We start from the raw sequence: 71,897 nt of genomic DNA on the forward strand, positions 1-71,897 counted from the left end.
TGTGGCCAAAGGTTAGATGATAGCCACACATAAAATCATAAAGTTTTATGTGGCATTACATAATCATTAGCCACATTATCCTTACTTTATGTGACGAAATGATAGCAAATGTCATAAGAAAGTAAATTATAAGTGACCAAATGTTAGCCATTGCCACACTTAAAACCACAAAAATTCATGTAGCTTTACATAAACATTAGCCACACTATCATCACTTTATTACTTTTGTGTGACGGAATAATAACATATGTCATGTGAAAAAAAAAATGTGTGACCAAAGGTTAAACAATAGTCACACTTAAAATCACAAAATTTTATGTGTGACTAAAGGTTAGACAATGGTCACATATAAAATTACAAAGTTGTTTTTAGTGTCTAGAAATATTTTTTAGCCACAGTTATAGTAAACAGACGTGACTAAATAATAAAAAGGACACACTTACAGTGAGTTCATGTGGCCGTTCCAAACATTTAGTCTTACTTAATAAATGGAATGCTTAATTACAACAACTCTTTTTGCCACATTTTTTTTTAATTGATGTGGCTAAAACAAACTTTTAAGTGACTATATAATAGAAACAACCACATTTACAATAAATTCATGTAGCTGTTGTTACCCTTTAGCCACACTTATTGTACATAATGTCTGATTTCCAGCAAGAGATAGTGGTACCCTTTAGCCACACTTTAAAGTTGCTACGGCTATGATGACTGGACCTTTGGTCACACTTGAGTTGAAAAAGAAAAGTGTGACAAAAGGCGTATGGTCACTCTTTTTTTGTGTGGCCGTAAGCCTTTTTTGGCGTAGTGCGGGTTTGTTTGGATGTAAGGAATGACTGAATCCGAAAACATTTCTCTTGATAACCTTGACTTAGGGTTATCTGAATGTCTCAAGGCTTGAATGTATGCGTTAACTTACCACATAAATGTTTGTATCAATGTAACATGCATTGACTTTTCAAAACATAACTTTTTGATTTATTCAAAATACTTTGTTTTGTACATTTCTACATTTATAATTGCGACAATACTTTACTTACAATACATAACATATGTTACACATCACTTGACTACATTTGGACTTCTTAACATTTGACATGGCTTATACGAGGACTGTTTGGCAATTGGTTTAAACTTGGACTTTATACATTGGTGGTTTGTTTAAGTGATTTAAGTAACGAAACGTGTGCAATATGATACAAGCATGGTGGATACGGCGCTGGTACTTACTATATATAAGTGTTTGTATGGTATTACATATCGTAGCGTTATTTGAATCATTTCAAATTTTACATATAACATTTTATACAAACAACATATCATCCACAAGACATTGCTATACAAACAACTTCTTTTATACAACTCATTTTACTTGGTTATTTATTTAACCATGTATTACTCTTTTACGTATACATGTCATCCGATCTTATCGCTTTTCAAATGATTTACAAAACAAAAACAATTTACAAGGTTTATGACTGACTGTTATTAAACGTTTTCTTTGAACTCAAGTCATGAATCCTATTTTCACAAAACCTATGTATCTCACAGACATTTTTATGCTGACGTACCTATTTTCACATGTGTTTTCAGGAGCTATCGCTTAGGATGATGATCATGACACTAGGGCGGACCTGTGCCTTAGAGACTTAAAATGAAGATAGAACTAGTTTAATTATGTTCTGAACTCTTTATTTCCTGTTTTTGAGACAATGTAACACTCTTGTTGATAAATAAAATATAACTTTGTATGACCTGGTTGTGAAACAATTAATTCTGTTACAACACTCCCCGACGTTTCCGCCACGTTTGGTTGTCCCACATGGTCGGGGTGTGACAGAAGAGTTGGTATCAGAGCCAATGGTTATAGGGAATTAGGTTATTAGTAATGCTTTGACCTAGACTATAACTTTCTAGGACCCTAACACAAGTTAACTTGTGTTTAGATTTTAAAACATGCACTTCACCTATCCTTAGGTGATAACCGCAACGAGAACATCGATTCCGAATCCGCTTTGAAAATAATCATCTGTTCTAGGATGATTGATTACTAGGTTTTGAACCCTCTGTTATAAGGCTTTGAACCCCTTTGAATTTTCAAAAATCTCGTCAAGGTTTTCGGGTCTTAATAGTGTGAACACGTGCGAACTGGAAGAGTGAATGCATGTACCCTGAGTTTTCTGTCTAAGGCTAGAGTGTTCGTACAAATCCACATAATCGGACCAGTCACTCTTACCTGGGAACTCTTGGGGCGAGTGTTCACTTATAGACGAACATGTCTTCGCGATACATTATTTTTGACCCGTTTACTTTGATTAGACACTGTGTGTCGCTTGTTTGCTTTGCGATGCGTAACCACCATCTTTGCTTTTGTTGAAATTGTTTCATCTCATTCTCTTCATCCAATCATCTCACTCGTTTCCTTTCATGTTTTCCTCTTTTAAAATGCATCCTCGATGCGAAAACCAGATAGCGACTGCTGAACTGGCAGAAATTATTGCGCAGCAAATGGCTGCTCAATTCCCAAATCTCTTTGCTCAATGGAACCAAGCCAACAACAACAACAATGCTCCATGCAATTTCAAGAATTTTAACTCGGCTAAACCACTCAAGTTTAGTGGCTCTGAGGGAGCAACTGGGCTTCTTCAATGGTTCGAGAGCATTGAGAGTACTTTCCGTCACGTGCAGTGTCCTGACAATCGCAAGGTCGAGTTTTCCTTAAGTGTGTTTCAGAAGAGGGCTCTTACGTGGTGGAACGGGGTAATGAGAGACCGTGGTGCAGAAGTTGCTCTAGCACAGACATGGGCTGAACTTAGGGCCCTTATGATGAGGGAGTTCTATCCTCGTCATGAACAGCGAGCTTTGGAGAAAGAATTTGATAACTTAAAACAATACAGTGGCGAGCACCGGGCATATACTGATAGGTTTGAGGAGTTGAGTCTGCTTTGCCCGACAATGGTTGCCCCACTCGACAAGGCTATCGAAAGGTACACCGACGGCCTACCTGACTCGGTACAAGACATCATTACTGGTAGTAACCCTACCACACTCCGTCAGGCGATCGAGTTAGCAGCGACACTGACTGAGTCGCAGATTCGAAAGGGAAAGCTGCACAAAAAGGGTGATGAGGGTAAGAAGCAGGCGTCTGACAAAGAAGATAACAAGAAAGGTCAAAACAAGAAGGGAAAGGATTCTGGTTCTACAAGGGGGTCTAGGAAGCGAAAGGCTTCCCAAAACTATGCCGTTACTGCACAGGCTCAAGCTGCACCTAATCAGCCTGCACAACCACTAGCCAAGAAGCCTTATCTTGGAAATGCACCTTTGTGCAACAGGTGTAACGACCATCACCCACCTCATCTTCAGTGTCGTCAATGCACCAACTGTGGAAGAAATGGTCATCTTGCTGCCACCTGCCGCATTCCTGCTAACCAGAATCAGGCAGTTCAGAACCAAGCCCAACAAATTGCTCAGCCTCTTGCTCAGCAACAAGGTCAAGCTGCACGACCTCATTTCCCCACTGGTTCGTGCTACAATTGTGGGGATCTAACCCACTACAGAAACCGGTGCCCAACGCTAGCCAACCAGAATCAGAATCAGGCTCAGGCTCAGGCTTGAGGTCGAGTCTTCAACATGAACGCACAAGAGGCACAAGCAGATGATAATGTGGTGAACGGTACGTTCTTTATTAATAATCAGCCAGCATCTGTTCTTTTCGATTCGGGTGCCGATAAGAGTTTTGTGTCTTTATCTTTTGAACCAATGCTTCGCGTGTCTAGAACAAAACTAGGTAAACCTTTGACAGTAGAAGTGGCTAGTGGTGAACCCATTGTTCTTGATTCTGTTCTCCGCAACTGCCAGATGAACCTTAACGGCCATCTTTTTCCTATTGACCTCACGCCTATGCAACTTGGAAGCTTCGACGTTATTGTGGGTATGGATTGGTTAGCCAAGCATCGCACAGAGGTAGTTTGTTTTGAGAAGATCGTTCATATACCGCTTTCGTCAGGTGAGATCCTACAGGTTCGTGGGTAGAAACCTGCTGGTGGTCTCAAACTCATGTCTTGTTTTAAAGCTCGGAAGTATCTGCGAAAGAACTATGTGGATTTTTGGCACATGTTATAGCATATAAGGGCAAAGGTAAGTCTATTCAAGATATTCCTATTGTACGGGACTATTCTGAAGTATTTCCTGAAGAGTTACCTGGTCTACCTCCAGCACGCCAAGTCGAGTTCCGTATTGATCTCGTACCTGGTGCAAACCCAATTGCCAGAGCTCCATATCGTCTTGCACCGTCTGAGATGCAAGAGTTGTCTAAGCAGCTTCAGGAACTCTCTGACAAAGGTTTTATCCATCCTAGATTTTCACCTTGGGGTGCTCCCGTTCTTTTTGTCAAGAAGAAGGATGGATCTTTTAGGATGTGTATCGATTATCGTGAGCTTAACAAGCTCACCATCAAGAATCGAGATCCCCTACCTCGCATTGATGATCTCTTTGATCAATTGCAAGGCGCTTCTTATTTTTCAAAGATTGATATGCGATCTGGATATCATCAACTCCGTGTGCATGAAGAAGATATTCCCAAGACAGCGTTCCGCACTCGCTATGGGCATTATGAGTTCACAGTCATGCCATTCGGTTTGACTAATGCTCCTGCTGTTTTCATGGACTTGATGAATAGGGTCTGCAAGCCTTATTTGGATAAGTACATCATCGTTTTCATTGATGACATCTTGATTTATTCTAAGACGCGAGCTGATCATGAGCAACATCTTCGTCTTACTCTGGAACTCCTAAAGAAAGAGCAACTTTTCGCCAAATTCTCCAAGTGTGAATTCTGGCTTAAAGAAGTTCAATTCTTAGGACATATTGTCAACGAACAAGGTATTCATGTAGATCCCTCCAAGATTAGTGCGATTAAGGATTGGGATACGCCCATTACTCCTACTGAAGTTCGTTCTTTTCTTGGTCTAGCGGGTTATTATCGCCGCTTCATTTAAAACTTCTCAAAGATTGCAGTTCCACTAACTGCTCTAATGTCACACCCGCTCGTAGCGGAAACGCAAGGTGTGATCTGTATGGTTTTCATTGCATAAATATCGATGTACATGAACAAACTATATGAATAAAACATACTCCATTGCCATTACATAAGTTTTTCAAAAGATTACAACATAAGTTTAGTGTGTCGGTTACAAACCATTAACATAAAAGTAAAGTGTTATTGTTTCATACATTAACATGAAATAAACTACTAAGGTTTAAACCATCATATTTCCGCAAAGAGGCGGAATATAACCGTTAAACCCTCCAAAAGATGGCATGGAGTTCTGGTACTTGTTATCTTGACTGAGAATCCCGACATGGTCCTTTAATTCCCTGAAATACATGTTAAGTTTGGAAAACATCAACAAAAGTTGGCGAATTCATGCGGTTTAGTTGTAAAAGATGTATTTAAAATGTAAGTTGTAGTATGTAAAGCGTCAATGAAATCGTTGATCATTAATGTTTTGCAAGGACATTAATATGTGTGACGAAAAAGGAAGCAATCCAACCCTAGACGATTTTATGCCGATTCCTATCGACTGGGACACAAAAGCACTCTTCCGTATGGGTCCACGACCAAGAGTGGGGCTCGCCAAAACCCATTAGATCTAACCACTTGTACCTAGGTCCAAACTGGATTAATGGTGCTTAGATGTATAACCCTAATTCGCACATGATCTAAGGTGTTTCATTCCCTAACTTTAACATACGTTGAACATGTATTTTCCCCGATAGTTGTAAAGTTGTAAAACATTTAAATGAATAGGGGACATGAACTCACAGTATCGCGTCCTGTGAATAGATGAAAATAAGATCTCACGTGCGGTCGTCCTGAATAGCGTTGCGACCTACAAATGTTCTTATTTTTGTTAGACACTTCGGTCTTTGTAAATAACTTGAGTACAAGTCTTGTGTCTTATTTGTGTGTAAGACTTGTATGTCTATACTGCTCGTTGAACGGTGTATTTAGATGAATGAGTTGTTAATCTGTTATATATATATATATTTCACCAAATATATATATATATATATATGTCATCTTGTATCTTGTGAGTTGTATAGTCGGATTTAGTCCTCTTAGTCTCGTGTCTTATATGTATCAATTGTACGTTTGTGTTTACAATAATGGTATCATTGGGCCGAGCCCATGTTTTCATGTTTTTGGGCCCCAAATAGTGTTGGGCCTAAATAGTGTTGGGCCTCAAATAGTGTTGGGCCTCAAATAGTGTTGGGCTTGAATAGTGTTGGGCTTGAATAGTGTTGGGCTTAAATAGTGTTGGGCTTAAATAGTGTTGGGCTTGAATAGTGTTGGGCTTAAATAGTGTTGGGCTTAAATAGTGTTGGGCCTTGGCCCATATGTTTGGTATTGGGCTTGGCCCATGTGTTTTTGTTAAGCCCATTAAGTATAATAAGCCCATTTGTTATAAAAATAGCCCACTAGTATAATAAGCCTTTCATTTTTATAAAAACCTTTTTATAAAAATTTACTAAGTACATTTGTTAGTAAATAAAAACATACTAGTTTTTGTAAGTTTATAAACATCCGAAAATTTGTTATCGATAGTATATTTATATTTCGTGTCGAAAAATCGTCTAAACATCGTAGTAACTCTTTGGATTGGCAATTCACTTATGTAGTCGTCCGTCGTTCGTTTTGACCATAAATTGTGTCCGATTATTTGAATCGTCCGTAACTCGTTTTAAGGCGTAAATATGTGAAGTCTTGTAAGACTTTAGTCGAAATGTTTATTGTGTTCATTTGTATCATTGTATTCAAGTTCCTAGTTATAATACATATAACTAATACAAACATATAACACATAGCACTTAAGTTGTTAAGTTAACTAAATATATATTTTCTCAAAAATATATATTTATATCAAACTTTGATTTTATAAAAACTATTCTTAAAAATCTTTTAATCTAATAAAGATTTTGTCAAAAATAATAGTTTTTATAACTTATGATTTTTAAGAAAACTTGGCCATATTTTATTAGAAATATGGACTTTGCCATGTTTAATAAAAACACATCTTTTCTTATAAAATCACCACCAATCTTCTCATATTTTTCTTAATAAAAACATAAGAGATTTATAACATAACTTATCAAGATGAACTCATAATCATGTAGGGTTTTGGTATGATCTTTACATATGTTTACTAGTCCAAAAATCATATTTTACTTCTAGTTTTAACAAGCTTTTTATAAAAATCCATCTTGTATGTTTTCTTTTTATAACTTGTAAAAGCATTATCTTTAGTTAACCACTTTATATACTTTAACAAAAACAAAGATCATGATCATCCATCTAATCTTTCATGCTTAACAAAACCCTTAAACACTTTCATGAACACTTGTTAGATTATGTTTTTAAACATCATCTAACAAGTTATTTGTATGCTAATCATCAAAACTAGATCAAATATGCAAGTAATCATCAATAAATCACAACATAAACACACTTTTATATTATGATTATTATTTTGCTTCTTTATATTTTCATCTTATTTTGTATTGTTCTTTTAGTTATAAGTTGTTCTTTAACAATAAATACATAAATAAGTATGAAAATAAAGGATTTAGAATGCTCACTTCTAGCTCTTGGCTAGGGATGATCTAGGTGAAAATGAAAAGCAAAGAATATGAAGATTTGATGGTTGAAAGCCCTTAGATGGATGGAAATGCTTGCTTCTACTTGTGGTTGCCTTAGATCCTCCTAAGTTCCATGAAAATGCATCTTGATCATCATGAAAGTGGCTTGAAATTGAAGATGGGTGATGGTGTATATGGACCGAAAATGGGGTATGTTTGGGAGCTTTTGGTGTTGTGAAAATGGAAGGTGAAAGTATGAGTGAAAAGCTTAGAAGTGAAGTAACTAGTTACTAGTAATGATCAGACTTTCACCACTTACATCAACTTGCAAGACTTTAGTAACCATCTAGGATATTTGTGGTAACAAGTTGAAAAAAAAATGGGGCCCACAATTGGTGTTGTAACCGTGAATGGGGGGGGGGGTTCCCTTTGCTTTTGCTTCTTGAATTACTTAGTAAATATGTTAGAACTTTTAGTTAGATGTTTTAGGAAGTTTATAAGTATAAGTGTTTAAGTTTTTAAAGGGTGTTAAATGATCATTACTAGACCAAAATGATCCAATTAACACTAGATGACCATAAAAAAAAAGATTTGATATTGTTCGGTCATTCGTTTCGAATTGTTTCGGTTAGATGTTATTTGAACGCTAAGTTGCGTAACTTGTGTGAATTGATGTAGTTATTGACTCGGATGATACCCGAATGTATCCTCACATGAATTCTATGTTAAATAATATTTTTACATGTCGTAAAAATATTAGAAAGCTGATTTCTGCGGAAAAGTGTTGAAATCGTCGCTTTTAGTGCTTTTCGGGCAATTTTTAGTGTTATCGGACTTCGGAAAGGATTTAAATCAAACCCTTGTATTCCTAGTTAGGGTTTAATATATATAAGATGTTGGACTTTCGTCTAAGTCCTAAAGATGTCGTTTAGATGATTTTCTTCGGATTCTGCTTTTTCGTCAGAATACTAGTTTATTAGGTGCTTTTCTAGTAGTTTCGATGCATTGTTTAAACTGTTCCAAATGTACTTAATAAAAATGAGTCATATGCATCCTAAGTAAGTATTCCTTGAGTATTCTATGTGTATGTCACGAAATAAGCAGTTCGGATGTTCAAAATGAATAAAAATGTAGCTAAAAATGTAGCTAAAATGAGTATTTTAAGTGTGAAAAGTTACCGTAAAGTCGCAGTTGTCACATTCTCCCCTTGTTATTGAGAATTTCGTCCCGAAATTCTAGCTTTGTTATTCTTTTCAGGAGTCTTCGGAAATAGGTGGGGATATTTTGCCTTCATTTGGTCTTCACGTTCCCAAGTATACTCGGGCCCGTGACGAGAGTTCCAACGAACCTTTACTAACTTGATACGACTTCTCCGTGTTTTATTGACCTTCCAGTCCGCGACCTCAACAGGTTCCTCCGTGTATTGGAGTTTGTCGTCAATGTGAATTTCATCCGTAGGAATGGTAACGGTTACTTGTATTGGACTCTTTTTAAGATTAGACACATGAAACGTGTGGTGTACACTGCTAAGTTCATCTGGTAACTTCAACTTGTAAGCAACAGTGAAAATCTTTTCTAAGATTTCAAATGGTCCAATGTAACGCGGGTTAAGCTTTCCACGTTTACCGAACCTCGCTACGCCTTTCCAAGGGGAGACTTTCAACAAAACTTTCTCTCCAACTTCGAAAGATGTTTGTTTTCGTTTTCCATCTGCGTAAAGCTTTTGTCGATCGCGAGCCGCCTTGATACGGTCTCGTATCTGAAAAATTTTATCAGTAGTATCTTGGACTAGTTCCGGACCAATTAATTGACTATCGCCTGTTTCCGCCCAACATAGCGGAGAGCGACACTTTCGACCATAAAGAGCTTCAAACGGTGCAGCTCGTATACTTGTATGGTAGCTGTTATTGTAGGAAAACTCAACTAGAGGTAGATGATTATCCCAATTGCCGCCTAAATCCATAACACATGCACGAAGCATATCTTCGAGTGTTTGGATTGTCCGTTCGCTCTGGCCGTCAGTTTGTGGATGAAAGGCCGTACTTAGATTCAATTGAGATCCAAAGGCCTGTTGAAATGATTTCCATATTCTTGAAACAAAACGACCGTCTCGGTCCGAAATGATTGAAATAGGCACTCCATGACGAGCCACTATTTCTTTGAGATAGATTCCCGCTAGTTTCTCAGTACTATCCTTCTCCCGAATCGGTAAGAAGTGGGCGGACTTTGTCAATCTATCGACGATTACCCATATCATGTCATGGCCTTTCGAGGTCCTGGGTAACTTCGTAATGAAGTTCATCGATATTTGTTCCCATTTCCAAGCGGGAATCTCGGGTTGTTGTAATAAACCCGACGGTTTTTGATACTCTGCCTTGACCTTCGCGCAGGTCAAGCATTTTCCAACATAGATAGCAATATCCTTTTTGAGGTTAGGCCACCAATAGTACTCCTTTAAGTCATGGTACATCTTATCTGATCCAGGATGGATCGAGTACTTTGACCTATGTGCTTCCTCAAAAATGAGATCTCGGAGACCTCCAAAGAATGGAACCCAAATTCTACCTGCAAAGTACAAAGTTTCATCTTCCTTCGGCACTAACTGTTTTTCCATGCCTCGGAGTGATTCTTCTAGAATATGCTCTTCCTTGAGCGCTTCTTGTTGTGCATTTTGAATTCGTGCGGTAAGATCTGTGTGAATCGTCATCTCTAGTGCTCGCACTCTTAGTGTTTTAACTCGTTCCTTGCGGCTCAAGGCGTCTGCTACAACGTTTGCCTTGCCCGGATGGTACTTGATCTCACAGTCATAGTCGTTCAATAATTCAACCCAGCGTCGCTGACGCATATTTAATTCTTTTTGGTTGAATATGTGTTGTAGACTCCTATGATCTGTGAAAATAGTGCACTGTGTACCATATAAGTAATGCCGCCAAATTTTCAAAGCAAATACCACCGCGCCTAACTCTAGGTCGTGAGTGGTATAGTTCTTCTCATGAACTTTCAATTGGCGGGACGCGTACGCGATAACCTTTTCACGTTGCATGAGAACACAACCCAAACCTTGGTGCGAAGCATCACAGTATACTACAAAGTCATCGGTACCGTCAGGTAATGATAAGATTGGTGCGATGCACAACTTGTCTTTAAGAAGTTGAAATGCTGCTTCTTGTTTCTCTCCCCAATCAAATTTCCTGTCTTTCTGTGTAAGAGAAGTTAGCGGTTGAGCAATCTTTGAAAAATTCTCAATAAACCTCCGATAATATCCCGCTAAGCCCAAAAATTGTCGCACTTCCGTAGGAGTCTTGGGCGCTTCCCAATTTTTAATCGAATCAATTTTCGACGGGTCTACTTGAATACCTTTCTCGTTCACTATATGCCCGAGAAATTGTACTTCACGAATCCAAAAATCACATTTGGAAAACTTCGCGTATAGTTTCTCCTTCTTGAGTAGTTCTAAGATGGTTCTCAAATGTTGTTCATGCTCGTCTGCCGATTGTGAGTATATCAAGATGTTGTCAATGAACACTATGACGAATTTGTCGAGATACGGCTTGCACACGCGGTTCATTAAATCCATGAAGACCGCCGGTGCGTTCGTTAAACCAAAAGGCATAACGAGAAACTCGTAATGACCGTAACGAGTTTGAAAAGCCGTTTTCGGTACGCTTTCTTCTTGAATCCGTAACTGATGATACCCAGATCGTAAGTCTATTTTTGAATAAAAACTCGACCCTTGAAGTTGATCAAATAAGTCGTCAATCCTCGGTAGTGGATACCGATTCTTGATGGTGAGTTTATTCAACTCTCTGTAGTCGATACACATTCTGAATGTCCCGTCCTTCTTTTTCACAAAAAGAACTGGAGCTCCCCAAGGCGAGAAACTCGGTCTGATGAATCCCTTATCCAACAACTCTTGAATTTGTGTGGACAATTCCTGCATTTCAGAAGTTGCTAATCGATACGGAGATTTAGCTACGGGTGCGGCTCCTGGTACCAAGTCGATGTGAAATTCGACTTGTCGATTAGGTGGTAGTCCTGGCAAGTCTTCAGGGAAGACTTCAGGAAATTCTTTTACTACCGGAATATCCGTCAACTTCGGCCCATCGGCCTTCTTGTCTACAACATGCGCTAGAAAGGCAATATAACCTTTCCGTAAGTATTTCTGTGCTTTCATGCAATTGATGATCCTTAATGGGGTGTCACGCTTCTCTCCATGTATAACAAGTGTCTCTTCGTTCGGTAGTGGTAGTGGAATTATCTTCTCGTGGCAAACGACTTCGGCTCGATTGTTGGATAGCCAATCCATGCCAACCACTACGTCGAAACTACCCAATTCAATGGGTAAGAGATCGATATTGAATTTTTGTTCGCCAAGTTCTAAGGTACACTCCTTAACAACTTCTCCCGTCTCTATTAGTCTACCATTAGCCAATTCTATAGAATATGGAACATCTAGCTTACTAGGTTCCAAGCCCAGAATATTTTTAAATTCTATAGAGATAAAACTAAAATCGGCTCCGGTATCAAATAATATGGATGCAAAATGATCATTGAGGAGAAACGTACCAGTGACCACATTAGGGTCTTGGCGCGCATCCTTGGCTCCAATCACAAAAGATCGACCACGAGCTTGGTTTTCTTTAGGACAATCTTTCTTGTAGTGATCTTTGCTTCCGCATCCAAAGCATCCTTGACCACGACCATTCCCGTTCCCATTCTTGTTATCAAATCCACTTCCCGATCCAGTATTATTTCCCGTTCCCCAACATGATTCAGCACGGTGGCCATTCTTGCCACACTTGTCACACTTGACAACCCGACAATCACCCAAGTGATAATATTTGCATCGCTCACACTTAGGTAAAGTACCAGCGTACTTCTTAGGACCAGTGTCGTTTGTGGCTACAAACGCCCTTGCATCCTTTTGCGGGTTATTCTGTCGCCTGTTGTTGTTGTTGTTGTTGTTGTTGGGGTTATTGTTATTGTTGTTGTGGTTGTTGTTACTGTTGTTGTTGTTGTTATTATTATTACCGCGGGTTCCCTTCTTGAAATTCGAGTAATTTCTCTTCCCACGGTTGGAAGACTCGGCATGTGTTTCCTTTTTATCATCACCTTTCTCACCGAATATTTTCATCCTGACCCCGTCTTCAGAAAGACTCACGGCTATAGTCACAGCCTGAGTAATAGTCGTGGGTTTAGCTGCAGTAACCAAACTTCGAATCTTGTCAGAAAGTCCCCAGATGTAGCGTTCGATACGCTTGTATTCTGGTGTCACAAGATAAGGAATCACGCGGGACAGATCGTGAAACCTTTGCGTATATCCCGTGATATCAGCTCCGACCATGGTAAGGTTCCAAAACTCGTTCTCCAACTTCTGGAGTTCAACACGAGAACAGTACTTATCCCTCATACGTTCCTTCAGTTCCTCCCAAGTTAACGCATAAGCAGCGTTATCACCCAAAGTTTGCACTTGTAAGTTCCACCATGTAAGGGCCTCGTTAAGAAACAAGCCAGTAACGAAAGTGACTTGCTGATTAGCGGAACATCTGCTCATTCTGATTGTGGAATCCGTTTTCTCAGTCCATCTCACGTAAGCCACAGCACCGCCTGTGCCATCGTAGTTGAGTGGCTTGCAGTCCAGGAACTGCTTGAATGTGCACCCTGTAATTGGACAACGGATTCTGAATGAGCAAATAGTGAATCGTACAAATAGATTTAGAAAGAAATTTGATGAGTTATAATTAAAACAACTAAACGTTACCCGTATTATTTGTTCCACCTGAATTACCGCCTTGACCCTGGCCTCCCGATCCGCCGGTGCCACCACTTTGTTCGACACGGGATGCCTCATACAGTGCGATAGCTTGGGCGATCCTCTGTTCTATTAGTGCATTTAATTCAGCCTCGTTTGTAGGCATCGGTGGAGGTGGGGGTGGATTAACTGTCCGTGTCCGTAAGACTCTCCTTGGTGGCATGATTCTTCCAAAGGAGAAATAGGATAAAGATTAGACGTTGATTTGATTTCTTAAATAATTTTACTAAGCATAAAAAAAAATATACATCTTTAACATTAATAGCAATATCACCAAGAAACATATAATGCGAGTAAATAAGTTAACATAAACAATAAGATATGTCCAACCAGACCACTCAGATGCATTTAATAGATAACACCAAGTTTTTCATATATATAGTCAACCGGTTACATTATCGTTTGAAAGGAAACAAAAAAATAGACTCGGGCTACATAACCCGGTCATACTAGTCTAGTACAACAAAAGAGATAACAAGGTCTTCCTTCCAACTGTGTGATCCGCTGTATGTCGGTTGTCCTAAAAACTTGGTGGAGCATCAATATGTACACAAAACGGATATAGATACCCGTCCCAAAAGCACGATACCTGCAAACATAGTCTATGGGGGGGGGGGAATACTGGCGGTGGAATCGGGAATAATAGCCTGTGAACATCAGAAACCCTACCCTCCAAATCGAGTACCAAACGATGAAGGAACACACTCTGCTGCTCGAGCGCCAGAACACGGGCAGGTAGATCGACTGGTGGTATATCCACGGGTGGCATCTGGGGCGGTAGTGGGGGTAATGGTGGTGACCCTGGTGGTGGTGGTGGAGCCTGAAGTACCAAACCAATAAGGTGAGTAAGTTCATCCTCGAGTTCACTAACTCGAGGGATAACAAAATCTATCTGATGCTCGAGTGTCAGCACACGGGCACGTAACTCGGTAGTAGCAGCTGGGAAATGCAGTGGGTGGTATGGATCCGTCAGAGGCATAACATGAGGGGGTGAGTATGGCGCAGTAAGAGGCTCGACACTGGGTGGTATGTGTGCATGTCCGGATGGTCCGGCCTCATCAATATGGTCAGTCGGTGGTATGATAGGTGCGAAGTGTATGAGGCGAACATGCTCGGGAGATGCATCTGGTGCAGGGACTGGAATAGGTACAGGGATGGCTGGCTCTGCTGGCATCATGTCATCCCCAAAGTCTGCATGGCCCTGTAGTGCGGATGAGGAAACGGACGCATAAGTGGAAGCATCCGAATCGGTGTCTGAATCAGAAGAGATAATAAAAATCGGAACCACCGGTGCTGGAACCTCTAGAATAACCAAATCATGAACATCCCCGTCTCCCAACTCGTCATCCAAATGCTCCACAGGAATCACAGGGACTACAACGTCGTCCTCCTCGTCAAGGTCGTCAATGAAGGGCACAATAGCAAGGGGAAGAACATCCCATGGTATAACCTCGACCACATGTTCACCCTCCGGGTGACCTATGATAACTACGTCGTTGAGTATAGGGGGGATAGCTAACACATCATCATCGATGATCTCGCCCAGAAGTGCGAACGGCTGAAAATCATCCATGTCGCTGTCAGAAGTAGAATCGCTATCAGATAAGATGACCTGAACCTCCGGCACATAGTCATCGTCGGAGGATAGCTCCATCGGGTCTACGTCGTCGTATATGTTGCTTCCTTCAGAGGAAGACATGATATCCTGAGAAATAAGTTGTTCGACACGTATGAATATTTGTTATTTTACATACATACACAAAATGTATTTTTTTCACATAATGTTCATTTTAGGTTATCCTAATTGAGTTGTGTGGATTAACTTAAAGTTGCATGTCTACTATTTAGATGACTAAGACACTAATGTCCTTGCTTGATTTGTATGAGATGAATTCTTGTTGAAAATGGACCATGAAAAATGTTTATGCAAATGAAAACATTTGTTTGTATTTAACTGGTTTTCGTGAGAGATCCCTAGTGATTGTAGACTTAGACTCGATAAAGAATCCTGGTTCACTACAATCGATGCTCTAATACCAAACTGTCACACCCGCTCGTAGCGGAAACGCAAGGTGTGATCTGTATGGTTTTCATTGCATAAATATCGATGACCATGAACAAACTATATGAATAAAACATACGCCATTGCCATTACATAAGTTTTTCAAAAGATTACAACATAAGTTTAGTGTGTCGGTTACAAACCATTAACATAAAAGTAATGTGTTATTGTTTCATACATTAACATGAAATAAACTACTAAGGTTTAAACCATCATATTTCCGCAAAGAGGCCGAATATAACAGTTAAACCCTCCAAAAGATGGCATGGAGTTCTGGTACTTGTTATCTTGACTGAGAATCCCGACATGGTCCTTTAATTCCCTGAAATACATGTTAAGTTTGGAAAACATCAACAAAAGTTGGCGAATTCATGCGGTTTAGTTGTAAAAGACGTATTTAAAATGTAAGTTGTAGTATGTAAAGCGTCAATGAAATCGTTGATCATTAATGTTTTGCAAGGACATTAATATGTGTGACGAAAAAGGAAGCAATCCAACCCTAGACGATTTTATGCCGATTCCTATCGACTGGGACACAAAAGCACTCTTCCGTATGGGTCCACGACCAAGAGTGGGGCTCGCCAAAACCCATTAGATCTAACCACTTGTACCTAGGTCCAAACTGGATTAATGGTGCTTAGATGTATAACCCTAATTCGCACATGATCTAAGGTGTTTCATTCCCTAACTTTAACATACGTTGAACATGTATTTTCCCCGATAGTTGTAAAGTTGTAAAACATTTAAATGAATAGGGGACATGAACTCACAGTATCGCGTCCTGTGAATAGATGAAAATAAGATCTCACGTGCGGTCGTCCTGAATAGCGTTGCGACCTACAAATGTTCTTATTTTTGTTAGACACTTCGGTCTTTGTAAATAACTTGAGTACAAGTCTTGTGTCTTATTTGTGTGTAAGACTTGTATGTCTATACTGCTCGTTGAACGGTGTATTTAGATGAATGAGTTGTTAATCTGTTATATATATATATATATATATATATATATATATATATATATATATATATATATATATATATATATATTTCACCAAATATATATATATATATGTCATCTTGTATCTTGTGAGTTGTATAGTCGGATTTAGTCCTCTTAGTCTCGTGTCTTATATGTATCAATTGTACGATTGTGTTTACAATAATGGTATCATTGGGCCGAGCCCATGTTTTCATGTTTTTGGGCCCCAAATAGTGTTGGGCCTAAATAGTGTTGGGCCTCAAATAGTGTTGGGCCTCAAATAGTGTTGGGCTTGAATAGTGTTGGGCTTGAATAGTGTTGGGCTTAAATAGTGTTGGGCTTAAATAGTGTTGGGCTTGAATAGTGTTGGGCTTAAATAGTGTTGGGCCTTGGCACATATGTTTGGTATTGGGCTTGGCCCATGTGTTTTTGTTAAGCCCATTAAGTATAATAAGCCCATTTGTTATAAAAATAGCCCACTAGTATAATAAGCCTTTCATTTTTATAAAAACCTTTTTATAAAAATTTACTAAGTACATTTGTTAGTAAATAAAAACATACTAGTTTTTGTAAGTTTATAAACATCCGAAAATTTGTTATCGATAGTATATTTATATTTCGTGTCGAAAAATCGTCTAAACATCGTAGTAACTCTTCGGATTGGCAATTCACTTATGTAGTCGTCCGTCGTTCGTTTTGACCATAAATGGTGTCCGATTATTTGAATCGTCCGTAACTTGTTTTAAGGCGTAAATATGTGAAGTCTTGTAAGACTTTAGTCGAAATGTTTATTGTGTTCATTTGTATCATTGTATTCAAGTTCCTAGTTATAATACATATAACTAATACAAACATATAACACATAGCACTTAAGTTGTTAAGTTAACTAAATATATATTTTCTCAAAAATATATATTTATATCAAACTTTGATTTTATAAAAACTATTCTTAAAAATCTTTTAATCTAATAAAGATTTTGTCAAAAATAATAGTTTTTATAACTTATGATTTTTAAGAAAACTTGGCCATATTTTATTAGAAATATGGACTTTGCCATGTTTAATAAAAACACATCTTTTCTTATAAAATCACCACCAATCTTCTCATATTTTTCTTAATAAAAACATAAGAGATTTATAACATAACTTATCAAGATGAACTCATAATCATGTAGGGTTTTGGTATGATCTTTACATATGTTTACTAGTCCAAAAATCATATTTTACTTCTAGTTTTAACAAGCTTTTTATAAAAACCCATCTTGTATGTTTTCTTTTTATAACTTGTAAAAGCATTATCTTTAGTTAACCACTTTATATACTTTAACAAAAACAAAGATCATGATCATCCATCTAATCTTTCACGCTTAACAAAACCCTTAAACACTTTCATGAACACTTGTTAGATTATGTTTTTAAACATCATCTAACAAGTTATTTGTATGCTAATCATCAAAACTAGATCAAATATGCAAGTAATCATCAATAAATCACAACATAAACACACTTTTATATTATGATTATTATTTTGCTTCTTTATATTTTCATCTTATTTTGTATTGTTCTTTTAGTTATAAGTTGTTCTTTAACAATAAATACATAAATAAGTATGAAAATAAAGGATTTAGAATGCTCACTTCTAGCTCTTGGCTAGGGATGATCTAGGTGAAAATGAAAAGCAAAGAATATGAAGATTTGATGGTTGAAAGCCCTTAGATGGATGGAAATGCTTGCTTCTACTTGTGGTTGCCTTAGATCCTCCTAAGTTCCATGAAAATGCATCTTGATCATCATGAAAGTGGCTTGAAATTGAAGATGGGTGACGGTGTATATGGACCGAAAATGGGTTATGTTTGGGAGCTTTTGGTGTTGTGAAAATGGAAGGTGAAAGTATGAGTGAAAAGCTTAGAAGTGAAGTAACTAGTTACTAGTAATGATCATACTTTCACCACTTACATCAACTTGCAAGACTTTAGTAACCATCTAGGATATTTGTGGTAACAAGTTGAAAAAAAAATGGGGCCCACAATTGGTGTTGTAACCGTGAATGGGGGGGGGGGGTTTCCCTTTGCTTTTGCTTCTTGAATTACTTAGTAAATATGTTAGAACTTTTAGTTAGATGTTTTAGGAAGTTTATAAGTATAAGTGTTTAAGTTTTTAAAGGGTGTTAAATGATCATTACTAGACCAAAATGATCCAATTAACACTAGATGACCATAAAAAAAAAGATTTGATATTGTTCGGTCATTCGTTTCGAATTGTTTCGGTTAGATGTTATTTGAACGCTAAGTTGCGTAACTTGTGTGAATTGATGTAGTTATTGACTCGGATGATACCCGAATGTATCCTCACATGAATTCTGTGTTAAATAATATTTTTACATGTCGTAAAAATATTAGAAAGCTGATTTCTGCGGAAAAGTGTTGAAATCGTCGCTTTTAGTGCTTTTCGGGCAATTTTTAGTGTTATCGGACTTCGGAAAGGATTTAAATCAAACCCTTGTATTCCTAGTTAGGGTTTAATATATATAAGATGTTGGACTTTCGTCTAAGTCCTAAAGATGTCGTTTAGATGATTTTCTTCGGATTCTGCTTTTTCGTCAGAATACTAGTTTATTAGGTGCTTTTCTAGTAGTTTCGATGCATTGTTTAAACTGTTCCAAATGTACTTAATAAAAATGAGTCATATGCATCCTAAGTAAGTATTCCTTGAGTATTCTATGTGTATGTCACGAAATAAGCAGTTCGGATGTTCAAAATGAATAAAAATGTAGCTAAAAATGTAGCTAAAATGAGTATTTTAAGTGTGAAAAGTTACCGTAAAGTCGCAGTTGTCACATTCTCCCCTTGTTATTGAGAATTTCGTCCCGAAATTCTAGCTTTGTTATTCTTTTCAGGAGTCTTCGGAAATAGGTGGGGATATTTTGCCTTCATTTGGTCTTCACGTTCCCAAGTATACTCGGGCCCGTGACGAGAGTTCCAACGAACCTTTACTAACTTGATACGACTTCTCCGTGTTTTATTGACCTTCCAGTCCGCGACCTCAACAGGTTCCTCCGTGTATTGGAGTTTGTCGTCAATGTGAATTTCATCCGTAGGAATGGTAACGGTTACTTGTATTGGACTCTTTTTAAGATTAGACACATGAAACGTGTGGTGTACACTGCTAAGTTCATCTGGTAACTTCAACTTGTAAGCAACAGTGCCAATCTTTTCTAAGATTTCAAATGGTCCAATGTAACACGAGTTAAGCTTTCCACGTTTACCGAACCTCGCTACGCCTTTCCAAGGGGAGACTTTCAACAAAACTTTCTCTCCAACTTCGAAAGATGTTTGTTTTCGTTTTCCATCTGCGTAAAGCTTTTGTCGATCGCGAGCCGCCTTGATACGGTCTCGTATCTGAAAAATTTTATCAGTAGTATCTTGGACTAGTTCCGGACCAATTAATTGACTATCGCCTGTTTCCGCCCAACATAGCGGAGAGCGACACTTTCGACCATAAAGAGCTTCAAACGGTGCAGCTCGTATACTTGTATGGTAGCTGTTATTGTAGGGAAACTCAACTAGAGGTAGATGATTATCCCAATTGCCGCCTAAATCCATAACACATGCACGAAGCATATCTTCGAGTGTTTGGATTGTCCGTTCGCTCTGGCCGTCAGTTTGTGGATGAAAGGCCGTACTTAGATTCAATTGAGATCCAAAGGCCTGTTGAAATGATTTCCATATTCTTGAAACAAAACGACCGTCTCGGTCCGAAATGATTGAAATAGGCACTCCATGACGAGCCACTATTTCTTTGAGATAGATTCCCGCTAGTTTCTCAGTACTATCCTTCTCCTGAATCGGTAAGAAGTGGGCGGACTTTGTCAATCTATCGACGATTACCCATATCATGTCATGGCCTTTCGAGGTCCTGGGTAACTTCGTAATGAAGTCCATCGATATTTGTTCCCATTTCCAAGCGGGAATCTCGGGTTGTTGTAATAAACCCGACGGTTTTTGATACTCTGCCTTGACCTTCGCGCAGGTCAAGCATTTTCCAACATAGATAGCAATATCCTTTTTGAGGTTAGGCCACCAATAGTACTCCTTTAAGTCATGGTACATCTTATCTGATCCAAGATGGATCGAGTACTTTGACCTATGTGCTTCCTCAAAAATGAGATCTCGGAGACCTCCAAAGAATGGAACCCAAATTCTACCTGCAAAGTACAAAGTTTCATCTTCCTTCGGCACTAACTGTTTTTCCATGCCTCGGAGTGATTCTTCTAGAATATGCTCTTCCTTGAGCGCTTCTTGTTGTGCATTTTGAATTCGTGCGGTAAGATCTGTGTGAATCGTCATCTCTAGTGCTCGCACTCTTAGTGTTTTAACTCGTTCCTTGCGGCTCAAGGCGTCTGCTACAACGTTTGCCTTGCCCGGATGGTACTTGATCTCACAGTCATAGTCGTTCAATAATTCAACCCAGCGTCGCTGACGCATATTTAATTCTTTTTGGTTGAATATGTGTTGTAGACTCCTATGATCTGTGAAAATAGTGCACTGTGTACCATATAAGTAATGCCGCCAAATTTTCAAAGCAAATACCACCGCGCCTAACTCTAGGTCGTGAGTGGTATAGTTCTTCTCGTGAACTTTCAATTGGCGGGACGCGTACGCGATAACCTTTTCACGTTGCATGAGAACACAACCCAAACCTTGGTGCGAAGCATCACAGTATACTACAAAGTCATCGGTACCGTCAGGTAATGATAAGATTGGTGCGATGCACAACTTGTCTTTAAGAAGTTGAAATGCTGCTTCTTGTTTCTCTCCCCAATCAAATTTCCTGTCTTTCTGTGTAAGAGAAGTTAGCGGTTGAGCAATCTTTGAAAAATTCTCAATAAACCTCCGATAATATCCCGCTAAGCCCAAAAATTGTCGCACTTCCGTAGGAGTCTTGGGCGCTTCCCAATTTTTAATCGAATCAATTTTCGACGGGTCTACTTGAATACCTTTCTCGTTCACTATATGCCCGAGAAATTGTACTTCACGAATCCAAAAATCACATTTGGAAAACTTCGCGTATAGTTTCTCCTTCTTGAGTAGTTCTAAGATGGTTCTCAAATGTTGTTCATGCTCGTCTGCCGATTGTGAGTATATCAAGATGTCGTCAATGAACACTATGACGAATTTGTCGAGATACGGCTTGCACACGCGGTTCATTAAATCCATGAAGACCGCCGGTGCGTTCGTTAAACCAAAAGGCATAACGAGAAACTCGTAATGACCGTAACGAGTTCGAAAAGCCGTTTTCGGTACGCTTTCTTCTTGAATCCGTAACTGATGATACCCAGATCGTAAGTCTATTTTTGAATAAAAACTCGACCCTTGAAGTTGATCAAATAAGTCGTCAATCCTCGGTAGTGGATACCGATTCTTGATGGTGAGTTTATTCAACTCTCTGTAGTCGATACACATTCTGAATGTCCCGTCCTTCTTTTTCACAAAAAGAACTGGAGCTCCCCAAGGCGAGAAACTCGGTCTGATGAATCCCTTATCCAACAACTCTTGAAGTTGTGTGGACAATTCCTGCATTTCAGAAGGTGCTAATCGATACAGAGATTTAGCTACGGGTGCGGCTCCTGGTACCAAGTCGATGTGAAATTCGACTTGTCGATTAGGTGGTAGTCCTGGCAAGTCTTCAGGAAAGACTTCAGGAAATTCTTTTACTACCGGAATATCCGTCAACTTCGGCCCATCGGCCTTCTTGTCTACAACATGCGCTAGAAAGGCAATATAACCTTTCCGTAAGTATTTCTGTGCTTTCATGCAATTGATGATCCTTAATGGGGTGTCACGCTTCTCTCCATGTATAACAAGTGTCTCTTCGTTCGGTAGTGGTAGTCGAATTATCTTCTCGTGGCAAACGACTTCGGCTCGATTGTTGGATAGCCAATCCATGCCAACCACTACGTCGAAACTACCCAATTCAATGGGTAAGAGATCGATATTGAATTTTTGTTCGCCAAGTTCTAAGGTACACTCCTTAACAACTTCTCCCGTCTCTATTAGTCTACCGTTAGCCAATTCTATAGAATATGGAACATCTAGCTTACTAGGTTCCAAGCCCAGAATATTTTTAAATTCTATAGAGATAAAACTAAAATCGGCTCCGGTATCAAATAATATGGATGCAAAATGATCATTGAGGAGAAACGTACCAGTGACCACATTAGGGTCTTGGCGCGCATCCTTGGCTCTAATCACAAAAGATCGACCACGAGCTTGGTTTTCTTTAGGACAATCTTTCTTGTAGTGATCTTTGCTTCCGCATCCAAAGCATCCTTGACCACGACCATTCCCGTTCCCATTCTTGTTATCAAATCCACTTCCCGATCCAGTATTATTTCCCGTTCCCCAACATGATTCAGCACGGTGGCCATTCTTGCCACACTTGTCACACTTGACAACCCGACAATCACCCAAGTGATGATATTTACATCGCTCACACTTAGGTAAAGTACCAGCGTACTTCTTAGGACCAGTGTCGTTTGTGGCTACAAACGCCCTTGCATCCTTTTGCGGGTTATTCTGTCGCCTGTTGTTGTTGTTGTTGTTGGGGTTATTGTTATTGTTGTTGTGGTTGTTGTTACTGTTGTTGTTGTTGTTGTTATTACCGCAGGTTCCCTTCTTGAAATTCGAGTAATTTCTCTTCCCACGGTTGGAAGACTCGGCATGTGTTTCCTTTTTATCATCACCTTTCTCACCGAATATTTTCATCCTGACCCCGTCTTCAGTAAGACTCACTGCTATAGTCACAGCCTGAGTAATAGTCGTGGGTTTAGCTGCAGTAACCAAACTTCGAATCTTGTCAGAAAGTCCCCAGATGTAGCGTTCGATACGCTTGTATTCTGGTGTCACAAGATAAGGAATCACGCGGGACAGATCGTGAAACCTTTGCGTATATCCCGTGATATCAGCTCCGACCATGGTAAGGTTCCAAAACTCGTTCTCCAACTTCTGGAGTTCAGCACGAGAACAGTACTTATCCCTCATACGTTCCTTCAGTTCCTCCCAAGTTAACGCATAAGCAGCGTTATCACCCAAAGTTTGCACTTGTAAGTTCCACCATGTAAGGGCCTCGTTAAGAAACAAGCCAGTAACGAAAGTGACTTGCTGATTAGCGGAACATCTGCTCATTCTGATTGTGGAATCCGTTTTCTCAGTCCATCTCACGTAAGCCACAGCACCGCCTGTGCCATCGTAGTTGAGTGGCTTGCAGTCCAGGAACTGCTTGAATGTGCACCCTGTAATTGGACAACGGATTCTGAATGAGCAAATAGTGAATCGTACAAATAGATTTAGAAAGAAATTTGATGAGTTGTAATTAAAACAACTAAACGTTACCCGTATTATTTGTTCCATCTGAATTACCGCCTTGACCCTGGCCTCCCGATCCGCCGGTGCCACCACTTTGTTCGACACGGGATGCCTCATACAGTGCGATAGCTTGGGCGATCCTCTGTTCTATTAGTGCATTTAATTCAGCCTCGTTTGTAGGCATCGGTGGAGGTGGGGGTGGATTAACTGTCCGTGTCCGTAAGACTCTCCTTGGTGGCATGATTCTTCCAAAGGAGAAATAGGATAAAGATTAGACGTTGATTTGATTTCTTAAATAATTTTACTAAGCATAAAAAAAAATATACATCTTTAACATTAATAGCAATATCACCAAGAAACATATAATGCGAGTAAATAAGTTAACATAAACAATAAGATATGTCCAACCAGACCACTCAGATGCATTTAATAGATAACACCAAGTTTTTCATATATATAGTCAACCGGTTACATTATCGTTTGAAAGGAAACAAAAAAATAGACTCGGGCTACATAACCCGGTCATACTAGTCTAGTACAACAAAAGAGATAACAAGGTCTTCCTTCCAACTGTGTGATCCGCTGTATGTCGGTTGTCCTAAAAACTTGGTGGAGCATCAATATGTACACAAAACGGATATAGATACCCGTCCCAAAAGCACGATACCTGCAAACATAGTCTATGGGGGGGGGATACTGGCGGTGGAATCGGGAATAATAGCCTGTGAACATCAGAAACCCTACCCTCCAAATCGAGCACCAAACGATGAAGGAACACACTCTGCTGCTCGAGCGCCAGAACACGGGCAGGTAGATCGACTGGTGGTATATCCACGGGTGGCATCTGGGGCGGTAGTGGGGGTAATGGTGGTGACCCTGGTGGTGGTGGTGGAGCCTGAAGTACCAAACCAATAAGGTGAGTAAGTTCATCCTCGAGTTCACTAACTCGACGGATAACAAAATCTATCTGATGCTCGAGTGTCAGCACACGGGCACGTAACTCGGTAGTAGCAGCTGGGAAATGCAGTGGGTGGTATGGATACGTCAGAGGCATAACATGAGGGGGTGAGTATGGCGCAGTAAGAGGCTCGACACTGGGTGGTATGTGTGCATGTTCGGATGGTCCGGCCTCATCAGTATGGTCAGTCGGTGGTATGATAGGTGCGAAGTGTATGAGGCGAACATGCTCAGGAGATGCATCTGGTGCAGGGACTGGAATAGGTACAGGGATGACTGGCTCTGCTGGCATCATGTCATCCCCAAAGTCTGCATGGCCCTGTAGTGCGGATGAGGTAACGGACGCATAAGTGGAAGCATCCGAATCGGTGTCTGAATCAGAAGAGATAATAAAAATCGGAACCACCGGTGCTGGAACCTCTAGAATAACCAAATCATGAACATCCCCGTCTCCCAACTCGTCATCCAAATGCTCCACAGGAATCACAGGGACTACAACGTCGTCCTCCTCGTCAAGGTCGTCAATTAAGGGCACAATAACAAGGGGAAGAACATCCCATGGTATAACCTCGACCACATGTTCACCCTCCGGGTGACCTATGATAACTACGTCGTTTAGTATAGGGGGATAGCTAACACATCATCATCGATGATCTCGCCCAGAAGTGCGAACGGCTGAAAATCATCCATGTCGCTGTCAGAAGTAGAGTCGCTATCAGATAAGATGACCTGAACCTCCGGCACATAGTCATCGTCGGAGGATAGCTCCATCGGGTCTACGTCGTCGTATATGTTGCTTCCTTCAGAGGAAGACATGATATCCTGAGAAATAAGTTGTTCGACACGTATGAATATTTGTTATTTTACATACATACACAAAATGTATTTTTTCACATAATGTTCATTTTAAGTTATCCTAATTGAGTTGTGTGGATTAACTTAAAGTTGCATGTCTACTATTTAGATGACTAAGACACTAATGTCCTTGCTTGATTTGTATGAGATGAATTCTTGTTGAAAATGGACCATGAAAAATGTTTATGCAAATGAAAACATTTGTTGTATTTAACTGGTTTTCGTGAGAGATCCCTAGTGATTGTAGACTTAGACTCGATAAAGAATCCTGGTTCACTACAATCGATGCTCTGATACCAAACTGTCACACCCGCTCGTAGCGGAAACGCAAGGTGTGATCTGTATGGTTTTCATTGCATAAATATCGATGACCATGAACAAACTATATGAATAAAACATACGCCATTGCCATTACATAAGTTTTTCAAAAGATTACAACATAAGTTTAGTGTGTCGGTTACAAACCATTAACATAAAAGTAATGTGTTATTGTTTCATACATTAACATGAAATAAACTACTAAGGTTTAAACCATCATATTTCCGCAAAGAGGCCGAATATAACAGTTAAACCCTCCAAAAGATGGCATGGAGTTCTGGTACTTGTTATCTTGACTGAGAATCCCGACATGGTCCTTTAATTCCCTGAAATACATGTTAAGTTTGGAAAACATCAACAAAAGTTGGCGAATTCATGCGGTTTAGTTGTAAAAGACGTATTTAAAATGTAAGTTGTAGTATGTAAAGCGTCAATGAAATCGTTGATCATTAATGTTTTGCAAGGACATTAATATGTGTGACGAAAAAGGAAGCAATCCAACCCTAGACGATTTTATGCCGATTCCTATCGACTGGGACACAAAAGCACTCTTCCGTATGGGTCCACGACCAAGAGTGGGGCTCGCCAAAACCCATTAGATCTAACCACTTGTACCTAGGTCCAAACTGGATTAATGGTGCTTAGATGTATAACCCTAATTCGCACATGATCTAAGGTGTTTCATTCCCTAACTTTAACATACGTTGAACATGTATTTTCCCCGATAGTTGTAAAGTTGTAAAACATTTAAATGAATAGGGGACATGAACTCACAGTATCGCGTCCTGTGAATAGATGAAAATAAGATCTCACGTGCGGTCGTCCTGAATAGCGTTGCGACCTACAAATGTTCTTATTTTTGTTAGACACTTCGGTCTTTGTAAATAACTTGAGTACAAGTCTTGTGTCTTATTTGTGTGTAAGACTTGTATGTCTATACTGCTCGTTGAACGGTGTATTTAGATGAATGAGTTGTTAATCTGTTATATATATATATATATATATATATATATATATATATATATATATATATATATATATATATTTCACCAATATATATATATATATGTCATCTTGTATCTTGTGAGTTGTATAGTCGGATTTAGTCCTCTTAGTCTCGTGTCTTATATGTATCAATTGTACGATTGTGTTTACAATAATGGTATCATTGGGCCGAGCCCATGTTTTCATGTTTTTGGGCCCCAAATAGTGTTGGGCCTAAATAGTGTTGGGCCTCAAATAGTGTTGGGCCTCAATAGTGTTGGGCTTGAATAGTGTTGGGCTTGAATAGTGTTGGGCTTAAATAGTGTTGGGCTTAAATAGTGTTGGGCTTGAATAGTGTTGGGCTTAAATAGTGTTGGGCCTTGGCACATATGTTTGGTATTGGGCTTGGCCCATGTGTTTTTGTTAAGCCCATTAAGTATAATAAGCCCATTTGTTATAAAAATAGCCCACTAGTATAATAAGCCTTTCATTTTTATAAAACCTTTTTATAAAAATTTACTAAGTACATTTGTTAGTAAATAAAAACATACTAGTTTTTGTAAGTTTATAAACATCCGAAAATTTGTTATCGATAGTATATTTATATTTCGTGTCGAAAAATCGTCTAAACATCGTAGTAACTCTTCGGATTGGCAATTCACTTATGTAGTCGTCCGTCGTTCGTTTTGACCATAAATGGTGTCCGATTATTTGAATCGTCCGTAACTCGTTTTAAGGCGTAAATATGTGAAGTCTTGTAAGACTTTAGTCGAAATGTTTATTGTGTTCATTTGTATCATTGTATTCAAGTTCCTAGTTATAATACATATAACTAATACAAACATATAACACATAGCACTTAAGTTGTTAAGTTAACTAAATATATATTTTCTCAAAAATATATATTTATATCAAACTTTGATTTTATAAAAACTATTCTTAAAAATCTTTTAATCTAATAAAGATTTTGTCAAAAATAATAGTTTTTATAACTTATGATTTTTAAGAAAACTTGGCCATATTTTATTAGAAATATGGACTTTGCCATGTTTAATAAAAACACATCTTTTCTTATAAAATCACCACCAATCTTCTCATATTTTTCTTAATAAAAACATAAGAGATTTATAACATAACTTATCAAGATGAACTCATAATCATGTAGGGTTTTGGTATGATCTTTACATATGTTTACTAGTCCAAAAATCATATTTTACTTCTAGTTTTAACAAGCTTTTTATAAAAACCCATCTTGTATGTTTTCTTTTTATAACTTGTAAAAGCATTATCTTTAGTTAACCACTTTATATACTTTAACAAAAACAAAGATCATGATCATCCATCTAATCTTTCACGCTTAACAAAACCCTTAAACACTTTCATGAACACTTGTTAGATTATGTTTTTAACATCATCTAACAAGTTATTTGTATGCTAATCATCAAAACTAGATCAAATATGCAAGTAATCATCAATAAATCACAACATAAACACACTTTTATATTATGATTATTATTTTGCTTCTTTATATTTTCATCTTATTTTGTATTGTTCTTTTAGTTATAAGTTGTTCTTTAACAATAAATACATAAATAAGTATGAAAATAAAGGATTTAGAATGCTCACTTCTAGCTCTTGGCTAGGGATGATCTAGGTGAAAATGAAAAGCAAAGAATATGAAGATTTGATGGTTGAAAGCCCTTAGATGGATGGAAATGCTTGCTTCTACTTGTGGTTGCCTTAGATCCTCCTAAGTTCCATGAAAATGCATCTTGATCATCATGAAAGTGGCTTGAAATTGAAGATGGGTGACGGTGTATATGGACCGAAAATGGGTTATGTTTGGGAGCTTTTGGTGTTGTGAAAATGGAAGGTGAAAGTATGAGTGAAAAGCTTAGAAGTGAAGTAACTAGTTACTAGTAATGATCATACTTTCACCACTTACATCAACTTGCAAGACTTTAGTAACCATCTAGGATATTTGTGGTAACAAGTTGAAAAAAAAATGGGGCCCACAATTGGTGTTGTAACCGTGAATGGGGGGGGGGGGTTTCCCTTTGCTTTTGCTTCTTGAATTACTTAGTAAATATGTTAGAACTTTTAGTTAGATGTTTTAGGAAGTTTATAAGTATAAGTGTTTAAGTTTTTAAAGGGTGTTAAATGATCATTACTAGACCAAAATGATCCAATTAACACTAGATGACCATAAAAAAAAAGATTTGATATTGTTCGGTCATTCGTTTCGAATTGTTTCGGTTAGATGTTATTTGAACGCTAAGTTGCGTAACTTGTGTGAATTGATGTAGTTATTGACTCGGATGATACCCGAATGTATCCTCACATGAATTCTGTGTTAAATAATATTTTTACATGTCGTAAAATATTAGAAAGCTGATTTCTGCGGAAAAGTGTTGAAATCGTCGCTTTTAGTGCTTTTCGGGCAATTTTTAGTGTTATCGGACTTCGGAAAGGATTTAAATCAAACCCTTGTATTCCTAGTTAGGGTTTAATATATATAAGATGTTGGACTTTCGTCTAAGTCCTAAAGATGTCGTTTAGATGATTTTCTTCGGATTCTGCTTTTTCGTCAGAATACTAGTTTATTAGGTGCTTTTCTAGTAGTTTCGATGCATTGTTTAAACTGTTCCAAATGTACTTAATAAAAATGAGTCATATGCATCCTAAGTAAGTATTCCTTGAGTATTCTATGTGTATGTCACGAAATAAGCAGTTCGGATGTTCAAAATGAATAAAAATGTAGCTAAAAATGTAGCTAAAATGAGTATTTTAAGTGTGAAAAGTTACCGTAAAGTCGCAGTTGTCACATTCTCCCCTTGTTATTGAGAATTTCGTCCCGAAATTCTAGCTTTGTTATTCTTTTCAGGAGTCTTCGGAAATAGGTGGGGATATTTTGCCTTCATTTGGTCTTCACGTTCCCAAGTATACTCGGGCCCGTGACGAGAGTTCCAACGAACCTTTACTAACTTGATACGACTTCTCCGTGTTTTATTGACCTTCCAGTCCGCGACCTCAACAGGTTCCTCCGTGTATTGGAGTTTGTCGTCAATGTGAATTTCATCCGTAGGAATGGTAACGGTTACTTGTATTGGACTCTTTTTAAGATTAGACACATGAAACGTGTGGTGTACACTGCTAAGTTCATCTGGTAACTTCAACTTGTAAGCAACAGTGCCAATCTTTTCTAAGATTTCAAATGGTCCAATGTAACACGAGTTAAGCTTTCCACGTTTACCGAACCTCGCTACGCCTTTCCAAGGGGAGACTTTCAACAAAACTTTCTCTCCAACTTCGAAAGATGTTTGTTTTCGTTTTCCATCTGCGTAAAGCTTTTGTCGATCGCGAGCCGCCTTGATACGGTCTCGTATCTGAAAAATTTTATCAGTAGTATCTTGGACTAGTTCCGGACCAATTAATTGACTATCGCCTGTTTCCGCCCAACATAGCGGAGAGCGACACTTTCGACCATAAAGAGCTTCAAACGGTGCAGCTCGTATACTTGTATGGTAGCTGTTATTGTAGGAAAACTCAACTAGAGGTAGATGATTATCCCAATTGCCGCCTAAATCCATAACACATGCACGAAGCATATCTTCGAGTGTTTGGATTGTCCGTTCGCTCTGGCCGTCAGTTTGTGGATGAAAGGCCGTACTTAGATTCAATTGAGATCCAAAGGCCTGTTGAAATGATTTCCATATTCTTGAAACAAAACGACCGTCTCGGTCCGAAATGATTGAAATAGGCACTCCATGACGAGCCACTATTTCTTTGAGATAGATTCCCGCTAGTTTCTCAGTACTATCCTTCTCCTGAATCGGTAAGAAGTGGGCGGACTTTGTCAATCTATCGACGATTACCCATATCATGTCATGGCCTTTCGAGGTCCTGGGTAACTTCGTAATGAAGTCCATCGATATTTGTTCCCATTTCCAAGCGGGAATCTCGGGTTGTTGTAATAAACCCGACGGTTTTTGATACTCTGCCTTGACCTTCGCGCAGGTCAAGCATTTTCCAACATAGATAGCAATATCCTTTTTGAGGTTAGGCCACCAATAGTACTCCTTTAAGTCATGGTACATCTTATCTGATCCAGGATGGATCGAGTACTTTGACCTATGTGCTTCCTCAAAAATGAGATCTCGGAGACCTCCAAAGAATGGAACCCAAATTCTACCTGCAAAGTACAAAGTTTCATCTTCCTTCGGCACTAACTGTTTTTCCATGCCTCGGAGTGATTCTTCTAGAATATGCTCTTCCTTGAGCGCTTCTTGTTGTGCATTTTGAATTCGTGCGGTAAGATCTGTGTGAATCGTCATCTCTAGTGCTCGCACTCTTAGTGTTTTAACTCGTTCCTTGCGGCTCAAGGCGTCTGCTACAACGTTTGCCTTGCCCGGATGGTACTTGATCTCACAGTCATAGTCGTTCAATAATTCAACCCAGCGTCGCTGACGCATATTTAATTCTTTTTGGTTGAATATGTGTTGTAGACTCCTATGATCTGTGAAAATAGTGCACTGTGTACCATATAAGTAATGCCGCCAAATTTTCAAAGCAAATACCACCGCGCCTAACTCTAGGTCGTGAGTGGTATAGTTCTTCTCGTGAACTTTCAATTGGCGGGACGCGTACGCGATAACCTTTTCACGTTGCATGAGAACACAACCCAAACCTTGGTGCGAAGCATCACAGTATACTACAAAGTCATCGGTACCGTCAGGTAATGATAAGATTGGTGCGATGCACAACTTGTCTTTAAGAAGTTGAAATGCTGCTTCTTGTTTCTCTCCCCAATCAAATTTCCTGTCTTTCTGTGTAAGAGAAGTTAGCGGTTGAGCAATCTTTGAAAAATTCTCAATAAACCTCCGATAATATCCCGCTAAGCCCAAAAATTGTCGCACTTCCGTAGGAGTCTTGGGCGCTTCCCAATTTTTAATCGAATCAATTTTCGACGGGTCTACTTGAATACCTTTCTCGTTCACTATATGCCCGAGAAATTGTACTTCACGAATCCAAAAATCACATTTGGAAAACTTCGCGTATAGTTTCTCCTTCTTGAGTAGTTCTAAGATGGTTCTCAAATGTTGTTCATGCTCGTCTGCCGATTGTGAGTATATCAAGATGTCGTCAATGAACACTATGACGAATTTGTCGAGATACGGCTTGCACACGCGGTTCATTAAATCCATGAAGACCGCCGGTGCGTTCGTTAAACCAAAAGGCATAACGAGAAACTCGTAATGACCGTAACGAGTTCGAAAAGCCGTTTTCGGTACGCTTTCTTCTTGAATCCGTAACTGATGATACCCAGATCGTAAGTCTATTTTTGAATAAAAACTCGACCCTTGAAGTTGATCAAATAAGTCGTCAATCCTCGGTAGTGGATACCGATTCTTGATGGTGAGTTTATTCAACTCTCTGTAGTCGATACACATTCTGAATGTCCCGTCCTTCTTTTTCACAAAAAGAACTGGAGCTCCCCAAGGCGAGAAACTCGGTCTGATGAATCCCTTATCCAACAACTCTTGAAGTTGTGTGGACAATTCCTGCATTTCAGAAGGTGCTAATCGATACGGAGATTTAGCTACGGGTGCGGCTCCTGGTACCAAGTCGATGTGAAATTCGACTTGTCGATTAGGTGGTAGTCCTGGCAAGTCTTCAGGAAAGACTTCAGGAAATTCTTTTACTACCGGAATATCCGTCAACTTCGGCCCATCGGCCTTCTTGTCTACAACATGCGCTAGAAAGGCAATATAACCTTTCCGTAAGTATTTCTGTGCTTTCATGCAATTGATGATCCTTAATGGGGTGTCACGCTTCTCTCCATGTATAACAAGTGTCTCTTCGTTCGGTAGTGGTAGTCGAATTATCTTCTCGTGGCAAACGACTTCGGCTCGATTGTTGGATAGCCAATCCATGCCAACCACTACGTCGAAACTACCCAATTCAATGGGTAAGAGATCGATATTGAATTTTTGTTCGCCAAGTTCTAAGGTACACTCCTTAACAACTTCTCCCGTCTCTATTAGTCTACCGTTAGCCAATTCTATAGAATATGGAACATCTAGCTTACTAGGTTCCAAGCCCAGAATATTTTTAAATTCTATAGAGATAAAACTAAAATCGGCTCCGGTATCAAATAATATGGATGCAAAATGATCATTGAGGAGAAACGTACCAGTGACCACATTAGGGTCTTGGCGCGCATCCTTGGCTCCAATCACAAAAGATCGACCACGAGCTTGGTTTTCTTTAGGACAATCTTTCTTGTAGTGATCTTTGCTTCCGCATCCAAAGCATCCTTGACCACGACCATTCCCGTTCCCATTCTTGTTATCAAATCCACTTCCCGATCCAGTATTATTTCCCGTTCCCCAACATGATTCAGCACGGTGGCCATTCTTGCCACACTTGTCACACTTGACAACCCGACAATCACCCAAGTGATGATATTTACATCGCTCACACTTAGGTAAAGTACCAGCGTACTTCTTAGGACCAGTGTCGTTTGTGGCTACAAACGCCCTTGCATCCTTTTGCGGGTTATTCTGTCGCCTGTTGTTGTTGTTGTTGTTGGGGTTATTGTTATTGTTGTTGTGGTTGTTGTTACTGTTGTTGTTGTTGTTGTTATTACCGCAGGTTCCCTTCTTGAAATTCGAGTAATTTCTCTTCCCACGGTTGGAAGACTCGGCATGTGTTTCCTTTTTATCATCACCTTTCTCACCGAATATTTTCATCCTGACCCCGTCTTCAGTAAGACTCACTGCTATAGTCACAGCCTGAGTAATAGTCGTGGGTTTAGCTGCAGTAACCAAACTTCGAATCTTGTCAGAAAGTCCCCAGATGTAGCGTTCGATACGCTTGTATTCTGGTGTCACAAGATAAGGAATCACGCGGGACAGATCGTGAAACCTTTGCGTATATCCCGTGATATCAGCTCCGACCATGGTAAGGTTCCAAAACTCGTTCTCCAACTTCTGGAGTTCAGCACGAGAACAGTACTTATCCCTCATACGTTCCTTCAGTTCCTCCCAAGTTAACGCATAAGCAGCGTTATCACCCAAAGTTTGCACTTGTAAGTTCCACCATGTAAGGGCCTCGTTAAGAAACAAGCCAGTAACGAAAGTGACTTGCTGATTAGCGGAACATCTGCTCATTCTGATTGTGGAATCCGTTTTCTCAGTCCATCTCACGTAAGCCACAGCACCGCCTGTGCCATCGTAGTTGAGTGGCTTGCAGTCCAGGAACTGCTTGAATGTGCACCCTGTAATTGGACAACGGATTCTGAATGAGCAAATAGTGAATCGTACAAATAGATTTAGAAAGAAATTTGATGAGTTGTAATTAAAACAACTAAACGTTACCCGTATTATTTGTTCCACCTGAATTACCGCCTTGACCCTGGCCTCCCGATCCGCCGGTGCCACCACTTTGTTCGACACGGGATGCCTCATACAGTGCGATAGCTTGGGCGATCCTCTGTTCTATTAGTGCATTTAATTCAGCCTCGTTTGTAGGCATCGGTGGAGGTGGGGGTGGATTAACTGTCCGTGTCCGTAAGACTCTCCTTGGTGGCATGATTCTTCCAAAGGAGAAATAGGATAAAGATTAGACGTTGATTTGATTTCTTAAATAATTTTACTAAGCATAAAAAAAATATACATCTTTAACATTAATAGCAATATCACCAAGAAACATATAATGCGAGTAAATAAGTTAACATAAACAATAAGATATGTCCAACCAGACCACTCAGATGCATTTAATAGATAACACCAAGTTTTTCATATATATAGTCAACCGGTTACATTATCGTTTGAAAGGAAACAAAAAAATAGACTCGGGCTACATAACCCGGTCATACTAGTCTAGTACAACAAAAGAGATAACAAGGTCTTCCTTCCAACTGTGTGATCCGCTGTATGTCGGTTGTCCTAAAAACTTGGTGGAGCATCAATATGTACACAAAACGGATATAGATACCCGTCCCAAAAGCACGATACCTGCAAACATAGTCTATGGGGGGGGATACTGGCGGTGGAATCGGGAATAATAGCCTGTGAACATCAGAAACCCTACCCTCCAAATCGAGCACCAAACGATGAAGGAACACACTCTGCTGCTCGAGCGCCAGAACACGGGCAGGTAGATCGACTGGTGGTATATCCACGGGTGGCATCTGGGGCGGTAGTGGGGGTAATGGTGGTGACCCTGGTGGTGGTGGTGGAGCCTGAAGTACCAAACCAATAAGGTGAGTAAGTTCATCCTCGAGTTCACTAACTCGACGGATAACAAAATCTATCTGATGCTCGAGTGTCAGCACACGGGCACGTAACTCGGTAGTAGCAGCTGGGAAATGCAGTGGGTGGTATGGATACGTCAGAGGCATAACATGAGGGGGTGAGTATGGCGCAGTAAGAGGCTCGACACTGGGTGGTATGTGTGCATGTTCGGATGGTCCGGCCTCATCAGTATGGTCAGTCGGTGGTATGATAGGTGCGAAGTGTATGAGGCGAACATGCTCAGGAGATGCATCTGGTGCAGGGACTGGAATAGGTACAGGGATGACTGGCTCTGCTGGCATCATGTCATCCCCAAAGTCTGCATGGCCCTGTAGTGCGGATGAGGTAACGGACGCATAAGTGGAAGCATCCGAATCGGTGTCTGAATCAGAAGAGATAATAAAAATCGGAACCACCGGTGCTGGAACCTCTAGAATAACCAAATCATGAACATCCCCGTCTCCCAACTCGTCATCCAAATGCTCCACAGGAATCACAGGGACTACAACGTCGTCCTCCTCGTCAAGGTCGTCAATTAAGGGCACAATAACAAGGGGAAGAACATCCCATGGTATAACCTCGACCACATGTTCACCCTCCGGGTGACCTATGATAACTACGTCGTTTAGTATAGGGGGGATAGCTAACACATCATCATCGATGATCTCGCCCTGAAGTGCGAACGGCTGAAAATCATCCATGTCGCTGTCAGAAGTAGAGTCGCTATCAGATAAGATGACCTGAACCTCCGGCACATAGTCATCGTCGGAGGATAGCTCCATCGGGTCTACGTCGTCGTATATGTTGCTTCCTTCAGAGGAAGACATGATATCCTGAGAAATAAGTTGTTCGACATGTATGAATATTTGTTATTTTACATACATACACAAAATGTATTTTTTCACATAATGTTCATTTTAAGTTATCCTAATTGAGTTGTGTGGATTAACTTAAAGTTGCATGTCTACTATTTAGATGACTAAGACACTAATGTCCTTGCTTGATTTGTATGAGATGAATTCTTGTTGAAAATGGACCATGAAAAATGTTTATGCAAATGAAAACATTTGTTTGTATTTAACTGGTTTTCGTGAGAGATCCCTAGTGATTGTAGACTTAGACTCGATAAAGAATCCTGGTTCACTACAATCGATGCTCTGATACCAAACTGTCACACCCGCTCGTAGCGGAAACGCAAGGTGTGATCTGTATGGTTTTCATTGCATAAATATCGATGAACATGAACAAACTATATGAATAAAACATACGCCATTGCCATTACATAAGTTTTTCAAAAGATTACAACATAAGTTTAGTGTGTCGGTTACAAACCATTAACATAAAAGTAATGTGTTATTGTTTCATACATTAACATGAAATAAACTACTAAGGTTTAAACCATCATATTTCCGCAAAGAGGCCGAATATAACAGTTAAACCCTCCAAAAGATGGCATGGAGTTCTGGTACTTGTTATCTTGACTGAGAATCCCGACATGGTCCTTTAATTCCCTGAAATACATGTTAAGTTTGGAAAACATCAACAAAAGTTGGCGAATTCATGCGGTTTAGTTGTAAAAGATGTATTTAAAATGTAAGTTGTAGTATGTAAAGCGTCAATGAAATCGTTGATCATTAATGTTTTGCAAGGACATTAATATGTGTGACGAAAAAGGAAGCAATCCAACCCTAGACGATTTTATGCCGATTCCTATCGACTGGGACACAAAAGCACTCTTCCGTATGGGTCCACGACCAAGAGTGGGGCTCGCCAAAACCCATTAGATCTAACCACTTGTACCTAGGTCCAAACTGGATTAATGGTGCTTAGATGTATAACCCTAATTCGCACATGATCTAAGGTGTTTCATTCCCTAACTTTAACATACGTTGAACATGTATTTTCCCCGATAGTTGTAAAGTTGTAAAACATTTAAATGAATAGGGGACATGAACTCACAGTATCGCGTCCTGTGAATAGATGAAAATAAGATCTCATGTGCGGTCGTCCTGAATAGCGTTGCGACCTACAAATGTTCTTATTTTTGTTAGACACTTCGGTCTTTGTAAATAACTTGAGTACAAGTCTTGTGTCTTATTTGTGTGTAAGACTTGTATGTCTATACTGCTCGTTGAACGGTGTATTTAGATGAATGAGTTGTTAATCTGTTATATATATATATTTCACCAAATATATATATATATATATATATGTCATCTTGTATCTTGTGAGTTGTATAGTCGGATTTAGTCCTCTTAGTCTCGTGTCTTATATGTATCAATTGTACGATTGTGTTTACAATAATGGTATCATTGGGCCGAGCCCATGTTTTCATGTTTTTGGGCCCCAAATAGTGTTGGGCCTAAATAGTGTTGGGCCTCAAATAGTGTTGGGCCTCAAATAGTGTTGGGCTTGAATAGTGTTGGGCTTAAATAGTGTTGGGCTTAAATAGTGTTGGGCTTGAATAGTGTTGGGCTTAAATAGTGTTGGGCTTAAATAGTGTTGGGCCTTGGCCCATATGTTTGGTATTGGGCTTGGCCCATGTGTTTTTGTTAAGCCCATTAAGTATAATAAGCCCATTTGTTATAAAAATAGCCCACTAGTATAATAAGCCTTTCATTTTTATAAAAACCTTTTTATAAAAATTTACTAAGTACATTTGTTAGTAAATAAAAACATACTAGTTTTTGTAAGTTTATAAACATCCGAAAATTTGTTATCGATAGTATATTTATATTTCATGTCGAAAAATCGTCTAAACATCGTAGTAACTCTTCGGATTGGCAATTCACTTATGTAGTCGTCCGTCGTTCGTTTTGACCATAAATTGTGTCCGATTATTTGAATCGTCCGTAACTCGTTTTAAGGCGTAAATATGTGAAGTCTTGTAAGACTTTAGTCGAAATGTTTATTGTGTTCATTTGTATCATTGTATTCAAGTTCCTAGTTATAATACATATAACTAATACAAACATATAACACATAGCACTTAAGTTGTTAAGTTAACTAAATATATATTTTCTCAAAAATATATATTTATATCAAACTTTGATTTTATAAAAACTATTCTTAAAAATCTTTTAATCTAATAAAGATTTTGTCAAAAATAATAGTTTTTATAACTTATGATTTTTAAGAAAACTTGGCCATATTTTATTAGAAATATGGACTTTGCCATGTTTAATAAAAACACATCTTTTCTTATAAAATCACCACCAATCTTCTCATATTTTTCTTAATAAAAACATAAGAGATTTATAACATAACTTATCAAGATGAACTCATAATCATGTAGGGTTTTGGTATGATCTTTACATATGTTTACTAGTCCAAAAATCATATTTTACTTCTAGTTTTAACAAGCTTTTTATAAAAACCCATCTTGTATGTTTTCTTTTTATAACTTGTAAAAGCATTATCTTTAGTTAACCACTTTATATACTTTAACAAAAACAAAGATCATGATCATCCATCTAATCTTTCATGCTTAACAAAACCCTTAAACACTTTCATGAACACTTGTTAGATTATGTTTTTAAACATCATCTAACAAGTTATTTGTATGCTAATCATCAAAACTAGATCAAATATGCAAGTAATCATCAATAAATCACAACATAAACACACTTTTATATTATGATTATTATTTTGCTTCTTTATATTTTCATCTTATTTTGTATTGTTCTTTTAGTTATAAGTTGTTCTTTAACAATAAATACATAAATAAGTATGAAAATAAAGGATTTAGAATGCTCACTTCTAGCTCTTGGCTAGGGATGATCTAGGTGAAAATGAAAAGCAAAGAATATGAAGATTTGATGGTTGAAAGCCCTTAGATGGATGGAAATGCTTGCTTCTACTTGTGGTTGCCTTAGATCCTCCTAAGTTCCATGAAAATGCATCTTGATCATCATGAAAGTGGCTTGAAAATGAAGATGGGTGATGGTGTATATGGACCGAAAATGGGGTATGTTTGGGAGCTTTTGGTGTTGTGAAAATGGAAGGTGAAAGTATGAGTGAAAAGCTTAGAAGTGAAGTAACTAGTTACTAGTAATGATCATACTTTCACCACTTGCATCAACTTGCAAGACTTTAGTAACCATCTAGGATATTTGTGGTAACAAGTTGAAAAAAAATGTGGCCCACAATTGGTGTTGTAACCGTGAATGGGGGGGGGGGGTTCCCTTTGCTTTTGCTTCTTGAATTACTTAGTAAATATGTTAGAACTTTTAGTTAGATGTTTTAGGAAGTTTATAAGTATAAGTGTTTAAGTGTTTAAAGGGTGTTGAATGATCATTACTAGACCAAAATGATCCAATTAACACTAGATGACCATAAAAAAAAAGATTTGATATTGTTCGGTCATTCGTTTCGAATTGTTTCGGTTAGATGTTATTTGAACGCTAAGTTGCGTAACTTGTGTGAATTGATGTAGTTATTGACTCGGATGATACCCGAATGTATCCTCACATGAATTCTATGTTAAATAATATTTTTACATGTCGTAAAAATATTAGAAAGCTGATTTCTGCGGAAAAGTGTTGAAATCGTCGCTTTTAGTGCTTTTCGGGCAATTTTTAGTGTTATCGGACTTCGGAAAGGATTTAAATCAAACCCTTGTATTCCTAGTTAGGGTTTAATATATATAAGATGTTGGACTTTCGTCTAAGTCCTAAAGATGTCGTTTAGATGATTTTCTGCGGATTCTGCTTTTTCGTCAGAATACTAGTTTATTAGGTGCTTTTCTAGTAGTTTCGATGCATTGTTTAAACTGTTCCAAATGTACTTAATAAAAATGAGTCATATGCATCCTAAGTAAGTATTCCTTGAGTATTCTATGTGTATGTCACGAAATAAGCAGTTCGGATGTTCAAAATGAATAAAAATGTAGCTAAAAATGTAGCTAAAATGAGTATTTTAAGTGTGAAAAGTTACCGTAAAGTGGCAGTTGTCACATCTAACTCAGAAGAACAAGCAATTTGATTGGGGATTCAAGCAAGAGGAAGCGTTTCTGACTTTGAAACAAAAACTTTGCGAGCGCCTGTCCTATCCTTGCCTAAGGGCAATGATGATTTCGTCGTTTATTGCGACGCATCTAAATTAGGTCTTGGCTGCGTCCTGATGTAAAGAAACAAAGTCATAGCATACACATCGAGGCAGTTGAAGATACATGAGAAGAACTACACCACTCATGATCTTGAGTTAGGTGCAGTTGTCTTCGCACTTAAGATTTGGAGACACTATTTGTACGGTACAAAATGTGTGGTTTTCACGGACCACAAAATTCTTCAGCATATCTTCAATCAGAAGGAACTCAACATGAGGCAACGACGTTGGGTGGAGCTTCTAAACGACTATGATTGCGGAATTCGCTACCATCCTGGTAAGGCGAACGTCGTAGCCGATGCTTTGAGTCGCAAGGAACGTACTAAGCTTCATTGTGTTCGTGTTCAATCTGATATTCAAGCTCAATCCGATATCCAAGCACGTATTTCTTAGGCTCAACAATCTTGTGTTTCACAAGGTTTGATGGATAAGGAATTTCCTTATCACATAACACCTGATCTGGAACTGAAGGACAATGGATCGTATTACTTCATGGACCGTTTGTGGGTCCCGAGCCAAGATAACCTCTGCACCTTGCTTATGGATGAAGCCCATAAGTCTCGTTATTCTGTTCATCCTGGCTCAGATAAGATGTATAAGGATCTTCGTATTCAGTATTAGTGGCCTGGTATGAAGAAAGACATTGCCTTATATGTATCAAAATGCCTTATTTGTCTTAAGGTTAAGGCTGAACATCAGCGTCCTTCTGGTTTATTAGAGCAACCAGAGATCCCAGTTTGGAAACGGGAAAACATTACTATGGATCTCATTACCAAACTTCCGCGCACAAAGAAAGGTCATGATGCCATCTGGGTAGTCGTTGATCGTCTTACTAAGTCGGCGCATTTCTTGCCAACCCGTGAGGATTTTTCTGCTGACAAACTTGCTAAAATCTATGTGGATGAAATTGTAGCTCGACATGGTGTTCCTTTGAACATCATTTCTGACAGAGATGCTCGTTTCACTTCTCATTTTTGGAGAACCATGCAATCTGCTATGGGGACCCAACTTAATCTGAGCACAGCTTATCATCCGCATACGGATGGTCAGTCTGAAAGAACAATCCAGACTCTGGAGGATATGCTTAGAGCTTGTGTGATCGATTTTGGTGGTAGTTGGGATTCACATCTTCCGTTGATTGAATTCTCCTACAACAACAGTTATCACTCCAGCATCAACATGGCTCCTTTAGAGGCTCTCTATGGTCGAAAATGTCGTTCACCAGTCTGCTGGAATGAGATCGGTGAGGCTCAGCTTATTGGACCTGCCCTCATTTTAGAGACAACATATAAGGTAAAGAAAGTTCGTGATAACCTTCAGACAGCTAGAAGCCGTCAAAAGAGTTACGCGGACCTAAAATGCAAGCCCTTGGATTTTCAAGTCGGTGATCTTGTATTACTTAAGGTCTCACCTTGGAAAGGTGTGATCAGATTTGGGAAGAAAGGAAAACTTGCACCTAGATACGTTGGACCATTCAAGATCGTCGAAAGAATCGGTAAGGTAGCCTACAAACTTGAGTTACCTCCAGAACTTGGGAATGTTCATCCAACCTTTCACGTGTCCAATCTCAAGAGGTGTTTAGCTGATGAGAACCTCCACATACCGCTTGACGAAATTCGTGTTGATAAAACACTGAAATTTGTTAAGAAACTGGTGGAAATCATGGAACGTGATGTCAAGTGGCTTAAACGCAAGCGCATTCCTTTGGTCAAGGTTCGCTGGGAATCTAAACGTGGACCCGAGTTTACTTGGGAACGCGAAGATCAAATGAAGGCGAAGTATCTGCATCTCTTTCCACGAGTTTCCTCTAAATAAATTTCGGGACGAAATTTCCGCAAGTAGGGGAGATTATAACATTTGTGCTTGAAATCATTGTGAACAGTTCAGTTATCAATAAAACAATGTTATTTGATCCCAATGTTTGTTTGGTTATGTTTTACATTTTTCATGTTTTGACTCTTGTTCAATTTTAAACTCTACATCGCTTTCTGGAGAATTATACGCAAGCTGGTGCGTAAACGTGTCAAAAATTACTTTAAATGAAAGCTGGTGCGTAAACGTGTCAAAAATAACTCTACATCGCTTTCTGGAGAATTATACGCAAGCTGGTGCGTAAACGTGTCACACCCCTTTCTGCGGCGGAAGCACAAGGTGTGATCATGAAAGGTTCTCATTGCATACGAAAGGTAAACATACTACATGCTCATAAAAATAACTTTAAATACCAAACATTTCATAATTTGAAAACATAAGTTTACCGTTTACATCGCGAGATAGCATGAAACATTGTCTTAAAAGTTTACAACTTTATTTAAACATAAACATAGATGACATCCACAAGCATGAGTAAGACCACGCGCACATCCACCTTTAGTTACCTGAAATGTGAGTTTTGGAAAAACGTCAACATAATGTTGGTGTGAATTCATGCAGTTCTTGTATTGAACGTTTGTATACTTTGTATGAAAACATGGTATGTATCTTGTGAAAATCAAGTATTCATGTATATATCAAGTATTCATGTATGTATCAAGTTGTTAATGGGTTGCAAGGCCATTAACATGTGACACGAAATAGGAAGCAACCAAACCTTAGGCATTTTTCTAGTTGGCATATTCTGAGACACAAAAGCACTGCTTGGTACTCGTTCTCACCAATAGTGTAGCTGCCCGACACCCGTTAGATCTAACCTTTTGTTCTGCGGTCTAGGTATATTGTTGATTAATGGTGCTTATGGTACCCTATTCGTGACACAATTTCTCGTATTATGTATCATTTCTCGTATCATTTCTTGGTACTAGTTTTCACCAAGAATGCTTCTTGTTTTTGTATCCATCATACCATATGTAAACATTGTAATATTTGTAACATGTATTTCACCCCTGAAGTTATAAAACTGAAAACAGTTAAAAGAAAAGGGGGAGCATGAACTCACAACTTTGCGTTCTTGCGTCGTAAACTTCACCGGATTTGCTTATCTAGTGTTGTGACCTAAACGTGTTTCCTTAACGTTAGTCACTAGACTTGTGTCGCACAAGTACAAGTCACTATGTTTTGAACAAGTTTTCTTGTGTTAAAAATAATTTATATTTTTAACTAAGTGTCTTACTTATATTATTTTCTCAAAAATAAATATACATTTCTTGTATTTTGCACCAGAATTATGTATCTTGTATGTTGTATGTGTATTTTTTGTACTTTCACTTCTTACGAGTATTTAGTTGTTTTGGTCAAAAATTAACGAAGTAATTAAGTGATCAAATTAGTTAAGTGAGGTAGTGTGCTAAAAAGTGTGTTGGAAATATGCTGGTTAACTTGTTTAGGAAAAACAGTTTTCAGGATATGGCTCAGGATATTGAGCTATATCTAAGATCAAACTATGAGCAAAAAATAAAGGAAATGACACGAGATGTACGAGGAAAGCCCTTGATCAATCTAGATCGCCGGCATAAAACCTCGGGAGCTGGCAATCGCAGCTGCCTTGTTCTTCTTATTGCTTTTAACTTCAGGATACAGTGCAGGATATCGACCAGATCGCTAAGTGTTACAATGCTTTTTGTGAAAGTGAAAGTTGCGGAAGAATAAGTGTGAGAGAGTAGTGAGTGTAGCTGTGATGCCCTATTCGATCTCGTATACCCACCTATTTATAGTTACTAAATACAAACTAAAATTCCTATAAATATGGGATGCTCCCAAATATTCCATTAATAACGTTGCAGGTCGGGAAAAGCGGCTTCAACGTCTTTATTTGAATGACTTAGACCGAGTCTCCCGGAGAAAGGGTCTTCGCGAACGTTGGGCACTTGAACTCGTACTCCTGCACACAATCCGTTAGTAATCCTGAGGATACCATTCAGGATGTTACCAATATCCTGAATGAGCATCCTGGACATGAACATAAATCACATAATCAAGATACACCTCAAGATATTTCCCAGGATATGGGCTCAGAATTTCACCCATAACAATTGTCCCCAAAAAATGTTACCGTTTAGTATTCTGGCACTAACGGTTATATTTTTTACGAATAACGAGGGAATTAAGTGATAAGACCCTAACGGGACTGGTTATAACCACGCAGCCTACATTCACTCATTTCACCCCTATAACTTCTCATCCTCATCATCATTTAACCTTCACCGAAGAGAAAAAAGGTAAATATCTCTCTCTCACTTACATCTCTTTCCTCCATACTGTTCAATATTCCGGTAATCATATGGCAAGACAGACGAGATCTAGCTCCGGCGACTCTGCTCCCACGTTCATTCACCAGAATATTCTCCAAGATCCGGAGAAGGAAATATGCTCTTTCGACAGTGCCCACTTGTCGGCTGATGTGTGTAAAATGCAACATATAAAACACATCAATTAAGGCATAAAACTAACCCTTTTTAAGTACTAATGTTGGAAAAAGAGTGTTTTTGTCTTCCTTTTGTATTTTCAGGATGAAATGAGCTCAAAATCACAAAAGAAGCAGAAAGACTACTAAATCTACCATAAATACAAGAAAAGGAACAAAAGTGAACTGCCCGGACCCTCAACGGCACCTCCCAAGACAAAGAGAAGAGAAACAGAGTCTGAACACGCCCCGTGTCCAGCGAACACGGGGGCGTGCCCAGGAAGCAGCAGAAAAGACAAACCAGTAGAAGCTTCCATTGCTCACCACGGGGCCGTGCCCAGCGGGCACGGGGGCGTGTTGAAAGTACAGCAGGCGCATTAATTGTAATTCGCAATTACAATTAATGAAGAGAGAGAATGTCAGACGGGCACGGGGCCGTGTTCAGCGAACACGGGGCCGTGTCCAGCGTTCTGTTCAGCCTATAAATAGAGGAGCTTGGTTTCATTCTCTCTCATCCCTTGGCACACCACCTCTCTCACACTTCATCCACCACCCATCACCACCATAACACCATCATCCACCACCATCATCCATTGTCCATCATAGAGTGTGTGAGTCGTCTCGGGATCCAAGATTGATCGTAAGAGTTCTTGACAATCAAGGCCATGTTTGCCTAAGTCTCTTACATCACTTGGTGAAGACAAGTGTTTAGTATAATACTTTTTATTTTTAATCTTTTGCACTTTTTATTTGGTTTTGTATTAATGACTTTAATAACTAGTTACTTATGTTGAAGGTGATCTTTCCTTATCGTTTGTCCGTGGTGTCTTGGCGTTATTTTACTGTCTATATAAAATAAAAGATTTTCACCATTCATATCTCCACGGTCTATATGGAGATATGTTGGCTACCTGGTCGGGGGTTAAGGGAACGGTTTGGTAAAGGTCTTGCCCTTGTTCAGCGTTTAGAGGTCCTGCTTGGGACCTGGGTCAAATTTAGTAGGATCTCCTTCAATGCCCATAGGTATTGGATGGCGGGGATCCAAACTCTTTGACCCCCTCATAAGTTAACTACTATTAATACTATAACCCGGCTATTTAGGACTGTATCCCTGCTGACTCAGACTACTTAGCCGAGGGTAACGTCACCGCCAAAAGCGGGGCCTACCATAATTTGCATTAATAACTTAATTCATTATCTTTCAATAATCCGACCCTTTAGGATTGTATCCTTGCTGACTCAAACTACTGGGTTGAGGGTAACGTCACCTTCAAAAGAGGGGCCTACTACAATAACTAAGATAATCTCTTAAACAAGTGCAAAAGTGCGAAAATAATCAAAGGTTATACTAATACACGTGTCGGATCCAAGTGATTCATCTTGTCTATCTGTTTTTATTTTATTTTATTTTTCAGTATTTAGTTAGTTTTTATTTTTCTTAGTTTAAAACATTTTTCTAACTTTTTGATTTGATTAGACGTTGAGGATAAACCGGTATTAAAAGCTCTTGTGTCCTTGGACGACCTCGGTATCTTACCAACACTATACTACGTCCACGATGGGTGCACTTGCCCATATGTGTGTTTAGTGTTAGTAAATATCGTGTTTTATAAATTTAAAACTTGGCTAAAAGTGTAAAAAGGGCTTAATTATATATCTAAAAATATAACACACTTCACGCACATCAAGTTTTTGGCGCCGCTGCCGGGGACACAAGGATTTTAAGAAAGTTAGGAATCAACGGCCTAATCATCTTTTTATTTTTCTTTAATTTTTTAGGATTTTTTTTTAGATTTTTCAGCTTCTGCAGAGCTCAGCACGGGGCCGTGCCTGCTGAACACGCCCCCGTGCCCAATCATTGGAACTGGCAATCCTGTTTTATATCAGACAGTAGGCTGAACACGGGGCCGTGTCCACTCAACACGCCCCCGTGCCCAAGATTCAGTTGCTGAAAACAGAACCGTTTGATCCCGGCGGTTGGTAACTTCTGATACAAACATGAGTAATAGTGATTCTTTTTACTTTCGGCACTCTTATGGTTTGTGGTGTCAAATATGTGGAGGCGAACACGAGGAATTAAAATGTTTCTTCCTCACTTATAGGCCACACTATATAGACCCACCCATTCCTTGTAGCCTTAAGAGGGGCGAAAGTAAAAATAAACACTATTTCTCCCTCGAATGCGCCCAACCGGATATTCTAGGAGATATGCTCCTTGACGAGCTATTTCAACTAGAAGAACTACTTCTAAATTGGTCAAAAGAACTTAGGAAGGATTTCTTAGATCCATCCCAAGACGATGACCATGAGGAAATGTTGGAACCGCATTCTGACAACCTCGTGGCTCCCGAAAATACCTTTCTTCCTAGACAAGACGTGGACGATAGTCGTCCCTGTGCCGATTGTGCCGTGAAGGACTCCCCATCGACCTCGTTCGGTGCATACATAGACCTGAGCGATTCGGCATACACCTTCTTTAACGAGAGCCCGGAAAAGGGTTGGACTTGTCCACCTAGAATGAAAATAGGAATTACCCTCACCGACAACCTCTTGCGTTCTCGCCTTAGTATAGGACAATTAAGGTATCTTAGGCACTTTGGGGTTGTTCCAACAAGTCAGGAGCCACCCGATATAAGTAAGCGCCTTAGAAAAGACAAAACTCCACGAGACAGCCCTCCGACACGGGGCCGTGTCCGGTCACCACGACCCCTTGTTCGCTCAAAAGATTTTCTGCTGATTCTGTCAGAATACGGACAAAATGTGTCAGGATTTTCTCTGCACACGGGGCCGTGTCCGGCGGACACGGGGCCGTGTTCAGTGTGCTGTCGTTTTCTTTAAATGCAGCCTGAATCCTGCTCATTTTTGACCACTCCACCAAGCAGAGATCCCTGGAATCTTCACATATACCATCCTAGGTAAGTACCAAAAGAAGGTTCCTAAGGACCATCTTATCTTTTCCACTTTTTTTCATTTCCTCTTCTTCCAAAAATTTTTCAAACCCTACCTCCATGGAAGCTTGGAAACCCATGATTCCAACCTTCTATGCAAGGTTTGTAGGAATTTTCGCTATGGATTCTTGTCTAAAGTTAGTTCCATAACTGTGTTTTTAAATTATCTAAGCTCATAACACGACGAAAGTATATAGAAATAATTTAAAAACCTAGAACCATTAGACAAAAATTCCTGCAGACAGTGAACACGGGGCCGTGCTCACTGAGCACGGGGCCGTGTTCGAGGTACTGTTTTGCAAAAATTTAGTTCCTCGGCTTATTTCGCAGAAAATGGCCAGCCGGAACAGCGGAGCATCTTCAAGGAATAACCGAAATGGAAGGAGATCGTCCACCGCAGAGGATTCCCTAGTAAACTACGTTTACGCTTTAAGGGAAGCCGTGGACGAATTGACAAGTGTAGAAGAAGCTTTGGTGGATCGCGTTAATCATCTGACGATAAGTTTGGAGGGCTGCCTGCAAGAAGTAAACCTTCTGCACCAAAGGATAAACCTTCTTGCTTCCCCGCCTTTGGTTCCGGTGATTACACACAGGGCGTGGAATGTGGTACCCGAGGTTATCATCCCAGCAGAATGGCACGCCTTGCACCAAGTATCGCAACCAAGGGTAGTGCAAGGAGTCCCGGTAAGCGCTCCTCCTCAAGATATCGACGAGAATGAAGCTACCTTCTACCTCCCAAGGGAGATAGAAGAATGGCTTTGAGTGAGAACCTAGGAGCCATGGGCTGAAGAATGTTTCTACATCGGGAAGCTATTCCCGAAATTTTCCTAAATAAGTAGAACCTTTATGATAACCTTATGTACCCCTTAGTTAATTAACTATATTTATGTAATCTCTCTATTAGCAATGTCATGATGGTTTTTATGATTTATGGACTCATGGTGGTAATGGATGAAAAAGGGAACGAGAAAAAATGGAACCATGCAGAAGAACAGAACAAACCGACAAAAATCTCCATAACAGAAGGCTCCACACGGGCCGTGCCCAACCAACACGGCCCCGTGCTGAGCCCCCTGCAGGAAATCACCCAGTTCAGGTAACTGGACACGGGCCGTGTTCAGCGAACACGCCCCCGTGTCCAGGCTTCTGTTTCAATTCTATAATTTTTGTTACTGGCACTTGACCACGGGGCCGTGCCCGGTCAACACGGGGCCGTGTCCAGAGCGCCAGTAACACAAATCTTTGTTTTTAAACACACTTTTACATATTCTAATCAACCAAAAACTCTATTTTTGGACACATTGAGGACAATGTGTAATTTAAGTGTGGGGGGGATGCTAAAACCTTGGAATTTTGCAAAATCCTAAAACAAGCCTTACACAAAACTCTATTGGAACCGCTAAACACCCCAAATTTTTTCAAAAACTTTTTCATTTTTTTTTTTATTTACTTGTCTTAGTTTAAGTTGGGAATAACAAGTTATAAAAGGGTTATATTTTTACAAACTTACAACCGATAGCGTCGTGATAAAAAGAACTAACATAAGAAAATTATGAAACGGTATAACAAGTCTAGCTAAAATTCGATTATATATGCTTGGTCACATTAAAAACCCATTCCCACAAAAAAGTGAGTTTTGAGCCTTTATTGAGCATAAAAATACACATACTTAGATTAAATGCTCATTTTTCGTTTCTTGTGTGAATAGCCGCTCGGTCTTTACAAATCTAGAACTTGCCACGACGATACATTCCCGGTCCTTACCAACTTAAACCCAAGTAAGTAAATGATGGAGGCATTAGGACTAACTATTTTTCTTTCAAAACCATTATTTTTCAATTTTTTTACTTACCCAAAATCCCCCTAGAAAACCCCTTTGAGCCTAAACCTTTCATTTCATTACCCCAAAAACAATTTTTTTTTACCCACCAAAAACCTTTTTCATTTTTTTTTCACCTTTATTTTAGTAACAAACTCGGTTTTTCATAAACATACCTTTACGTGAAAAAAAAAAAAAATAAAAAAAAAAAATAAAAATATGATGAAGTCAAAAACAAACATAAGCTACAAAAAGCTTGTTTGGAGAAATACTTCAAAAATAAATGTCACCAAAAATAAGGTATTTCACGAAAACCGACATTTGTTACGATTTTCGCCCTTTTTACTAACCACTAACCAACCACCCACCTTTAAACCCAAGCCTTCACCCCAAAAGACCTCTTGATATTTACAAAGGTAAAAGTTAAAAAGGAGGAGGATTGATCGCTTGGCAAGCATATGGAAAATGTAAATCCGTGCCGCTCTCGAGCGATTCACTTAAATATACACCTTCGGCCGAGTGATTGAGTGATCTCCCGTGAGGTATGTGAACTTGTATATAAATGGAATTTTAATAAGGCATGTTATGCCCAAATAAGTAGTTTATCTTATGAAAAGTTCAAAATAAACCATGACGAATAAGATTGTAAATAAAATAAAAATAGAACCTATCTAAACCTTGGATTCCCGACACTCTAGGACAAGTTGAAAAACTTCTCTTCTACCTATTCCATTTGGGAGTGTAAGCCACATTAAAAGAGTTTTGCTTGAGGACAAGCAAAAGTTCAAGTGTGGGGGTATTTGATGTGTGTAAAATGCAACATATAAAACACATCAATTAAGGCATAAAACTAACCCTTTTTAAGTACTAATGTTGGAAAAAGAGTGTTTTTGTCTTCCTTTTGTATTTTCAGGATGAAATGAGCTCAAAATCACAAAAGAAGCAAAAAGACTACTAAATCTACCATAAATACAAGAAAAGGAACAAAAGTGAACTGCCCGGACCCTCAACGGCACCTCCCAAGACAAAGAGAAGAGAAACAGAGTCTGAACACGCCCCGTGTCCAGCGAACACGGGGGCGTGCCCAGGAAGCAGCAGAAAAGACAAACCAGTAGAAGCTTCCATTGCTCACCACGGGGCCGTGCCCAGCGGGCACGGGGGCGTGTTGAAAGTACAGCAGGCGCATTAATTGTAATTCGCAATTACAATTAATGAAGAGAGAGAATGTCAGACGGGCACGGGGCCGTGTTCAGCGAACACGGGGCCGTGTCTAGCGTTCTGTTCAGCCTATAAATAGAGGAGCTTGGTTTCATTCTCTCTCATCCCTTGGCACACCACCTCTCTCACACTTCATCCACCACCCATCACCACCATAACACCATCATCCACCACCATCATCCATTGTCCATCATAGAGTGTGTGAGTCGTCTCGGGATCCAAGATTGATCGTAAGAGTTCTTGACAATCAAGGCCATGTTTGCCTAAGTCTCTTACATCACTTGGTGAAGACAAGTGTTTAGTATAATACTTTTTATTTTTAATCTTTTGCACTTTTTATTTGGTTTTGTATTAATGACTTTAATAACTAGTTACTTATGTTGAAGGTGATCTTTCCTTATCGTTTGTCCGTGGTGTCTTGGCGTTATTTTACTGTCTATATAAAATAAAAGATTTTCACCATTCATATCTCCACGGTCTATATGGAGATATGTTGGCTACCTGGTCGGGGGTTAAGGGAACGGTTTGGTAAAGGTCTTGCCCTTGTTCAGCGTTTAGAGGTCCTGCTTGGGACCTGGGTCAAATTTAGTAGGATCTCCTTCAATGCCCATAGGTATTGGATGGCGGGGATCCAAACTCTTTGACCCCCTCATAAGTTAACTACTATTAATACTATAACCCGGCTATTTAGGACTGTATCCCTGCTGACTCAGACTACTTAGCCGAGGGTAACGTCACCGCCAAAAGCGGGGCCTACCATAATTTGCATTAATAACTTAATTCATTATCTTTCAATAATCCGACCCTTTAGGATTGTATCCTTGCTGACTCAAACTACTGGGTTGAGGGTAACGTCACCTTCAAAAGAGGGGCCTACTACAATAACTAAGATAATCTCTTAAACAAGTGCAAAAGTGCGAAAATAATCAAAGGTTATACTAATACACGTGTCGGATCCAAGTGATTCATCTTGTCTATCTGTTTTTATTTTATTTTATTTTTCAGTATTTAGTTAGTTTTTATTTTTCTTAGTTTAAAACATTTTTCTAACTTTTTGATTTGATTAGACGTTGAGGATAAACCGGTATTAAAAGCTCTTGTGTCCTTGGACGACCTCGGTATCTTACCAACACTATACTACGTCCACGATGGGTGCACTTGCCCATATGTGTGTTTAGTGTTAGTAAATATCGTGTTTTATAAATTTAAAACTTGGCTAAAAGTGTAAAAAGGGCTTAATTATATATCTAAAAATATAACACACTTCACGCACATCATCGGCCCTCAAAACCTCCGGCATTTTCCCGGAAGGGACAATATTCCGGCCATTTGATCGGGAAATCCGATCAGATATGGTTTCCGACGAGTGGTTGTGTTTCAACGCTTTTCCTTTCACCCTAGGGTTGCAATTTCCTTTTTCAAACTTCATTACTGAGTTTTACAACACTACCAAAATCTGCTTCACTCAGACAATGCCAATGCTTTGGCGAGTTTTGTCTGTTCTTGATCAAATCAAGAGTATCTATATCCCTGACCTTTCCATTCATGATCTTCCCTTAGCATACTGGCTTAGATGTCATGGTTCTTGTCGATTTTTGTTTTATTATACGTCCAGCGACCCACTGATACTTCGTGCCACCAGGAGCGAGGAGGAATGGAAGTCCAAGTTCTTCTTTGTAAAAAGGGACTCAATCCCTGGTGGAACGGAATATCCAGTGCAGTGGTTGAAAAAGGGTAGGACTTAGGGTTTTAGTATGATCCTGCCTTATATCCTGTTTCATATCTTGTACTGACTTTTCTGTTTTCTTGTACACAGCTGACTTCAGGAAACTTGCACCCCCCTTAGCCGACTCACAGAAGAGAATCGACGCCATTAGACTTCTACCAGAAGCTGAAAGAAGTTTTAATCCGTCTCCTCCATCTCCAAGCCCTCTTTCTAGTGCAAACATGTCTGGTAAGGATCCTGTACAATATCCTACATATATATATTTATTTGATATACTTAGGGAAATTTTACTCCCTGTATGCAGACTCCAGCAAAATCCAGGTTTTCCTTGATCTTGATGAACTTGATAGCTATCCTACTCCACCCATTGTCAAGAAAGAGACCCCTGCTGCCACCAGCTCTAAGCCACTCCCGGCTCCTAAGGCTAATCCGAGGACCCGTGCTTCCATCGCAAAAAAGAGGAAGGGCTCTGAAGTGAGTGCCCCAGGCTCCGAAGGGTTCTCCTATGATGATCTTAGCTTTACCGACTCCTTGGAACCGATGACATCCTTCCTTAACAAGGTAATATCCTAGCACCGTATCCTGCATAATATCCTGATAGAATATCCTGACATGATATTTAGGTTAGTGACTATTGACTTATATTTGAATTTCAACTTACAGGGCCTCCAGCATCTGCTCCACCTTTACAGCGACGCCTGTGGTACTGCTGCACTCCACGAGGGTAGGATCAAACAGCTCGAGACTACCATCGCTGACCAAGGTGTTATTGCCGAAGCCAAGACTCAGCACTATGAGGACAAGCTGAAGAAGGTCACCCAAGATGCCGAGCTCAAACTTGCCACCGTCCAAATGGAGCACGAACAGGCCATGGTCTCTTTTAGGGAAGGGATCAAAGCCTCCGCCGTTGTCTCTCTGCTACAAGCCCGTATCAAGATGGCTAATGAGGCCAAGGAGACAGGCCTTGAGTGCCCCGCTTGGCCGGTTGAATCCTGGGTTTCTAAACTGAAGGAGCTCGGAGGCAAGGCTGTGCCATATCCTGTTGATGCTGCTGAGTCCTCTAAGTCAGCAGAGGTGGTGGTCAAGGCTGGAGCCAAGAAGGATGCTGGAGCGGATGCTGGTACGGATGCTGGTGAGGATGCTGCTCAGGATGTTGAGGCTGAGAAGACGGAGAATGCTGGTGAAGATGCCGCTGTGTGAGGGCGCTTGAGTGGGCGATGATGGATGTTTATGCCTAGGCCGGAGCCCACTTTTTTAGATTTGATAGCTGTGGTCCTTTGAACAATTTACTTTCCTTGTCCTTAAAACAATTTACTTTCCTGCACTTAGACAATATGATGACCAAAGGTGGATGGGTCCTGGGTTTCAGGATGAAGCCCTTGGTCATCAGTTAGTATAATTTGCTTTGAATGATGCAACGGTTGTAGGCAGATGGGTCTCGTTTTGAGATGAAACCTTCAGCCGTTGGGTAAATATGTTAAAAACTAATTGTGCTTTTGGTGGATGGGCCTTGGTTTGAGGTGAAACCAAAAGCACAACTTTTGTTATGTTAATAATATAACCCTATTTTAACCTTATCTTTATTATTTTCATTACATGAATTTTACTTATAAAAACAATTTTGTTCGAACATTCTTGGGAACATATTGTAAATGTATCCTGAAAGATATCCTGCTCAGGATACTGACACATAATCTGCAAAACTCAAGTTATTCAAATAAAAAGGAAAGATCATACCAGGGATTCCCAAAGATCCAATTCCGACTTTCATCCATAGGAATGTCCCCAGTGCACACTTATGAATTCGAACCCATCCTTTAAATTGTGTGATACATGTCCCCTATGTTCAACATAGGAATGTAAATGTAGCCATACTTTAGCTTTACTGAATAAACCCTGAATATCCAGGGATCAACCCTTGATATCCCGGGATAAACCCTTACTATGGTGGGGATAAACCCTTGTATCCTGGGGATAAACCCTGATTTTCATGCGCTACAGGCGAGAGTGTATAAACTCTAAGTCTTAGAAAGGTGATAACCTTTAAACCTTAGAGGGCATGAAAATACCCTTTTGTGAGAGAGGGTGATCAATCCTCATATACCTTTAGGATCCAGGACATAGCCAATAGTAACGAAATTGTAAGCCACTTTTACATGAACTGGTCCCGTTACCTTGAACAATCCCCGGATGACTTGCGCTCCAGGCGGGGTGTTCAAACCCAATTCGAGAGAAATGTGAATACCTTTAAACATGTGAAGGGATCAGGATCCCTTAAGTGTGAGAGAGGGGGCCAGTCCTCTAATCTTTCGACATATCCTGAGCATATATCCCGGAGCTATATCCTGACACATATTCTGCAAAACAACCTCAAACTAAGGTGGGTGTTAGCTTAGCTAACACCCCTCCGATGCCTAAGTCAGTATTGGATTCAAGATAATAAATGTATTTAAGTATATTTAAGAGAGACAGGATACATACCATTCTGAGATAGAAATTAAATTCTATTCTTACTTGAAGTAGAGCTTTAAGTGTATAGCATTCCAGGATCTTGGTAGCATATCCCCCTCCATATTCTTGAGTCGGTATGCTCCTTTCCCTGATTCTGATTCAATCTCATAGGGTCCTTCCCATTTCGGAGCTAATTTTCCATCGGCAGGATTGGTAGTATTCTGAAAAGCTTTTCTTAACACCCAATCTTCGAATTGAAACCTCCTAGTCCTTATGTTCTTATTGTATGCTCTGGATATCCTCTGTTGATATGCTGCCATCCTTAGCTTTGCTGCATCCCTTATTTCATCCACAGTGTCTAACTCGTGGCACAGAGCTTCAGGATTCTGCCCAGGATCCTGAAGGTTGGATCTTGCCGTAGGTATCACCATCTTTGTTGGGATCACTGCCTCTATTCCAAATACCAAAGAAAATGGGGTTTGGCCCGTTGCATTTTTCACCGTTGTTCTATCAGCCCACAAAACAAAGGGTAGTTCTTCCGCCCATCTTCCTTTCTTGGCTCCTAATCACCTCTTCAAGTTGTTGACAATTATCTTGTTTGAGGATTCAGCTTGTCCATTTGCTTGAGGATGTACCGGGATAGATGTGATCATTTTGATTCCCCAATTTTTGCAAAAGTCAGTAGTCCTCTTGCTTATAAACTGGGATCCATTATCACAAATGATTTCAGCTGGTACTCCAAACCTGGTCAGGATATTTCTGTTTTGGTCAAAAATTACTGAAGCAATTAAGTGATCAAATTAGTTAAGTGAGGTAGTGTGCTAAGAGAATGTGTTCAAAAATATGTCAATTGAGTTATTTGCAAAAACAGTTTCAGGATACGACTCAGGATATAGAGTCGTATCTGTGATCAAACAATGAGCAAAAAAGTAAAGTAAATGACACGAGATGTACGAGGAAAGCCCTTGATCAATCTAGATCGCCGGCATAAAACCTCGGGAGCTGACAATCGCAGCTGCCTTGTTCTTCTATTGCTTCAAATATCAGGATACAGTGCAGATGTGGTGCGGATCGACTAGGTGTTACAATGAAATTTGATTACAAGTGTTTGTGTTATTGATTGCTAGAAGCTAGAGAGTAAAGTGTGCGAGTGAAAGTGTGTGGAAAAAGTTGTGTCTACCTATGATCCGATCGCCCCTTTATATAGTTACAAAAAACAAACTAACTCTCCTATTATTCCGGGATGCTGGGAATATTCCATTCTGAACGTTGGAGGACTCTTTCTACTTGTTTTCCACGTGCTTATTGACTACAAAACCAGGTCTTCAGCTCATATAACCGTTACAATGTCAATAACATTGACCAACATCCGATGTTCTCGCGGAATATGCCTTTCTGACCGTTACAAGACCCATTCTTCCACCATCAACGTCCATTTTTCAACCACCTTGAGCGAATCTTCAGGTAGATCAAGTCTTTTAACGTTGGTACCTTGCAACCAACGTTTTACAAGCCAATCGTTAGTAATAGTCAGGATACTGCCTCAGGATATTACCAATATCCTTGCCCGGTATCCTGATACGGTATCCTGATCCGGTATCCTGATCTGGTATCCTGATCATATACAACTAATAAAAAATCAAGATACAAAATCAGGATATGGGCTCAGAATTTCACCCATAACAATTGTCCCCAAAAATATAACTGTTGGATATCATGATTCCAACGGGTATATTTTTTTTAGTCATTCCAACATGTCTGGTAAGGATATCTGTTTTAAATATTCCAGCATAGGTTTGGTTACTTCAGAATACTATCATGTAATGAAATTAGAATTACTCCCTTTTATGCAGATTCCATTAAGGACCCTGCTACTTTTGATCCAGATGAGCTTGACAGCTTTTCTAAGCCTGTCTTGGTGAAAAAGGAGCCATATGTTACCATCAGCTCTAAGCCCTCTGCTGCTGCCAAAGGTTTCTCTTATGGTGACCTTGGCTTCATGGAATTCATCGAGCCCATGATCTCCTTCCCTAATAAGGTAAGTATCCAGATCCTGTATCTCGTACACATATACTGAACCTGTATCCTGGTTAGTTTGTCTTTAGTGATACCTGTATTTTGTAGGGTCTAAATTATCTGGTCGTCCTGCACTTAGAACAATTTTCATTTCCTGCAAGTAGAATAGTTTGACAGTTGAAGGTGGAGGGATCCTGTGTTTTCAGGATGAAGCCTTCAACTGTTTATGTAAATATGCTTTAAAAACTTAATTGTGTTCTTGGTGAATGGGTCTCTTTTTGAGATGAAACCGACGAATACAATTTTTTGGACCAATAATAATAAACTAACCTTTTCGACCTCATCTCCGTGTTATATGTTATTTTGAAAAATTTGTTCTGAATATCCTGATCAGGATACTGGTATGATACTTAATTGCTTTGTCACCTTTGTTCAGAATGTTTGACAAAAACTTAGTTAAATACAAATTTTCATAAAAACTTAACTTACTCAGATAAGGCCTTCAAACTTAGGAAAAGTAAGAATCCATACCAGAAACACCTAGGCAATAATCTTCATTCTTAAACCTTTGAGTCATTCGCAATGTCCCCAGTGGGGTATAATGTTGGCATAGGTTTCCTTCTTGCTCCAGCATAAATGTCCCCAGTCGGATATAGTATCAGCATACGTCATGTTCCATCACGGATGTCCCCTGTCTGTGCAGGACCAATATGTTGTACCGGGATATGATCCTTTAGCAATTCTTCAACCAGTTGTTTAAACTTAGCAATCTTTTTTCAAAAATTTATGTAGACTTGTAAATGATTATGTTTTTTGAAAATATACTTTGGGATTATCCAAAAAATTTGTATTTTATTGGGACTAAACCCAGTTTCCAGGTATTTAAGCCGGAGTATAAGAACCTCAAGACTTGAAAAGCTGAAAACCTTTAAGTCTTTGAGTTTTACTGGGGATTTTACCCACGTTTCGTGCGCTACAGGCGAGGGTGTGGAAACCCCGAAACTTAGAAAGGTGAAAACCTTTAAACCTTAGAAGAGTGTGAAAACACTCTTGTTTTCGTGCGCTACAGGCGGGAGTGTATAAACTCAAAGACTTAGAAAGGTGAAAACCTTTAAACCTTAGAGAGTATGAAAATACCCTTTCGCGAGAGAGGGTGATCAATCCTCATATACCTTAAGGATCCAGGGTATAGCCAACAGTAACGAAATTGTCAGCCACTTTTACATGAACTGGTCCCACCACCTTGAACTATCCCTGGATAACTTGCGCTCCAGGCGGGGTGTTTAAACCCAATTCGTGAGAAAGGTGAATACCTTTAAACCTGTGAAGGGATCATGATCCCTTAAACGTGAGAGAGGGGGCCAATCCTCTAATCTTTCAAGTTATCCTGAGTGCATATCCTGGAGCTATATCCTGGAGCATATGCTGCAAAACAATTGTAAACTAAGGTGGGTGTTAGCTTGGCTAACACCCCTCCGATGCCTAAGTCAGTATTGAGTTCAAGATAATAAACAAATATATTTAAAAGAGGTAGAATACATACCATTCTGGGATAGAAATTAAATTCTACTCTTACTTGAAATAGAGCTTTAAGTGTATAGCATTCCAGGATCTTGGTAGCATATCCCCTTCCATATTCTTGAGTCGATATGCTCCTTTCCCTGCTTCTGATTCGATTTCATAGGGTCCTTCCCATTTTGGAGCCAATTTTCCATCGGCAGGATTAGTAGTATTCTGAAAAGCTTTTCTTAACACCCAATCCCCAACTCGAAACCTCCTAGTCCTTATATTCTTGTTGTATGCTCTGGATATCCTCTGTTGATATGCTGCCATCCTCAGTCTTGTTGCGTCTCTTGTCTCATCCACAGTGTCCAAGTCTTGGCACAAAGCTTCAGGATTCGGCTCAGGATCCTGGAGATTGGATCTTGCCGTAGGTATCACCATTTCTGTTGGGATCATCGTCTCTGCTCCAAATACTAAGGAGAAAGGGGTTTGGCCAGTTGCACTCTTTATTGTTGTTCTATCAGCCCACAAAACAAAGGGTAGTTCTTCTGCCCATCTTCCTTTTTTGGCTCCAAGTCTCTTCTTTAAGTTATTGACAATTATCTTGTTTGAGGATTCTGCTTGTCCATTCGCTTGAGGATGTACCGGAGTAGATGTAATCATTTTGATTCCCCAACTCTTGCAAAAGTCAGTACTCCTCTTGCTTATGAACTGAGAGCCATTGTCACAGATTATCTCGGCTGGTACTTCAAACCTGGTCAGGATATTTCTCTTTATGAAGGATACTACTTCTTGGTCTCTAACTTGGACAAATGCTTCGGCTTCAACCCATTTAGAAAAATAGCCGGTCATTGCTAGCATAAAAACTTTTCCTCCTGAAGCTTTTGGCAACTTTCCTACTATGTCCATTCCCCACTTCATGAATGGCCAAGGGGAAGCTATAGGATATAATGGTTCTGCCGGTTGATGCAATATGTTGCTATGCCTCTGACATGCATCACATCTTCGAGCGTATTCTGCAGCATCTTTCTTCATTGTCGGCCAATAGTATCCTGTTCTCAACACTTTTGAGAATAAAGATCTGCCCCCAGTATGGTTACCACAATCCCCTTCGTGTATATCCTGAAGCACTTCCATGGCCTCAGGATCCTTCAGGCATCTTAGGTATGGACCTGCAAGAGATTTCTTATACAAAATATTATTTATAATGGTGAACCGTGATACCTTCATCCTAAATGCCTTAGGATTTTCGTCTTCAGGAATGTGTCCTTCCTTGAGATATCTTATGATTGGAGTCATCCAGGATCCAGTATCCTTCTCAGGATCATGACCAGGATCCAGAGTGCTTGTTACCTCTTTATCCTGAGCTTTGAAGGGATCCATGGCAGGATACAGGATATGAAGTATCGGTATTTGGGTTCCCTCCGGTATCCTGACTGATGATCCTAAGTTTGCCAAGGCACCCGCTTCAGCATTATCCTCTCTTGGTACCTGTTCAAGTGTAAAAACATCGAAATATCCTGCTAATTTTTTGAGAATATCGAGATATTCGATTAACTTCTCACCTTTAACTGCATAGGATCCATTAAAATGATTAGTGATTAACAAGGAGTCAACATATACTTGTAAACTTTTAATATTCATGCTCTTAGACAATTCTAATCCTGCAATTAAAGCTTCATATTCTGCTTCATTACTAGTGGCAGGAAATTCACATCTAATAGCCTGGGGTATTATGTCCCCCTGTGGCGATTTTAGTAGTATACCCAATCCTACTCCTCTAGCATTAGATGCACCATCAGTATATAATGTCCAGGATTCTAAGGTTTCTCCTAGTTGTTGTACTTCTAGGTCCACTTCATTTTGAATATCACTACTGAAATCAGCCACAAAGTCAGCTAAAGCCTGAAATTTTATGGCATTACTAGGTTCGTACACTAGATCATAGGCACTCAACTTTACATTTAGCCATTCTACTTGACATCTCAGGTTTCCTAAGCACATTCTTAACAGGATAATTGGTTTTGACAACTCCCCAAGGGGTAGGGATCTTGATGCATTGGTGATATGTTGATGGCACAGCCTTCATATCATGAATCCATGGTCTTCCCAGTATGATGTTATAGCAGGATAGAGAATCCATCACACAGAAACGTTGTATCGAGTTGACTCCTTCAACATACACTGGTAACTTTATCTCTCCCACTGTGTTCCTAGCCTCTCCACTGAACCCAACAAGCACGGTGGACTTTGAAGTGATATCCATCGGAGATACATTCATTCTCTTCAGAGTCTCTAGTTGGATTATATTGACGGAGCTGCCATTATCAACCAATATCCTGCGTACAAAATGGTTAGCAACATATAAGGTTATTACCAAAGCATCATGGTGAGGATCCTGGACAGTATCCTGTCATCGCTATCGAACGTGATCATTTTATCAGTCGTGAGGGTTGACATCCTGGTTGGCTTATCTCCTCTCTCTGCCTTGGCCTCCTTCGTGTGTCTTTTCGCCGCAGAACATGATGTCCCGCAAATGTCGGATCCTCCTGAAATGAAATTAATTATCTTGGCATCCGCAGGAGGTGATGCTGCTCGTTCAGGATCCTTCTTAGTATCCTGACCCTTATTCTTCTTTCTTCCCGGGAGATCCTTCAGATATCCCTTGCTCAAGAGATAGCTTATTTCTTTCCTTAAAGCAATGCAATCCTCAGTAACATGTCCGAAATCCTCGTGGAAGGCACACCACTTGGACTTATCCTTCCAATCAGCTTTTTGCTGATTCTTTCGAGGCCACCTAGCTTTGTCTCCTAAACCCTGCATAGCATACATCAATTCAGGAATGTTAACAGAAAAGCAATATTCAGATAATTCAAGATATTCTTTAGGATCCTCGTCTTCAACATCATTCACTCTCTTATTGTCATTTCTACCATATAGCTTAGAGCGATATGGTTTAAATGAGGATTCTGACTTCCTATTGGTTGACTCGTAGGTACTGGATGAGTTCATCCTTTCTTGCATTTTCTTATCATCCTCCAGCCTGATATATCTCAAGGCCCTGTTTCGAGCTTCGTCCAAGTTCCTGCAAGGATTCATTATAAGATCCTGATAAAATTGACGATCCTTCCGTAACCCCATTTTGAACGCTTGTACTGCCGTAGCAATATCAAGATTCGGGATATCCAGGGATTCTCTACTAAATCTGTTAACATAATCCCTTAGGGATTTTTGTGATCCTTGTGTTATCCTGTAAAGATCACTTGTTAGTTTCTCAAAGCTCCTGCTACAAGAAAATTGACTGATAAACAAATTAACTAAATGAGAAAATGATGTAATTAAATAAGGTGGAACATTTAAAAGCCATTTTAAAGCCGATCCTGTTAAAGTTGAACCGAAGCCTTTGCATAAGCATGCTTCCTTAAGTTCTGGTAGGATTGGATTTGGTTCCATCCTTTCCCTATACTGGTCAATATGCTCCTCAGGATCTGTCGTCCCATTATACAACTTTATGCTGGGAGTCTGGAATCTTTTTGGAATTTCAGCATCACAAATTGGATGAGCAAATCGGGATATCCTGTGACTATCCTGGGATACTTTCGGTATAGGCTGCACTACTCCAGGAACACTTGATATCATATCCTTCAATTTTTGAAGTTCCCTGGTCAATACTGGTGTTACACCTATATCCTGCAAAGAATCAGAATTATTAGTAGCAGGGATACTGATATTGGCAGACATGTTACCAGCCTGTTGGCTTTTGCCATATCCTGGACCATATCCTGGGCCATATCCTGGATCCCTCACGGTCGATATCCTGGCGGATGATGGTATCTCCAGCACGTTGCTCCGGGACTGACTCAGTATCATGTTGCCTTGATTATCCTCGGTAAATGTTGATGAACTAAAGGTCAGCATCCTGGGCTATAGAGGAGTAGTTGTATCCTCCACAGGTTTCCTGGAGTTTGACTTCAAGAGTTGTATATCCTTCATGATCGTCTGGTTAGTTTCTTGCTGCCTCTTCATTAGTTCCAGTATACTAGCAAACAAAGACAGAATTTCGTTATTAGAAGCAAGGATATGGGTTCTCCCTGAATTTCCGGATCTAGAAACATTCTGAGCGGGAGGAGTGTCTCAGGATATTTGGCTTTCATTTCTCTTTAAGGAGCTTGAACTTGTGGAGGAGGAGGAAGCACCAAATCAGTTGTTGCAGGGGTTGTAGTAGGCATGGTTGAAGAGCTCATGTTTGATTTTGAGACCGTTGAAAATAGTTGTGCAAAAAGTTTCGAAAAAAGAAAACCAAGTAACGATTTTAGCAAGGTTTTTAGCAAGAATAGCACCACTTGCCCCACGGTGGGCGCCAAATTGTTTTGGTCAAAAATTGTCGAAGCAATTAAGTGATCAAATTAGTTAAATGAGGTAGTGTGCTAAGAGAATGTGTTCAAAAATATGTCAATTGAGGTATTTGCAAAAACAGTTTCAGGATACGGCTCAGGATATAGAGTCGTATCTGTGATCAAACAATGAGCAAAAAAGTAAAGTAAATGACACGAGATGTACGAGGAAAGCCCTTGATCAATCTAGATCGCCGGCATAAAACCTCGGGAGCTGACAATCGCAGCTGCCTTGTTCTTCTATTGCTTCAAATATCAGGATACAGTGCAGGATGTGGTGCGGATCGACTAGGTGTTACAATGAAATTTGATTACAAGTGTTTGTGTTTAGTGATTGCTAGAAGCTAGAGAGTAAAGTGTGCGAGTGAAAGTGTGTGGAAAAAGTTGTGTCTACCTATGATCCGATCGCCCCTTTATATAGTTACAAAAAACAAACTAACTCTCCTATTATTCCGGGATGCTGGGAATTTTCCATTCTGAACGTTGGAGGACTCTTTCTACTTGTTTTCCACGTGCTTATTGACTACAAAACCGGGTCTTCAGCTCATATAACCGTTACAATGTCAATACCATTGACCAACATCCGATATTCTCGCGGAATATGCCTTTATGACCGTTACAAGACCCATTCTTCCACCATCAACGTCCATTTTTCAACCACCTTGAGCGAATCTTCAGGTAGATCAAGTCTTTTAACGTTGGTACCTTGCAACCAACGTTTTACAAGCCAATCGTTAGTAATAGTCAGGATACTGTCTCAGGATATTACCAATATCCTTGCCCGGTATCCTGATACGGTATCCTGATCCGGTATCCTGATCCGGTATCCTGATCCGGTATCCTGATCCGGTATCCTGATCTGGTATCCTGATCATATACAACTAATAAAAAATCAAGATACAAAATCAGGATATGGGCTCAGAATTTCACCCATAACAATTTCTCTTTATAAAGGATACTACTTCCTGGTCTCTGACTTGAACAAATGCTTCAGCTTCCACCCGCTTAGAGAAATAATCAGTCATTGCCAACATAAAGACTTTTCCTCCTGGAGCTTTTGGTAATTTACCTACTTTGTCCAACCCCCATTTCATGAGTGGCCAAGGGGAAACTATAGGATATAATGGTTCAGCTGGTTGGTGCAAAATGTTGCTATGCCTCTGACATGCGTCACATCTTCGAGCATATTCTGCAGCATCTCTCTTCATTGTCGGCCAATAGTATCCTGTACTCAATACTTTCGAGAATAATGACCTGTCCCCAGTATGGTTACCACAATCCCCTTCATGTATATCCTGAAGAACTTCTTTAGCTTCGGGATCCTCCAAGCACCTTAGATATGGTCCTGCAAGAGATTTCTTATACAAAACATTATTTATAATGGTAAACCGTGATACCTTCATCCTAACTGCTTTCGGATTTTCGTCTCTAGGGATGTGCCCTTCCTTGAGATATCTTATGATTGGAGCCGTCCAGGATTTTGAATCCTCCTCAGGATATTCAGCAACAGGATCCTGGATGCTTGTTACTTCTTTATCCTGAAGATTCATAGCAGGATACAAAATATGCAATATTGGTATTTGGGTTCCTTCTGGTATCCTGACCGATGATCCCAGATTTGCTAAAGCATCTGCTTCAGCATTACCTTCCCTTGGTACCTGTTCAAGTGTAAAAACATCGAAATATCCTGCTAATTTTTTTAGAATATCGAGGTATTCGATTAACTTCTCACCCTTAACTGCATAGGATCCATTAAAATGATTAGTGATTAACAAGGAGTCAACATATACTTGCAAAATCTTGACATTCATATTTTTAGCTAGTTCTATCCCTGTAATTAAAGCCTCATACTCTGCTTCGTTATTAGTAGTGGGAAATTCACACCTAATGGCCTGGGGTAATGTTATGGGTGAAGTTCTGAGCCCATATCCTGAGAATTATCTTGAATTATATCTTGCTTATATGATATCTGTTCATATCCGGGATGCTGATTCAGGATATTGGTAACATCCTTAATGGTATCCTCAGGATCACTAACGGATTATGTGCAGGCACGTGGGTTAGAAGCTAGCAACGTTCATGAAGACCATTTCTACTGAAGACTCGGTCTAAGTCGTTCACAGGAAGCCGTTGAAGCCGCGTTACTCGGTCTACAACGTTCACATTGGAATATTCGGAGCATCCCATGTTTATAGGGATTTTAGTTCACATTTTGTTACTATACATAGATGGGTATACCAGATCGAATAGGACATCACAGCTACACTCACTACATTCACACATTTGTTCTCTCGCAACTTGTACTTTCACACAAAGCATTGTAACACTTAGCGATCTGGTCAATATCCTGCACTGTATCCTGAAGTTTAAAGCAATAAGAAGAACTAGGCAGCTGCGATTGTCAACTCCTGAGGTTTTATGCCGGCGATCTAGATTGATCAAGGGCTTTCCTCGTACATCTCGTGTCAACCCCTTTACTTTTTGCTCATTGTTTGATCGTAGATACAGCTCAATATCCTGAGCCGTATCCTGAACACTATTTTTCCAAACAACTTAACTAGCACATTTTCAACACACTTTTCAGCACACTACCTCACTTAACTAATTTGATCACTTAATTGCTTCGGTAATTTTTCACCAAAACAATTTGGCGCCCACCGTGGGGCGAGTGGTGCTATCTTTACTAAAAATTTTTGTGAAATCATAATTGGTTTTCTGTTTTCAAAACGTTTTGCCACATTGTTTGCAATGGCCTTAAGATCAAGCATGAGCTCCTCTACTGTGTCTGCTATGACTTCTGCTACTACTGGTCCGGTGCTTCCACCACCTCCTCCAAGGATGCCAGCTTCTTCGCAACCTCAGGATATTATCCCTACTCGGAATATTCAGGGATCTACTCCGATTTTAGCTTCTAATGATGAAATTCTAACCTTGTTTGGAAGTGTGCAGGAACAAATGAGGTAGCAACAGGAAACAAATCAAATGCTGTTAAGAGAGATACAACTCTTAAAAGCTGGCTCGAGCAGATCCACCGAAGATATCGTCACTCCTCTACAACCCAGAACTTTGAACTTCAGTTCGGCTATGTATACTGAGGATAATAGGGGGAATATTTTGCCCAGCCTTCCTCGGAATCATACTCCTGAAATACCCTCCTCGGTTAGGATGTCAACCATGAGGAGCTCAGGATATGGGCAGAATCCTCAGACTGGTAACGTGTCTAATAATAATAATACTCTTGCCACTAACAGTGTTGGATCTTTGCAGGATACAGCTGTGACATCAGCGTTGTCTAGGGAGCTTCAGAAGCTAAAGGATATGATATCCAGTGTACCTGGGGTGGTTCAGCCAATTCCTGAAGTATCCCAGGATAGCCACAGGATATCTCGGTTTGTGCATCCTATCTGTGATGCTGAAATCCCGAAAAGATTCCAAACTCCCAATATGAAGCTTTATGATGGAACCACGGATCCTGAAGAGCATATTGCCCAGTATAGGGAACGAATGGAAATCAATCCTATTCCCCCAGAACTTAAGGAAGCATGCTTATGCAAGGGTTTCGGCTCTACCTTAACAGGATCAGCCTTAAAATGGCTGTTAAACGTTCCTCCTCACTCAATTACTTCTTTTGCTCATTTGGTTAACTTGTTTAATAATCAATTTTCTTGCAGCCGGAGTTTTGAAAAACTAACAAGTGACCTTTACAGGATAACACAGGGGCCTCAAGAGTCCCTAAGGGATTATGTGAACAAGTTCAGTCAGGAATCCTTAGACATCCCGCATCTTGATGTTGCAACAGCTGTGCAAGCTTTCAAGATGGGGCTGCAAAAGGATTCTCAATTTTACCAAGACCTTGTAATGAACCCATGCAGGAACTTGGACGAAGCTCGAAACAGGGCCCTAAGATATATTCGATTGGAGGATGACAGAAAGATGCAAGAGAGGATGAATGCATCCTCAACATATGAATCAACTAACAGGAAGTCAGAATCCTCGCACAAACCATACCGCTCTAAGCCGTATGGTAGAAATGATAACAAGAGAGTGAACGCTGTTGAAGACGAGGATCCTGAAGAATATCCTGAGTTATCTGAATATTGCTTTTCTGTTAACATTCCTGAATTGATGTATGCCATGCGGGGTTTATAGAGAAGACAAGGCTAGGTGGCCTCGAAAGAATCAACAAAAAGCTGATTGGAAAGATAAGTCAAAATGGTGTGCCTTCCACGAAGATTTCGGACATGTGACTGAGAAAGAAATAAGCTATCTTCTGAGCAAGGGTTATCTGAAAGATCTCTTGGGAAGAAAGAAGAATAAAGGCCAGGATACTGAGAAGGATCCTGAATGAGCAGCCTCACCCCCCGCAGATGCCAAGATAATCAACTTCATTTTGGGAGGATCCGACATTTGTGGGACTTCGTATTCGGCGGCAAAAAGACATGCAAAAGAAGCTAAGGATGAGAGGGGAGACAAACCTGTCAGGATGACTACCCTCACTACTGACAAAATGATCACATTTGATGCTGATGACAGGGATACTGTCCAAGATCCTCATCATGATGCTCTAGTAATAACGTTATATGTGGCTAACCATTTTGTACGCAGGATATTGGTTGATAATGGCAGCTCCGTCAATATAATCCAACTAGAGACTCTGAAGAGAATGAATGTGTCTCCGATGGATATCACTTCAAAGTCCACCGTGCTTGTTGGGTTCAGTGGAGAGGCTAGGAACACAGTGGGTGAGATAAAGTTACTGGTATATGTTGAAGGAGTCAACTCGATACAACGTTTCTGTGTGATGGATTCTCTATCCTGCTATAACATCATACTGGGAAGACCATGGATTCATGATATGAAGGCTGTTCCATCAACGTATCACCAATGCATCAAGATCCCTACTCCTTGGGGAGTTGTGAAAGTTGATAGTGATCAGCAGGAAGTGAAAGAATGTTACTCATCCTCGATGAAATCCTCGACCAAGCCTAGTGTAGCATAGCAATTAAAGATGCGGGCCCAGGATATCATGGAGGATCCGGAGCAGGATGTGAAGAAAATTTTCCTGGATCAGGATAATCCTGATATCTCGGTGCTCGTAGGAACCAATATCCCTCAGGATATTGAGGAGCAGTTAACTAACTTTTTGAAATGCAGGATGTCAACATTTGCATGGAAGCATGAGGATATGACAGGTATATCCAAAGACATTATCACTCACAAGCTTGGAATTGACAGGTCATTCAAGCCTGTACAGCAAAAGAGAAGGAAGTTTGCCCCTGAACGAAATGCAATTATCCAAGTGGAAGTTGAAAGATTATTGAAGTCCAAGATGATCAGAGAAGTCAAATTCCCTAGATGGCTAGCAAATGTGGTAGTGGTTCAAAAGAAGAATGGGAAATGGAGAGTTTGTGTAGACTACACGGACCTAAACAAAGCTTGTCCAAAAGACCCGTTCCCTCTTCCACATATCGACTCAATGGTGGATGCTACTGCCGGGCATGAAATGTTGACTTTCATGGATGCATCCTCAGGATTTCAGCAGATTCAAATGGAACCTTCTGACCAGGAGGATACTGCCTTCATGACACCAACATGTATTTATTGTTATACAGCTATGCCTTTTGGTTTGAAAAATGCAGGTGCAACATATCAGAGGTTGGTAAATATGATGTTTAAAGACAAGCTGGGGGACACCATGGAGGTATACATTGATGATATGGTGGTAAAATCAAAGAGAGCCCAAGATCACCTCCAGGATATTAAGGGAGCATTTGATATCTTGGACCAGTATAACATGAAGCTAAATCCTGCTAAGTGCCATTTCGGAGTAGGGGCAGGAAAATTCCTAGGATATATGGTGACCAAAAGGGGAATAGAGGCGAGCCCGGAGCAGATCAAAGCCATCTTGGATATTAAATCACCTTCGAATATGAAAGACGTTCAGCGATTAACAGGGAGAGTGGCAGCACTAAACCGATTTATTTCAAGATCCTCAGAAAAGTGCAAAGAATTCTATGATATCCTTAAAAAGAATAAGAAATTTGAATGGGGTGAGAAGCATGAAGCAGCCCTGCAGGATTTGAAGCAGTATCTTTCAACCGCACCTCTATTGATGAAGCCTGAGGATGGTGAACCGTTATCCCTGTATCTTGCAGTGTCAGGGAATGCAGTAAGTGCAGTCCTTGTAAAGGATCATGAAGGTCAGCAGTATGCTGTTTATTATGTTAGCAAAAGTTTATTAAATGTAACCAACTGGGGTGTCCCAGTTGGCCAGTCCCACCTCTACTCTTCACAGAGACCCGGGTTCGAGTCCAGGCAGGGGGTATTCTGCCACCTTCTTCCCAGAGGGAAACGGACTCAGCTCGGGATGGGGTATTCACCGCCAGGCAACATTGGGACGTTCAGCGGCCGGGAGGTTCGTGCAATAACCCCCCCCCCCACCAAAAGTTTATTAAATGCTGAAACTAGATATTCTCACCTTGAAAAGTTAATATTGGCTCTAATTATGGCATCAACAAAGCTTAGACATTACTTTGAGACACATAGGATTCATGTTAAAACTAATTATCCTGTTAAAAACGTGCTTAGGAAACCAGAGATGTCCGGTAGGATGGCTAAGTGGTCGGTAAAGTTGAGTGCTTATGACTTAGTATATGAACCTAGAAATGCCATAAAGTCCCAGGCTTTAGCTGACTTTGTGGCTGATTTCAGTAGTGACATTCAGGATGAGGTAGACCTAGAAGTCCAGCAGTTAGGAGAATCCTCAGGATCATGGACATTATATACTGATGGTACATCTAATGTAAGAGGAGAAGGTTTGGGAATACTACTAAAATCGCCACAGGGGGACATATTACCCCAGGCTATTAGGTGTGAATTCCCTGCTACCAATAACGAAGCAGAATACGAGGCTTTGATTGCAGGATTAGAATTGGCTAGGAAGATGAGTATTAAGAATTTGCAAGTATATGTTGATTCCTTGTTAATTACTAATCATTTTAACGGATCCTATGCAGTCAAGGGTGAGAAGTTAATCGAATACCTCGGTATTCTCAAAAAATTAGCAGGATATTTCGATGTTTTTACAATTGAACAGGTACCAAGGGAGGATAATGCTGAAGTAGATGCCTTAGCAAATCTGGGATCATCGATCAGGATACCAGATGGGACCCAAATACGAATATTACATATCTTATATCCTGCAACGAATCCTCAGGATAAAGAAGTAGTAGGTATTCAGGATCCTGGAGTGGAGTATCCTGAGAAGAATCCTACATCCTGGATGACTCCAATCATGAGATATCTCAAAGAAGGATATATCCCTGAAGATGAAAATCCTAAGGCATTTAGGATGAAGGTATCACGATTCACTATTATAAACAATGTTTTGTACAGGAAATCTCTTGCAGGACCGTACTTGAGGTGCTTGGCGGATCCTGAAGCTAAAGAAGTACTTCAGGATATACATGAAGGTGATTGTGGTAACCACACTGGGGGCAGGTCATTGTTCTCCAAAGTATTAAGGACAAGATATTATTGGCCATCGATGAGGAAAGATGCTGCAGAATATGCTCGAAGATGTGATGCATGTCAAAGGCATAGTAACATATTACATCAACCAGCTGAACCACTATATCCTATAACGTCCCCTGGCCATTCATGAAATGGGGGATGGATGTAGTAGGGAAGTTACCAAAAGCTCCGGGAGGAAAAGTCTTTATGCTAGCAATGACGGATTATTTCTCTAAGTTGGTTGAAGCTGAAGCATTTGTCCAAGTTAGAGACCAAGAAGTAGTATCCTTCATAAAGAGGAATATCCTGACCAGGTTTGGGGTACCAGCTGAAATCATCTGTGATAATGGGTCCCAGTTTATAAGCAAGAGAACTACTGACTTTTGCAAGAGTTGGGGAATCAAAATGATCACGTCTACTCCGGTGCATCCTCAAGCGAATGGACAAGCAGAATCCTCAAACAAGATAATTGTCAACAACTTAAAGAAGAGACTTGGAGCCAAAAAAGGAAGATGGGAAGAAGAATTACCCTTCGTTTTGTGGGCTGATAGGACGACGATAAAGAATGCAACAGGCCAGACCCCATTTTCCTTGGTATTTGGAGCAGAAGCAATGATTCCAACGGAAATAACGATACCTACTGCAAGATCTATCCTACAGGATCCTGTATGGAATCCTGAGGCCTTATGTCAAGATTTGGATACTATAGATGAAAAAAGGGATGCAGCAAGGCTAAGGATGGCAACATATCAACAAAGAATATCCAGAGCATATAACAAGAATATAAGGACTAGGAGATTTCGAGTAGGTGATTGGGTGCTAAGAAAGGCTTTTCAAAATACCACTAATCCTGCCGATGGCAAGCTAGCTCCAAAATGGGAAGGACCATATGAAGTTGAATCAGAAGCGGGGAAAGGAGCATATAGACTCAAGAATATGGAAGGGGATATGCTACCAAGATCCTGGAATGCAATACACTTAAAGCTCTATTTCAAGTAAGAGTAGAATTTAATTTCTATCCTAGTAGTATGTACTCTATCTCTTTTAAATATATTTATGTATTATCTTGAACCCAATACTGACTTAAGCATCGGAGGGGTGTTAGCCAGGCTACCACCCACCTTAGTTTGTAGTTGTTTTGCAGCATATGCTCCAGGATATAGCTCCAGGATTTGCACTCGGGACGAATCGGAAGACTAGAGGATTGGCCCCCTCTCTCACGTTTAAGGGATCTCGATCCCTTCAAAGGTTTAAAGGTATTCACCTTTCTTTCGAATTGGGTTTAAACACCTCACCTGGAGCGCAAGTTATCTCGGTATAGTTCAAGGTAGCGGGACTAGTTCATGTAAAAGTGGCTGACAATTTCGTTACTGTTGGCTATATCCTGGATCCTGAAGGTATATGAGGATTGATCACCCTCTCTCACGAAAGGGTATTTTCATACTCTCTAAGGTTTAAAGGTTTTCACCTTTCTAAGACTTGGAGTTTATACACTCTCGCCTGTAGCGCATAAAATTCAGGGTTTATCCTCAGGATATTAAGGGTTTACCCCAGTATGCTAAGGATTCATTTCAGGATATTAAGGTTTTTGCCTCGAGG

General features: G+C 39.8%; 4 long non-coding RNA genes across 4 annotated transcripts; all 4 read right to left on the minus strand.

Moving 5' to 3' along the window:
* Positions 1 to 5,302: 5,302 nt before the first annotated feature.
* Positions 5,303 to 7,797, minus strand: LOC110918455. The gene is made up of 3 exons (XR_002581335.2): positions 7,639 to 7,797; positions 5,825 to 5,891; positions 5,303 to 5,376 (listed from the first exon to the last, which is right to left on the minus strand). It is a non-coding gene; the product is annotated as an uncharacterized LOC110918455 (long non-coding RNA).
* Positions 7,798 to 15,739: 7,942 nt separating this feature from the next.
* On the minus strand, positions 15,740 to 18,287 carry LOC110920747. The gene is made up of 3 exons (XR_002581878.2): positions 18,129 to 18,287; positions 16,283 to 16,349; positions 15,740 to 15,834 (listed from the first exon to the last, which is right to left on the minus strand). It is a non-coding gene; the product is annotated as an uncharacterized LOC110920747 (long non-coding RNA).
* A 7,929-nt stretch (positions 18,288 to 26,216) lies between these two features.
* Positions 26,217 to 28,754, minus strand: LOC110926841. The gene is made up of 3 exons (XR_002585408.2): positions 28,596 to 28,754; positions 26,760 to 26,826; positions 26,217 to 26,311 (listed from the first exon to the last, which is right to left on the minus strand). It is a non-coding gene; the product is annotated as an uncharacterized LOC110926841 (long non-coding RNA).
* Positions 28,755 to 36,682: 7,928 nt separating this feature from the next.
* On the minus strand, positions 36,683 to 39,201 carry LOC118486429. The gene is made up of 3 exons (XR_004879045.1): positions 39,024 to 39,201; positions 37,226 to 37,292; positions 36,683 to 36,777 (listed from the first exon to the last, which is right to left on the minus strand). It is a non-coding gene; the product is annotated as an uncharacterized LOC118486429 (long non-coding RNA).
* Between the last annotated feature and the right edge of the window lie 32,696 nt (positions 39,202 to 71,897).

Source organism: Helianthus annuus, chromosome 14, assembly GCF_002127325.2.
Source record: "Helianthus annuus cultivar XRQ/B chromosome 14, HanXRQr2.0-SUNRISE, whole genome shotgun sequence".
Taxonomy (NCBI): domain Eukaryota; kingdom Viridiplantae; phylum Streptophyta; class Magnoliopsida; order Asterales; family Asteraceae; genus Helianthus; species Helianthus annuus.